At 49.9% G+C, this 72089-nt stretch overlaps 1 protein-coding gene across 1 annotated transcript; it reads right to left on the bottom strand.

Moving 5' to 3' along the window:
• Positions 1-390: 390 nt before the first annotated feature.
• Positions 391-27840, bottom strand: HPGD (15-hydroxyprostaglandin dehydrogenase). Its single transcript, XM_078605858.1, has 7 exons — positions 27566-27840; positions 22861-22984; positions 18998-19104; positions 18337-18418; positions 17121-17197; positions 5632-5795; positions 391-1788 (listed from the first exon to the last, which is right to left on the bottom strand). The coding sequence occupies exons 1-7, from the start codon at positions 27656-27658 to the stop codon at positions 1665-1667; spliced, it is 771 nt and encodes a 256-aa protein (XP_078461984.1). The 5' UTR covers positions 27659-27840; the 3' UTR covers positions 391-1664.
• Positions 27841-72089: the final 44249 nt, after the last annotated feature.

The raw sequence follows: 72089 nt of genomic DNA on the forward strand, positions 1-72089 counted from the left end.
CAGATGTGGCAGAAAGGCACCGTGTGTTTAAGCAAAAAATAAAAAATGTACTTCACTTGTTTTAAGCTTTCAGACTCTGAGAAGAAAAATGATCGCATTTTATGGGCTTATCTGCTGCCAGTGACCAGCAGGATGATTTGTTATCGAGTTATATCACCTAGAACCTACCTAACACACCGGCACGTACTGCCCCTCCGGTACAGGGACGTGAAGCACGTTTGCACTGCTACGCGGCGGCCAAGATGACACGCACTCTCTGCAAGTGTTCAAGCACACGCGAGCGCATGTCCTGTTACGTCGTTGGTTCCTTTAACACGTTGGTTTTACAGCCGATATTACCATTCACAAACACTCCCAAATCAATGATGAATCATTGCTTGTTCCGCTCTGTACTGGTTATCTGATATTATTTTTATTTATATAGCACCTTGGCTTAAGGCGCTGAACAAAGAATTAGCTATTTGTACAGCAAAATAGTGTGATGAGTTGATGAGAACGATGGTAGGACACGAATATGACACATGAAATTAACGATATTAGTCACGAGAAGATGCATTGCTGCAACGGTTAATAGACTCCTACATTCATAACATCAGCATTCCCATCTTGTGGTAAAGAATGATTATTTAGTCTTCGATGCAAACCCTCGGCTTGGGTTATACTCAGGCCAACAGCAAAACAAAACTGCACGAGAGACGGAAGAAACAATTCAAATAAGACGGTCGAAATCAGAACAAAAAAGAATGTGGCTTTGAATACATCAGCGAACCCCCAAATCCTGACAACCCCCGTGAACAACCGTGGATGGGAGGGGGATCATAGGTGATAGTGAGGGTCAGGCTTCAGTGTGGGGTGGCTCTGTCTCGGTGGCACTGTGACGGCGTGTCCGCGTGTCACGCGCCGACCTGGTGACCTCACTCCGAATGGAGTCATCACATTACAGCTGTGAATGAAAGCCACCGAGCATACGTCATCTAACACTGGAAAATTCCCGAGTGTGGCGGTGTTTGCCGCCACCAGACTTAAAGTCGCGAGCTGCCACTGTTGGGTACAAAATACAGCTGCCCTGACCCGTCTTGAGTTGACAAGTCTGTTGAGTTATTCCAGGGGCTATTGCGATCAATCCATTCACGCAGACCTTCCCAACCTGACGTACGGAATCGAGTTCATATTCATCTCCATGATCTGATCGTCTCACTTCAGCATACAGTATATGAGGTATATTACGTGCTGCATAATGTTTGACATTTAGTTAACTTGTAGATTTTCACAGCCAATATGATTCATATTCGATTTTTACAGATTGTCTGGTGATTGTCATTCCGACTTCCAGGATCTTACCTGTCAGATGCTTTATGCGTTTCAAGCCAAACATTGCATTGTCCAATCGCTAAGTTTGGCTGTGAGAATCGCCGTTCCAACTCCCCCACGGTGAGCTCAAACGATAATAACCTGCACGTCACTAAAAACACTTGTGCACCAGGTGACCTCAAATGAGCACGTTTGGCTACGTATGGTGCGAAAAAAGTTAATCATACATACATACACGTGACAATATAATTCGTTGGGCTCGCAACGTTTAGAAGGCTCATGGGTATCGCGATGGACGAAAGGCCGATGACGTCTCGGGTTGAGTGGTTGCGCATCTTGGACGTCTGTGGCTCTCAGAGCAGGCTGCTGGGGAACGCGTGTACATACGCGCCTTTCTTGGGAGTCACCGACATTACGGTGCCATTCAGCGAGTCGTCCTCCAGGAGGCGAATTACTCCCTCCACCACCGAGCAGGGCCTGCGCGCATGGACACGGAGTGAACAGTGAGCAGCGTGCTCGCGAGCGGGTGGACGTGCGGGCGGGCGGGCAGCGGTTGCGCTCGCCGCCGTCAGCAATCGTCCTTAGGCACTTTGTATTCGTCGCGTTTTCAGACCATCGCCATTCTGTGATTTAGATATTCCCGACGCTTTCACGAGCCATAATTCTGAGAATCGTTTCCTTTAACGTTTTTTTCTTTTCTTCACAAAAATAATTGCCTCCCTGTCCTCACATTTTATATTGTGCTGTATTGTCTAGGTGTGTTCCTCTGACGGACACATTACCCACGGTTTAATTAACTTATTGTATGTTACATTTTTAAGATGCGGGTGAAAGGGTGGTTGGGGTGCTTTAGGAAAATGGAACATAGCAATGAAGAGTAGCATAAATTATGGATGTGCCTCGAGGAGACTGCGTTTAATCGGTGCCTTTCACCTCCTACGACAACAAAATGGAACAAAAGTGAAAATCTGCAAAATAAGTGAAGTGGGACGTAGGCTTGGAAATACACCGAAAGAGAGAGGAGCAGGTGGACTAGAGAACGCACGCATGTCAGAGGCGTAACGTTGACTGTTAAGAAAAGTGGGGCTTGAGCAAGATGCATCATCGCAAACAGCAGGGACGACCTCTGGAGGCCGAGACTAACAGCAGAGTGGCAGCCAGAGTGGGGGGAACGCCCCCGACTAGATGCCCCACTGTGAAGTCGACAGTCAGATAACGCTTCAAGGTGTACATTCTTTAACCGGGTGAGACATTTAAGAGACCCAGGGATGGAGTCTCATTTGCAAGAGCGACCTGGGTCACCTACAATGACAAAGCAAACTAGTAAAACATGGCAGCGCTGTGGCAGGTGCCAGGTGAATCATGAGCTTGGGGACGTCTTCATCTAGCAGCGGATAGGTCATGCCCGATGACGACTATTAAACCTGCATGTACGTTGTACCTCTGCGTATGTTGCACTAATTTCACTGTCAAGAGGGCAGGCAAGGTAATGCACGGGTACTGTGTGTGAATGGGGAGGTCATAGCAATCACATCACAGGGCAGCGGTAGTGCAGTGGTTAGTGCACTGCGCTAGGAACCCGGCAACCCGAGTTCGGTTCCTGTACACGACCAATAACAGTGGAGAATATTTGAACCGGTCCTGGGCCTCCCCTAGGTCGACTCAGCCATACAATGAGTACCCGGTGCGGTGTGCAAACATCAGCACTGGGGAGCGGTGTGTAAACATCAGCACTGGGTAGTGGTGTTGGGCCACCCACCCCCTTGTGTGCCATGCTCGCCTTCACAGGCGTGGATTTTTCTCCGGCTCCTCCGGTTTTTCCTTCCACATTTAGAATAAATGTCCACATGATGATAAACCACTTCGTTGAGCTATCATTTTTGGTAGCCAGGTCGCTTCTAAAAAAAGAGCTAAACAGCTCAGTGGGCCTTAGCTGGTGAAATAACAAAAAATGTTTCAGTTTAGTTTATAGGTGCTCGCTACCAGCAATTTGTCTTGTTCTAACATCACGTGTGCGGGCATTCACACAGTGCAGTTCAGCAGCCAACCCCCGAGACTCAGACTTACTCTTTGCAAGCCCATCCTAAACAGCCCCTGGCTCCTTTATATTCAGTCATAATTACGATTCACAGGTCTCGTCATTCCAGAATCAGAATATGTATTTATACTTGTATATCCTATTGTGTAATTTGCGGTGCAATTTTTTTCAAAACTTGGCCAAACGTGGACCGTGATGCCATCACACACAATGGCCTAAGAATGATGTCACGGGACCTGTAACGTCCACTGTGAAGCAGAGTTCCGGTTAGTACTGTCAACATCATAATCTGTATTTATACTGCAGGAGGAATTCGATGAGCTACAAAGCTCTTTTTTCACAGACGGTTCAGTAGGGGCACAAGGTCAGAACGTTACAACAAACAAAAAGACGAACGGCGTGAAGAAATAACTTTAAAAATATACAAATTAAACTAAACTATTATTTATCTTCCCAGATAAAGCCCACTGGGCTATATTAACACATTTTTCAGAAGCAACCTGGCTATTACCAATGATAGCTCAACGAATAATTCTAGCGTGAATCTATGCAACAAGCCACAAACACAGATGTCCATTTAAACAACAAACAGGACAAAAACACGATAGTCGTACGAAAGTTAACAAAATCACCCAAACACATACAAATAAAACTAAACCATCCCCATCCTACCAGGCAAAGCCCGCTGCTGGTCGAAGGCCACCGCGTGCCATGTCAGTCATGGGATTCGTTTACCGTACTTCACCACGCTGGTCAGTGCCACGGGGCATTTGTAGCTCGGGGCGCTATAAGTAGCTACTCACCCCGAGCTATAAATGCCCTGATTATATAAATTCCCTGATTGCATGTTCGTGTGGTTAATGCAGACAGGATTCCTTGCAAAAGGTTTCCGTTTGGTGTTTTAACATGTTAACACCTGTTTTATCGCCAGAAAGGGTAAAACCTATTCTTATATTTTGATACTGGCAAGAAAGGTCCCATATTACACCACACCAGGTATTTATTTGAGGTTGAGTCGGCCTAGGGGAGGCCCAGGACCGGTTCAGATAATCGTCACTGGTGTTGGCCATGAGCAGGAATCGAACTCGGGTCGCCGGGTTTGTAGTGCAGCGCACTAACCGCTACACTACCGCTCCCCACACACGTATCCGGGCGCACACACACACACAGACACTCACTCTCAGCGCGCGGCTGACTCATTCCATCTGACGCAGGATCGCTCAAGCTGAACAAAATAGTTCAGCGTTTCAATTTGCAAGTTTGCCTTTTAAGTTAATGTAAAAAAAAAATGGAAGCTGGTTTGTAGTGCGGGTGTTCGCAAGTCTGGTGTTCGTAAATTGAGGACTTGCCTGTACGTATGTTGAACCGTGCTTATCGGAGGTACACTCCCCAAAATAACACACGCATAAAACACATTCGTGCACAGGCATGTATAAACACAACACGCACACAGTCTAACATGCATTTTTATTAAAAAATTGGCATGAACTGTGTGCAGAAACGATTGACAGAATACACCCTAGCCATACCTGAAAATGCAAACTGTTGTGACATAGCGACTTACCAAAGGAAGCTGGTGAGACGTGTGTACACAGGTGCGCCGTGTGGATATTTTAACATCTCTAATGTCACCGTGTTTTCAAGGCATTGTGAAATGCAATCCCCCAAAGCCCTACAACCTTCCCGCCACATTTGGCCAAATCACCTCTCTAGGCACTGTAAACTAAGCGGTAGGTCGCGCTCAGCCGCCATACATTGAGAGGGGTTTCTGCTATGGAAAGGTGGAATCGCCAGCAATGGATCAGAAAATCTGCCAACGTAGACCTCGTGGTTAGGGCGGAGACGTGAGCATGCGCGTCACCAGCTCGGGCTCAGCGGTGGCGCAGAGGTTCGCGGTTTGAAATCCTTGCAGGTCGCCCCCAGTTATTACCATAAAAAACATAAAATAATACGCGCCATCTGCTTCACTTGCAGTGGTCTAGTGGCATTATGGAAGATTAGGCCATCGTGTGCCGAAATCACGGTCCACATTTGCCAAATTTGAAAAAGATTATACTGCAAATGACTTTTTTACTTAATTTGAGAAAACACAAGGCAACATCGCTCTTTACTGACAGAATAATACACGGAGCCAGCTGCCACTGGGGGTGCCCCTAGGCCAGACCACGCAGCACCATTGCCCCTAGCGTGAACCAATGCAGCTCCTTCCGGCCAGCGCTATAAGAATGACAGCACCCAAATTCCACACGCGCACAGTTATTAATGTCATCATCGTCACTCACTGCATTATCGGCGTGTCCATGAGAGTCTTTACCATCCCCTCTCTCAGGTCCTCAAACTGCCCCATGGTGTCAGCCCTCCCCACCGTGCTCAGAAGCGGCGTGTCCACGTAGGTGGGACACACGCAGCACACGCGCACGCCACGGCCCTGCAGCTCACACGCGCCCTGCGTACACACGGATACGCGCAGGACGGGGATGCACGGGGACGCATGGTGACGCACAGGGTCAGGGGACGCTCTCCCGGGGAGCAACATGCGAAGCTCGAAGCGAGACAACGCTCGCGTGAAGGCAAAGCCCGGAGACACCCCGAGGCAGTTACGTGGTGGCCCAGCGGTGGCGCGGTCACCGCTAGTTGCAGAGGTTCGCGGCTCAAAAACTGGCTCGAGCACATTGCTAGGGTGCGTATTTGGGGTCTATACACCTCGCTGCATCAACCACGGATACCACGACGCCGACAGCTTCTCAGATACCGTGACGTCGCCCATAACGAGTAGGCAGTTGCATGCCAGCATCATGGACCGAAGATGCGCAATAAAAAAAAATGACACTGCAGCCGACTCAATTGTAATCAAGCATGGCGGCCAAACCTGAGTCACCTCGTTCCACACAGGGACAGCTGCGACTGGGGTGTGCCCTTTGAATGTTTGGGGTGAGATGCTACGTGAGGTGCTTTGAGTTGCTGAAGCATTTCAAGCGAGCGCTGTACAAGTGTAAATATTATGATTATTTCATAGCACATTTTAAAGGAAAGACACGCAGTAGATCATTGATTATCTGGGGGCTTAGGGGGGGAAGGGGGCGCTGGATTTTCAAAAACACCGGATAATCACTAATTATTTAAAACAGCTTATTTTTCATAATATAGGTTTTTGGGTCAGATCGCGTTATTTATAAATGTGTCGTAACCCTCCACCACCCGACACGGCCAAACAGTAAAAAATGTGTCACGTTTTCAAGGGACAAATTATTTGACTTCTTTAGCCCACCGGTGTGCTGAAGAGAGAATCAACAGCATTCTAAAATTTGAGTACGACGTTTCGCTGATAATTACAATCAGCTTCATTGGGCAAGAATGGTGAAGCTCTCCTGTTGCTTCCAGTCTTAAATAGAGCAGCATCAGGATGACGTCATCATTTAATTCAATTCAATGTGGTGCAGTGATTCGAGGCAAGGAGGGGGGTTATTGTAATTATATAGATTGGTAATCATTCAATTGTTATTCATTGGTATTTGTTTCCCTTATAAAGAATTGTAATTGTATTTATTTGATAATACGCTTCCAGGCCGCACTAAGCCTGTAGCTGTCAGAGCGATTGAAATTATTTCTGTTTCTCTCAATTTCAATGGATTCTCTAATTAGTCTTGGCCAGTAATAATTAGTTTTACACAACACCTCAACGTTATCAAAATCAATTGAGTGTCCTTGTTGACAAGCATGCTCTGCCACTGCCGACAGTTGTGTTTGAGATAATTTAATGTTTCTTTGGTGTTCTTTTAGTCTTACACTGATGTTGCGTCCCGTCTGTCCAATATAGCATCTGCCACATAAACAATTAATCTGATATACACCTTCAGTGCCAGATACCAGTTTTTGAATTTTGTGCACTGTACCAAATCTTACTTTAATGTTTTGCTTTTTCAAAACCCGGGCTAATTTGTCAGTTACTCCTGAGATGTATGGAATTTTGATTGTTTGAACAATCTTATCGCTTTCAGCAGTTTTGCTTTGCGTTCGTGAATTTGCCTTCAGTGCTCTGTTAATTTGAGCATTATTGTAGCCATTCTGTCTTAGTGCTTCTTTAAAATGTTTCATCTCTCTCACTAGACTCTCACCATCTGACACTGTTTTTGCCCGATGTATGAGTGTTTTGATAAGAGACGATTTCTGAGCTGGGTAATGATGTGAATCTGCATTCAGATAGGCATCAGTGTGCGTTTGCTTTCGGTAAACGCTGTGTGTTATTTTGCCATGAAGACCATGTCCCAGCAAAATATCTAGGAACGGGAGTCTGTTATTTACCTCCATTTCCATGGTGAACTGGATAGCCGGGTTTTGTGCATTGAGATGATTTAGGAAATCATTAAGTGCATCTTTACCATGTGGCCAGACAACCAAAGTGTCTTCTTGGTTCTTTCGGTAAAGTCACGTAGAAGGGAAATAATAAAATAATAAAAATAAAACATAATACAATAATTCTCACGACGTTTCGGCCACAACGCAAGCAGCCGTCCTCAGGTGAAGAACATGTCTGTCGAAAAAACAGCATCTGAATGAACACCACCAGGCTTGGCAGCGTATATTTAAGCTGGGTTGGAGGGGGAAGAGCGCCTTGACAAAATAATTTGCATATCAAGAGGAATTTAGCATATGTGTAATAAACGACTGGACCACGATGTCTGGCTCAGTGTCCTTTATTCGGTTCGTACTGTATTCCCACACGGCTGTCTCTACTCTGTAGCTTCTCCACGGTGCTGACTCCGATGTCGGCCCGGTCCACAACAGCAGCCCCGCTGCTGTTACTCTCACACAGCCCCCCCTTGGCTGTACTCGCTGCAACTCCTCTCTCCTTCGTCCTCTCTGCAGCTCTGACAGCCTCGTGCTGTCTCTCCCTCTTCTCTCCCGCCACACCTGGCAGCCACACCGCTGCCTCTAACACGCAGCCCTTCTGGCTGTCTTCTCCGCAGCTGCACACCACTCCGTAGCTTCCTCCTGTCTTCGGGGTTGGCTCCCGATGGCCGTCGGTGCCCCCCCTCTTCTCACTCGCCCGCGTGGCCTCACTCTTTTCCGTTCACACCCCGACTGACTTCCCCTTCCGGTTTACCCGCTTAAGGACCCGAACCTTCCACCCACGTCACATGGCTCCACCCCCCGTGACGTCACATCCGGAAGGTCGCTTACGCCCGCATTACACCACCCTCCCCCGTAGAAAAATCCCAGCCGACCTCGGCTGACCAATAGCAAATCGTAATGCGGCGAATCGACCTTCCCCCCTAAAGGACACTAAGCATACAATGTAACAGCAAGAACAACAACAACAACGCAATTAACATCAACGAACGTACAAAAAGCATGCAATAAATACAACTGTAAGAAAAAGATAACAACACAGCAACAATCAACGAAACGTAAGCGATTTGGAACGTGTGCGGGTCGCCGGCCCGTCCCGGACGGTCGGCGGCCCACTCGCAGAACGCGAACGCGATGAAAGTCGAGGAATGACAGGGGGTAATCCCCCTGTCGCAGCTGGAAGTCCACCAACGTCCCGTGTCCCTAAAGAATTAGTCTTGGGCTTGTCCCGTGACCGTGCCTGCAGCTGGGTCGGAAGGGCTGCAGGGCTCGAAGGTCCCGCAGACATGGCAGGCGTCCTCCGAGCAGGGCCCCTCGTCCCCCGCAATGTCACGGCCGGCCTGTCTGGAACAGGTACGACAGGCGCTCTAGCAAGATCAATGGACGCAGGCAGGGGAGAGTCAGCAGCAACAGACCCCGGCAAGGCAACATTGGGGGATGACGCATCATGTAAGGGAGCAACATATGGTTTCAAGCGCGACGTATGCACAACCCAGCGACGAGATCCAATTTGGACGCGTGCTGACTGTGGGTTGGGAACCGCAATGAGGCGTACGGGACCATGCCAGGGTTTGTGCAATTTCGGAGAGGTTCCCGGACGTACCTGTGGACAATGAAGCCAGGCTAGGTCCCCAACCTTCCAGGGGCACTCCCCCTCGGACCGTCGCGCATACCGCTCGTTCCGGGCCTGGGCTTTGGCCGTAGCCACGCAGGCATTCTCCCGCGCCTCCGTCACTCGGCGAACCGTGTCCTGAATGTATTCAGGAAGTGGTTTACGAGGTCCCTTCACCCCAGTTCCCAATTGCACATCCACCGGCGGCACGTTTTCCCGACCATACATAAGGTAAAACGGCGAATACCCTGTAGCCGCATGAGGCGTCATCCTGTACGCCGAAAGCACTCCGGGGATGTGCAGATCCCAATCTGATTGTTGTTTGCTCACGGTATGGCAAAGCATGGCAGACAATGTCCTGTTCAGCCGTTCAACCATACCATCCGTCTGCGGATGGTATGGGGATGTCCGTACTTTCTTAGTCCCAAGGCCCGCGCACACTTCCGCCAATAATTTAGAAGAGAAATTCCTGCCCTGGTCCGTGAGGAGTCTCTCAGGCGCCCCCTTGTCCATAATATACCCAAACAAAAAGGCGTCGGTAATGGCCGCGGCCGACTGATCGGGCAATGGCCAGGCCATCGGCCAACGGGAGAGGTACTCAACCCCTACCAGCAAATATTTATTACCCCTCGCCGATGGTGGAAAAGGTCCCAATATGTCCAGTGCCACCAATTCATTGACTCGAGACACCTGAATCGACTGGAGAGGCGGCACGTAAGGATGTTTCGGCGGCTTACGTCATGCACACGCAGGGCACGCGCGCACGTGCCCTACGACATCTGTCGCCATGCCGTGCCAAAAATAATGACGTTGCAACGTCAACAAGGTCTTCTGCACCCCTAAATGTAAGAGAGTGTCACAATGGAGAGTTCTAATCAACTCGAATCGCAAGGACGTTGGTACCACCAGGCGCCAACGTTCCTGGAACCCCTCCCGCCACATAAGCAGACCATCTCGGAGAGCGGTTTGCGGCCCCACAGCCGTACTCGGACTCCCATTGTCCCTAGCAGACCGCTTCCGCAAGGACACCAACGACTCATCCATCATCTGTTCCCGGATCCAGACAGACCGCGGCAGATTCAAAACCCCGTCAGCCGGTCCCGGTTCCATCGGAGTGTCCGACTTCTCGACGGCCAACGTAAGCGGCTGAGGGGGGGTTGGAATCGGCGAACACCTATGCGTCCCCGACGCACATTTACAAGGGGCGCGCCGCGGTAATCTGGAAAGTGCGTCAGCGTTCGCATGGCGCACTCCCTTCCGATGTTGAATTTGGAAGGAAAATTCCTGTAGTGTGTCCAACCAACGTGCCAACTGTCCGGATGGCTGGTCAATTTTAAGGGCATATTGCAAGGCCGCATGATCCGTACGCACAATAAAAGAACGACCGTAGAGGTATGGTCGAAATTGCCGTAGGAAAAAAACAACCGCCAATAGTTCTCTGCGAGTGACACAGTAGCGGGTTTCCGCAGGAGACAAGACTCGGCTACCATACGCCACGACACGCTCTACACCCCCTTTAGACTGTGATAATACCGCCCCAATACCCGTGTCACTCGCGTCCGTATCAAGAATGAATGGGTGATCGAAATCGGGATAATCCAATGTTGGGGCCATGGCCAATAGATCACGCAGACTCCGAAAGGCCGCCTCCTCCGGCTGTCCCCAAACAAACTTCCGTCCTTTACCCGTAAGGAGATGCAAGGGCCTCGCAATCGTCGCAAAACCCGGCACAAATCTTCGGTAATACGAGGCAAATCCCAAAAACCGCCGAACATCCCCCACGGTGGCTGGAGTCGGCCAATCCCGGACGCACGCCGTCTTTTCCGGATCCGTGGACACCCCCTCAGCACTCACAATGTGCCCCAAATAGCGGACGGACCGTTGCAGTAGGTGACATTTCTTTGGTTCGAATTTCAATTTGGCAGAACGCATCCTCGTGAACACTGTCTCCAGCCGCGTCAAATGTTCATCAAATGTGCGGCTGAAGACAATAATATCATCCAAATATATAAGACACGTCTCCCACTGCAACCCCGACAAAACGAGCTCCATCAATCTTTGAAATGTAGCAGGGGCCGCATTCAATCCCATCGGGAGACAGTTGAATTGAAATAACCCCTGCGGCGTACGGAATGCGGTTTTCTCCCGTGAGGACTCGTCAAGGGGAAGCTGCCAAAATCCCGAAGAGAGGTCCAGTGTGGAAAAGAACTTAGCCCCCGACAATGCGTCGAGGGAGTCATCCATACGCGGCAGGGGGTACGCATCTGCCACCGATATCTTATTCAATTTCCGGAAATCAACACAAAATCGCAATTTGCCATCCTTTTTCTTAACCAAGACGACCGGAGCGCCCCATGGGCTGTTAGATGGCGATATAATGTCCGCAGCCAACATGTCTTCCACTGCCCCCCGCACGTGTTCTCGCTCCGCAGGACTCATCCGATGCGAATTTAATCGAATAGGGGCAGCATCGCCCGTCTCAATGTGATGGTAAAGCAACGATGTGCGGCCCAAATCCAAATCATCGGAGCTGAACACATCGGAATATGTCAACAACAATTTACGCAGCGCACCACGTTGCTCCATGGACAGGGAAGAATTTCCGTCACATAAGTCAGCAACCCAACGATTATCCGAACCCCTTGGCTCGGAAACCCCAGCAACCACTCCCCGGCTATGCGGACAATCATGCGTCGCAAACGCCGTAGTGGCATGTGCCACAACCGTACCGGCCGGAACACGGACGTTTTCCCCCCCCCGCATTAAGCACCTGTAAAAACGGTAATTGATCCGGCCGGACGATGGTCTGTGCCCCCACTAACGCCAACCCGGTTGTTATCGTGGCGGACGGTGACAACAAGACCCCTACTGCTCCTAGCCGATCAGGCAGGGGCTTCCGATACCGCAAGGGTATAAGCATCTGTGTACCAGGTGGGATGTCCACAGATGCGACGGACAGCGCCTGCACTTGTACGGCCGAAGCAGGTCGCCCCCAGGGCGACGGCAGAAACGAGATTTGACGGCCCCCCGGCAGTTCAATACAATTCTCATTGATTTTGATCAAAATGGGCATCTTAGCCAAAAAATCGGTGCCTAACAAACAAGGAACCGCCAAAGATCTCGATATTAACACAACGCCCGAGGCCGACACATCCCCAATAGATATTTTAGCATCCACCTGGCCCACGATACCCATGCTACCCCCGTTCGCAGCGACGCACGACCCATAAACCGGACGCACAGCCCCCGGCGGGATGCCCAACAGATGGAAAATGACATCCGAAATAATAGTCGCAGACGCGCCGGAGTCGACCAAAATGCGTACGTCCACCCCTTGTATAGACCCCGGTACAGTGGACGAACCCGTAGCGGCCGCGACGACTCTCCGTGCCAACTTGCGCCACTGCGTGACCGAGCGACAAGGCCCCGTCGAAGGGCTTTCTTTAACAACAACATTAGGATCGCGCAACGAAGGTGATGGGTGAGGTGTAAAGCCTTGCCGGGTGTCTGGTGCGTGCCGACATGCCTGTTTCGGAGGATCTTTAGTCGGCTTGTCCGGTACCGAGGCCTCCTGCTGCGGCGGAGCCGGGAAGCGGGCCCAGCAGTCTCTGGCGTAGTGGCCCCTACGCCCGCAGCGGAAACATTCGGCATCGTTGCGCCGAAGCGCAGGCCTTGCCTCCCGACGGCCCCGTTCCGGTAGCGCAGCGCGCGGCCTCGGCCCGCCGCGTCCCGTCCATGGAGCGGAGGCGGCCGTCAGCTGTTGAGGGCCCCGGTCATCCGGAACGTAGACAGCCTGCGCAGGGTTCCACCCCAGCGCATCCCCTTCTTTGACGGGCCCCCCCGTCCACGCTGTCACTTGTTTCCAGCGACGGAGATTGAATTGCGCATCGAGACAGCAGCCGTCCGGGAAGTTAGTTTCTCATGCCCACACACAGGCATGGGGATCCCTAGATCCCGAGACAGCTCCAACATTTTCCCTAATATGAGAGGCTCGAGCAGGTCCTGTGGCGTCTCAGGATAAGCTGCCATGGCCAGCTCCAGCACCGCACCCCTGAACGCCACGGGCGACTCCTCTGGTGCTCGTTGTCGTTGAGCGAATCGCCGATGCGCATCATCTGGTGGCTCATAAGCGTCGGCCATTTCTTGAAAAACACCACATAAAGTTGCCTTCTTATCGGTCGTTATGGAACGGAAAAATCGGACAGATTCGTCGTCCAGGAGAGTCGGCAACACCTCCAAAGCCTCAGCATCGGTCCATCTTGCTGTGCGTACCGCCGCCAAGAAGCGGCAGGCGAAAGCGCTCCAGTCCCCACCGATGGAAAATTCTTTAACTGTGGTAAGGTGGCGACTCCGACTCCTCTTCCCGCCGTCTTCCAATGGTGGTGGTTGTGGTGGCAAATTCAAAATGGCGTCGGCCCGCGGCGTGGCCAAGATGGCGGTTTGGCGCCGCGGAGCGCGCAAGATGGCGGCTTCTTGCCGCGTGGCCAATGGCGGCGGCAGGGCAGGCAACGTGGCGGCCCGCGGAGCACCAACTGCGTCCTCCATCGTCCCTGGCGCGACGAGATGGCATAAATGCGTCAGGACGTCCTTTAGTGCCTCCTGTTGTACCGCCATCTCTTGCCATCTTTGATCAGCGTCCGATGATGTCGACGGACCCGCCACCGCGCCGACATCCTCCACTCCCGTACCCGTGCTCGCCTCAGCAGGGCTCTCCTCCACCACCCCAGCAGAATCCGTGGTTGGAGGGAGTTCGTCGTCGTCGGACGAAGAAGCCGATGCAGGCGCCGGATTTACTTTCTTCCTCACTTGTTTCGACATGCCGTTGCACTTCTGACACCAGTGTAATAAACGACTGGACCACGATGTCTGGCTCAGTGTCCTTTATTCGGTTCGTACTGTATTCCCACACGGCTGTCTCTACTCTGTAGCTTCTCCACGGTGCTGACTCCGATGTCGGCCCGGTCCACAACAGCAGCCCCGCTGCTGTTACTCTCACACAGCCCCCCCTTGGCTGTACTCGCTGCAACTCCTCTCTCCTTCGTCCTCTCTGCAGCTCTGACAGCCTCGTGCTGTCTCTCCCTCTTCTCTCCCGCCACACCTGGCAGCCACACCGCTGCCTCTAACACGCAGCCCTTCTGGCTGTCTTCTCCGCAGCTGCACACCACTCCGTAGCTTCCTCCTGTCTTCGGGGTTGGCTCCCGATGGCCGTCGGTGCCCCCCCTCTTCTCACTCGCCCGCGTGGCCTCACTCTTTTCCGTTCACACCCCGACTGACTTCCCCTTCCGGTTTACCCGCTTAAGGACCCGAACCTTCCACCCACGTCACATGGCTCCACCCCCCGTGACGTCACATCCGGAAGGTCGCTTACGCCCGCATTACATATGTATGGGAAATGCAGATATGGGATTAGTCACTACTTGTGGAATGCGTAGGAGGTGGGCGGCGGGTTTCAAAGTCATATTATGCCCGTGCATTATGCAGGATTAGCAGTATCAAAGGGAGGGAGTAGGGTTAGCATTAATAAAGGGAAGGAATGTTAATAGTATGGAGCTGCAGCAACTAAACCACTACGTAAAAATTTTTTACAGAAAAAAGTTTAGCTGGAGGCATATTATATTTTTTGCGACATAGAATTGTAATGTATGACTTATTGTTAGTAGCTCAGCTTATTGGAGAGTATACTTAGTATACTGATGATACTGATGTAGTTTATATTTTAGTTTTTTACATGGTGGTTTAGTTGCTGCAGTTCCATACTATTAACATTCCTTCCCTTTATTAATGCTAACCCTACTCCCTCCCTTTGATGCTGCTAATCCTGCATAATGCACGGGCATAATATGACTTTTAAACCCCCCGCCCACCTCCTACGCATTCCACAAGTAGTGACTAATCCCATATCTGCATTTCCCATAAATATGCTAAATTCCTCTTGATATGCAAATTATTTTGTCAAGGCGCTCTTCCCCCTCCAACCCAGCTTAAATATACGCTGCCAAGCCTGGTGGTGTTCATTCAGACGCTGTCTTTCCGACAGACCTGTTCTTCACCTGAGGACGGCTGCTTGCGTTGTGGCCGAAACGTCGTGAGAATTATTTAATTATGTTTTATTATTATTTTATTATTTCCCTTCTACGTGACTTTACCGAAAGAACCAAGAAGATGAATCCCTGCAGTCACGAAAGCTTTAAATCGAAATTTAACCAAAGTGTCATCAACATACCTAAACCAAAAAAATGGTTTTAATGTACTCGAGGCAAGTGCTCTTGTTTCAAAATTCTCCATGTACAGATTGGCTATAGCAGGAGATAAAGGAGAGCCCATTTCTGCTCCTTCCCTTTGTTTAAAGAAATCGCCTCTCCATAAGAAGTACGTGTTATTTAAGCAATGATCAGCTAGTTTCGGAACATCTTTTGGTAAACCTGTATTCTTTACCAGTGTATCAAGTAATTTAAGCAACTCGTTCACTGGAACCTTTGTGAATAGAGAAATCACATGAAAACTCACCAGAATATCATTAGGGTTAAGTTTGATATCTTTAATCACATTCACAAGATGTTCTGAATTTTTAATGAATAAAGATGTCCTACCGATGTACAGCTGTATTTGTTTAGTTATATATTTTGCCAATTTATATGTGGCAGAGCCAATTGTACTGACTATGGGTTGTAATGGGATGCCGATTTTATGAACCTTTGGTAGCCCATACAATCGCGGTGGTTTTGAAGCCCTTGGCTTAATTCGGTATTGCTCATTCTTAGGAATTAATTCATTTGCAATGATTGCAGTAGTCTTACATTCTAAAGTATTGGTTGGATCTCGTTTAATATTAATGTAGGTACTTTCATCGAGTAAATCTTTAATTGTATCATCATAATCAGCTCGTGACATCACTACAGTAGTGCGGCCTTTATCAGCTGCTAGGATTTGAATATCTTTATTGAATCGGAGCTCTCTTAAGGCTTTTGCTTCGTTCAAGCTAATATTTACTTTTGGTACTTTACTATTCTCAATTATTTTGGCAACCTCGTGTCTAGTCATCTCTGCCTCATTATGTGGAAGTAGTCTTACTGCTGATTCTACCTCAGCAATTATCTCATCCACTGGAATTGTGCGTGGGGTAACGGTAAAGTTAAGGCCTTTAGAAAGGACAGAAATCATGTCACTGGTTAAAACAGTGTTAGATAAGTTCATTACGGTTTTGTTTTTAAATTGTTAGTTTTTAGTAGGGACTTGTTTACTATGAAGTCTAAATAATTTATTCATTTGGCTAGTTTTTGTTTGATTAAACACATTATCAGCTGATTGTTGTGTTATAGTATCGATTATATTCCAAAAATGCATAGATACATTATTGCTTATATCCAAGTGCAACAGCCTTAGAGATTCCGAAATATAAGACAATTCACTCCTGTTGTGTTGTATTCTCTCTATTAATAATAATTCGCTAGCGTTGTGTAGTATTTGATTAGCACATTATTGTTGTGTATATGTTTTTTGTGTTTTAAATTTGTTTACAAATAGACGAATAAATATTCTACTGTAAACAGTTCCTGTATTCAATGTGCTGTACTTATTACTCCAATCTCGAAGACTCTGCATGGGGTGATGATAAAGGGCTGTAGAATTGAGAGGTAGCCATTCAGAGTCTGAATCCAACTCCATCAGCTGTGATGGAGATTTGCCGGATCGGCCTCCGGATAATGTTGAAAGCCGGGTAATCGATGATGAACTGTATTTTAAAATTAAAATAAAAACTCCTTGTGTTTTGTACGATTTCACCTCTCGCGCTTGAAATAAAAAACTCACCGCGACGGCGCGGGAAAATCCGACGACGCCGTGCTTGGATGCACAGTATACCGGCGCGTACGGGATGACGCCCAGGCCTGCAAACACACAGTGGGCACAACGGCAAAGCGGGACAGCTCAAACCCCCCGCAGTGCGACCAACGAGACAACAGCAGCAGCAGCCCGAGCCAAACAGTGCCTGTATACAGCGGGGGTGGTGGGGAGGACACCGGCGTGGCTCCCGGGCCACTGCCGTGCACCCCCCGGCGTTACGACAACGTGCCAGCACTGTTCGGGAGATGAAATTACGTTGAACTGGGTGAAAAAGGCAGCAAAAGGATGAACAAGCAGAGTAAGTCGCCGATGGAACAATCGCTATTAACCACCCTCCCCGGGTCTGTCGATCCCCTGCTGGACGAAGGAGGCCTGTTCAAACGCCGGGCCCTGGTCACGTGGGTTGTGCCTCACCACGCTGGTCAGTGTGGTTTGATGATGGATAAGGCCCAGGGCCCAATCAAATATCGCTCGCCAGTGACCCTATGCTGACATCGATCTCATCTAAGCAGCAGTTTGAAAGAATCACCCACTGGCCATCACTCGTGACCCCTTCTAGACTGCTGCCCTTGCGGGCTCGGTGTGGGAGGGGGCGTGGGGTGAGGGGGGGTGTTGGATGGATCGGAGGCCACGTGATTTGAGCGACGTAACCTGGTTAGGCTTGGCACTTTTCTGTCCCCTGGCTCTGTCCACAGATTTTTCTTTAGAATTGCTGGTTGTTGTGTTTAGTTTGTTGTCCTTTTCCCCTGCAACTCCGATTAGCACGGTTGGCTATGTGCGGTGCGAAAGAAGTTCAACGTACATACATACACAACTCGCCAAGACGGGGGTGTGCAACCAGCGTCGCTTGAGTGAATCTCGATCACAAACGGACGAACGAAGTGTCCGTTGTTCCGTCGTCAACAGGTCCCCGCTACTCCCACACCGCGGCTGCCATTGACTGAGCACGAAGCAGTTTTTGCCGATACAGCGAACCCCTCACACTGTCTCAAACCCCGGGTGCATTTTTACCACGGAGGGGCTCATTTATTCTTTTCAACAACCCCGCGTCCAGTTTACGCGGGAGGATCCTTGGGGGGTGCGGTGGAGCAATCGCGACAATCATTGCATGGAATCGTTTCCAGATGCGACGACGTTCGCAGTGGCTGGCCGCACGACGAGGACCGTGAGGAGGGCCGCTCACCTGCCATCGACGCGATGTTGATGACGACGCCACCCTTGCTGAGCATCTCAAAGGCCAGGTACGTGCTCCTCACTACGGCCACCTGCACGCAACGCATGGCGGGTGCAGGGTCCTGAGAGTGCAAAGCCGCCGCCACCGCCGTCGCACACGCGCGGCCTCAGTAGCGTCTGTGTGCAGCATCGAGCGGAATTCGCTCGATGCTGCACACGGACGCTACTTCAAGAGCCTCGGAGCAATTGGGGGATACGCTCTAATTAATCCGCTAGCAGCACCCCCCCCCCACTCCGCATTCCCATTGGCAGACACCGGTTTGTCCACAGAATGACCGCTGCTGACTTCCCACAAGCAGTATTAATATTATCGAATCTATGGGTCTCCGTGCAAGTCGATGAGTCTCCGTGCGAATCTATGGGTCTCTGCAAGTCGATGGGTCTCCGTGTGAGTCTATGGGTCTCCGTGCGAGTCTATGGGTCTCTGTGCAAGTCGATGGATCTCTGTGCAAGTCGATGGGCCTCCGTATGAGTCGATGAACACGCATCCACTGCGCGAGTTCTCCAAGAGCATATCACCAGGGTGACGTTCATGGTCTAGATGCCTCCACCAGGGTTATGCTGATGGTCTACACGCACACGACAGCTTGCTGTTGAAGGTCTACACGTACCAGGTTGATGTTGAAGGTCTTCTCCCACTCAGCTTCATTGTTGATACCGGCGTTGTTGATGACGATGTCGATCGCCCCAAAGTGGCTCTTGGTCTTGTCGAAGGCGTCTGCGTTGCAAGATCCACAATGGAAAGGGGGCATAGCGTCGTCTCGCTGCCGATCGCAATGCTCACAATGTCCCGGCCACCAGAGCTTCTGGACAAATGTGTTCCATCAGCGTCGGTTTAAAAACTAAACTTTTTATTTCACCAGGTAAGGCCCACTGAACTATAGAGCTCTTTTTCAGACGTGACCTGGCCACAAATCATAGCTCAACAAAGTGGCTTATCACCCACAACCTCCTGTATACCAGGTGAGGGAGTGAACATCTCACCACTGGTGGCACTCCGGACTGGTATCGCCTTCTTTGAACCTCATCAGCAGGGTGTGTGCCCTGTTCAACAAAATGCTGCTGCTGTGTCGACCGGTGCCATAGGCCGAGCTGTGCTGGGTGGACTTCGCATCCACCCGACACAGGCCGTGTGACTGCGCATGGGAAGGCAGTGGCATTATTATCCTGTTTGTCTGCACGGTGGCGTGAAGTCGGTTGCCTTTACGTTCGTGTGCATTTGGTGCAAGGGAACATGTTTGTGTGTTGTGGCAAAGGCCCTGCGCCTGTGGGCACGGCCTCTTGTCTGTCATTCAGGTGTTTGTGTTTGAATGTATTAGTGGGGAGCGGTAGTGTAGCGGTTAGCTATACGTTGCGCTAAAAACTCGGCAACCCGAATTCGATTCCCGCCCACGGCCACCAACACCAGTGGCGATTATTTGAACCAGTCCTGGGCCTCAAATGGGTACTTGATGCGGTGTGTAAAACATCACCACTCAGGAGACAAAGGCGGCCGGGTGTGGTGTTGGCCACCCACCCCCTCATGAGCTGTCAGCCTTCATAGGTATTCGCTTACAGCACTTGCCCCAAAAGTCTATTAAGGCTACACGGAGGTTCTTTGTCTTGTGTTTTCATTTCCAGGGGGCGGGAAAACCTGCTTAGCAGGAAAAGGCGTGTGCTCATGCCAAGAGGCCATTAAAGCAGGGACAGTGGGGCCCGCATTATAATAGATAAGGATCTGAAGGAGATTTCGGTGTTATTGGTGGCGTCCAGAGAGTACTTGACCCTCCTGCTGTCTTCGTGGCCTGGGTGATGACGGCCAATGTGCACGGCATTTTATGGAATAATGCCGTGATGCTTTAGAAGGAACCTGAATTAAGATATTACTCATGATATTAACCGGGTATTCCTTGTTAATATGAACATGATCTGGGTATTCCTTGTTAAAATAAAGAACTTATTTATAGGATCTTATCCAAATTGTAATGGCGTATTAGCATTATACACGCACACAAAAAGATACATATCTCCGTATAGCCTTAACAGACTCTTGGGGCAAGTGCTGTTAGCGAGCAGCACCTGTGTGTGTCTGAGTTTTGTTCTATTCAAACGACTTTGGTGGACAAGAGGGGTAGGTAGTGCGTTTGCAGCTTGTTGCATCGATTCACGGCTCGAATTCTTCGTTGAGCTATCATTTGCGATAGCCAGGTTGCTTATGAAAAAATTAGTGAATAGTTCTAGATTTGAAGCTTTCGTGACTGCAAGGATTCATAATCTTAGGTGTTTTCGGTAAAGTCACGTAGGTAAAACATTAAAATTTATAAAAGTTAAATAAAATAAAAATCACGACGTTTCGGAGGCAACACAAGTCTCCGTCATCAGGTGGGACCGTCACAGCCAGATTTGCTGCATCAAGTGAGGCAATGATTCAAGATGTAATCCCTTAAAAGCAAGTTGAGGGGGGAGGAGAGGGGGGGGGAGCTCATCAGAATGTGGTAGCCAATGAATGGAATGTATCGATACGATACGTTATATACAAAGGAGAGGGGGGGGGGAGCTCATCAGAATGTGGTAGCCAATGAATGGAACGTATCATATCGATACGTTCCATTCATTGGCTACCACATTCTGATGAGCTCCCCCCCCCTCAACTTGCTTTTAAGGGATTACATCTTGAATCATTGCCTCACTTGATGCAGCAAATCTGGCTGTGACGGTCCCACCTGATGACGGAGACTTGTGTTGCCTCCGAAACGTCGTGATTTTTATTTTATTTTACTTTTATTAATTTTAATGTTTTACCTACGTGACTTTACCGAAAACACCTAAGAATATGAGTGAATAGCTCTGTGGCGTTTACCTGGTAAGATAACAAATAGTTTAGTTGTATTTGTATATTTTTTTAAAGTTATTTGTTTACCTTTCCTATATTTTGCACTCTTATCATGTTTTGAATTGTTTATTATTGTAACGTTCTGACCCGCCCCTACTGGACATCTGTGAAAAAGAGCTTTCGCTCATCGGATTTCTCCAGTATAAATATTCTGATTTTGATAGTACTAACCGTAACATTATGCACCATCAGCTTCACAGTGGACGTTACAGATCCCTCGACATCACGGTCTCCGTGTGAGTCTATGAGTCTCTGTGTGAGTCGATGAACTCATATCCACTGCGCTACATGATAGCTAAACAAAGAATTTGAACCGTCAGTCTATGCACAATGGCGTGATGGCATCACAGTCCACGTTTGGCCAAATTGTGACAAAAATTACACCGCAAATTACTCAAGAGGATATACAGCACAGGAATCGTAATGCCCTACTGTGTACACTTGTCCATTACCCTCCAGGAAACGAATCACGAAGCGTAGAGGCTTTCCTGGGTAAACATGAAAAACAATAATAATCATGTATGTATGTTGAACTTCTTTCGCACCGTATGTGGCGAACCGTGCTAATCGCAGGTGTGGGGGACGCTGCTCGAAGCGCCCGTGCGGCAATGCTCCAAGTGCAGGCGTCGCGTGTGAGCAATGATTAGCATCGCAAGCGTGGGTCAAGGGAGCCGTGCTGCTGTTGAACAGCACTCACTCAATGATCAGCATAGCAAGCGTGGGTCAGGGAGCCGTGCTGCTGTTGAACAGCACTCACTCAATGATCAGCATCGCAAGTGTGGGTTATTGAGCCGTGCTGCTGTTGAACAGCACTCACTCAATGATCAGCAGCATCGCAAGCGTGGGTCATTGAGCCGTGCTGCTGTTGAACAGCACTCACTCAATGATCAGCATCGCAAGCGTGGGTCAGGGAGCCGTGCTGCTGTTGAACAGCACACACGGTCCAGGACCCAATCCACGTGTTAAATGAACAGTGTGAGCCTGCCATGCGCTACACAAGTGTACGAAACATCATCTTCCTTTATGAATGTTTTTAATTAAAATGAACGCTGCCTACATCACGTGGTAACGTGGCGATGCATGGCATGGATTTATGGAAATTATTTGGACTTTACCCTGGAGTAATCTATTATCCCTGTAATGCCAACGCACAAACAACACACGCCCTCAACACAGCTTTTCATCAATGCATACGGTAAATACGGTGATAGTGTATGATGTGATGCAATTGTGCAGTGTAGTGGTGTAGTGTAGGATTGTGTTCATGTGGTGTAATGTAATTGTGCAATCTAGTGGTGTAGTGTACAATTGTGTTGATGTGGTGTAATGTAATTATGTAGTGGTGTGGTGTAGGATTGTGGTGGAATATAAATGTGTAGTGTAGTGGTGTTAGTATAAGGTTGTGGTGATAAGGTGTAGTGTAATGGTGTAATGTAGTGATGTAGTGTAGCAGTGCAGTGAAGCATAGCGCTGGAGTATAATGGTGTACTGTAACGATGGTGCAGTAAAGTGTAGGCTGTAGTGTAGTGGTGTAGTGATAGGATGTCGTAGTTTTGTAGTGGGCCCATGTAGTGCGGTGTAGAAGACGTGACCATCACAAACCCTGCAGCTCCGTGGCACTGGTAACGTCACATTGCAGAAATATGCTCTTGTCTGCTCCAAATTGAGAATCCAGTTCGGACTTTGCTGCCTGTCCAACAATGGGGTTGATGTCAACCAAAGACACCTGCGCAGAGAAAGAGTCGTATTCAGTGGTGGAGATGTAGGCCGGTACATGCCAGTACGCCACAATGGCCAGATGTGCATAGCGGCTCTCTTCAGAATGGTCCCGCAGAGGAGAAAAGGGCATGTGAGCGTGGGCAGCTGCAGGATGAAGAGGCTTCATCATCGCGGCGCTCCGACACGTCCCACACATACTCTGACTACCCACGTTTTACGTTAAATGCACAGATAATCATCACCCACAGCACCCCCCATGTCCGAGCACACGTGAGAAGTTGCACTGCACGTCGGTGGCTTTCGGAGAACTTTGATCTTAAAAGTAAATTAATTAAGCACGCAGAAAGTAAATTTATGAGATGCCAAGGGTCAAGGCTGAGAATTTATTTAACTAGGACAAGTACCACTTCAGCAGAGACTTTGCCCTTTGACACACACTGCTCGGCATGAAAACAAGCAGTCAACAGTGAATGCGCCGTGTGCAAGACACACACATCATCATCCATCCAGGGCTGAATGAAAGTCTGTTTCCATATCATCACCATCCCCGAAGGTCTTGTGACACCGCAATCCATCCCAATCCATCTTGAAATGCTTGAACGTCGACGACTGTTATCACTGCCACGTTAGACCCCAGGTCGGCCCTGAATCCACCGGAACACAATCAATCCCTGGCACCATCTCACCTATACACCAGGTTGACCGCCTCCATCGCGTACCCTCAAACCCAGAAGCATTTGCACTCCACTTGATAAGGCATCCTCCACGATAGGTGAACAAGGCAGCAGAAGGACCCGTCACGAAGATGGACAACTGCAGCTCATACCCGCTTGCCACCGCGTCCAACGCCCGAACGGTGTGCTATCGGGTGGGTAGGACGGTGTTGAGAGTATAAATGAACTCACCAACAACTGCCCTCGGACAACAACAAAAAATCACGACAGACAAAATATTCTCCCCCCCTCGTCGTGCATTGTCTCCCCATTTTTTTTGTTTAGTGGAGCCAAGTGGGCCGAGGGCACATTTGCACCACGGACGGCAGCCAACCCCTAAGAGATAGGAGCAGGTCACATGGTTTTACTTGGAGCATCACAACGCAAAGATCCCCTGTATAGCCTGAACAGACTGTTGGGGCAAGTGCTGTTAGCGAGCATCTATGAAGGCTGGCATGGCACACGAGGGGGTGGGTGGCCGACACCACGCCTGGCCGTCTTTGTCTCCCAAGCGGTGATGTTTACACACCGCTCCAAGTACTCTTCTCAGGCTGAGTCGACCTAGGGGAGACCCATTACCGGTTCAGATAATCGTCACTGGTGTTGGTGGCCATAAGCGGGAAATTGCGGTGATGCAAAATAAAGTCACGTGTGTGTGTCCCTGGATGTGATTCTTTCCAAGGTTGTGCACCGAAATATTATTTGGCTGCCTTTGGCCACGACGCATTTTTTGTAGGATCCTATTTGAGGGTGTTTTTTATGATTCCTCATTCAATCATTTGCCCATGGTGGAGAGTGTACTGTAGTGAACGGATGGGACCCACATATAGAAGGTAATAACTCTGAAATCTAAGGCCAGAAGCATAATTTTCAATACCAACGTTGTTTTATCCATGAGCATTTGGCTTCCCTCCACGGGGCTAGTGATTACAACAAAATGTATTTTTTAAAAGACAAATCCTGAGTCAATTTTAACTTCACCTGGTCTCCTCAGCAGGGTGTGGCCGATTTAACCCATGCGAGTGAAACACGCGTTGAGAGTATTTGGCTGCTATACGTATCCACAAAATAAGCCACTTCGTTGCGCTCTCATTTGTGGCCAGGTTGCTTCTTAAAAAGAGCTATAACGCTCAGTGGGCCTAACCTGGTAAAATAAAAAGTTTAGTTTTAGTATATTTGTTTTTAGTGATTTGCTTACATTTTCTATACTTTTCACTCCTATATTTTCTTGTATTGTTTGTTGCTTTAACTTTCTGACCCACCCCCTACTGGACATATGTGAAAAAGAGCTTCATAGCTCATTGGATTTCTGAAGGATAAATAAATATTCTGAATCTGAGTGGGTGGCAACGTGTTGTTTTGCGTTCAACAGACCACCCCGTGGTTGGAATGTGTCCTCACTTCACATTTCGCTAATTGTGCTGTGGAAACATTGAGAGATCTTACTCTGAGAGTTGATTATGATTGCAATTTCCTCTTTCTCATGAGAAAGGTCAAATGTAAATATTGAACAATCCAGCCTCCTCTCTGGTGCACACTGGCACTTCCTCCATGTGCATGGAGACCCCGAGATTATAGCGCTCTTACCCTCAGCGGTTTTAGTCTCTGCTGAGGCATGAGGGGCAGCAAAGCCAAACTGTGCGAATGATCCTTCATTTGACCGAGTCCCTGCAAATGTATTTGGAGCGACCTTAAAAGGTGTCGCACGGATTTGTAAGCCGTATTATACGGCCTACATGTCTTCTCACTTGGCGCTCGCTGCAGGGCGTGTGCAAAAGTGGGGTTGGCGGATCACACACAGATCACGTATATGTGTGTATGTTGAATTTCTTTCGCACCATATGTAGCCAACCGTGATAATCAGACAACAAACTTGTCCTATAGGGGCAGGAAGAGGCCTGTAGGAGACTACAGTAAGAGGGCTGTTGACCTTACACATCAAATTTGTGACAAGAAAACCCCAAAGTAAGAGAATAATAGCGCAGGCTGCAAATCCACGTTTCAAACCGCAGTGATACGTGTGAAATTACTCGGCTTCTGCGCATCGCGTGCAAAACCATCAGCGCTTCCTTGAGACGTGCAGTGTGGTCCTCTTGCCTGTCAGTCGATCGCAATCGCTCAAATTTACTTTGAGAGTGACTTAAACATCACCAAATAATAATTTAAGTTTTAAGACGATTAGTTTCACAATGCAGTTCTTCAGGAACTGCTCGTGGTTTTTTTTTGCTGCCAAACGCACGTGTTTTTTTGTGTGACCCATCTGGTACAGGGTGGTCTTTGGTATTTTTCCCCTTTCCAATGGCTATTTCCCCTGGTTACGCCGGTTCACATGCGCAAACAAAACAATGCGGTTATTCCGCCGGGTTATATGAATGCTACTAATAGCACGAGTTCAGCTTGTAATGTGCTGCCGCACAGCATTCGCTCAGAGAGACAGAGAGGGTGACTCCAGGAGGAACCACTGACAAAACAGGAAGGCAGCAGCAGCAGCCAGGCTGTAAACCGGCGACAACTGCCCAAGTTCTGCGGTCCTATATTCCAGGGGTCGGCAACTTATAGCTCCGGAGTCGCATGTGGTGGCTCTTTCGCTTCCTCCATGTGGCTCTTTGGTTGCCCCCTTGCAGGTAGTCGCTTGCTTTTTTTTACTTAGATCTTAAACGTAATTTAATGTAAAGATGATTAATAAAATATGGCAGGGAAAAGGGGTCACTAAGGAATGTATTGATGACAACAAAATGTACAACAGTCAAACTGTAGTGTTAAAGAATAGGGGGGAACAGGGAAAATATAAATAGGCGCAGTTTATTCCATGACCTATTTTGTTGATTAAGTCAGAATGTGTATTGTTGTCATCTGCTGTATACCTTATATTTCAGTGTCGTGGGTCCCATCCGCTCACGGCACTACAATCTCTGCCATAGGCAAATGAGTTTCATGAGGAATCGGATAACCACCCCCCCCCCCCCTAGATTATTGATGTATCCACAGTTGCGCCCCCGGTCGACTGGCTCCACCGGCGCCAAACGCGAAGCGGTGGCCCGCGGCGAGAATTCCCCGCCGCGTGAATCTCCCGAGGGGGCCCACAAAGGTGCACGCCGCACGGAGGGGGGGGGGTCGGGGCGGCGATTGTGCTCCACTTCCTCGGCGCACAGCGCTCACTTCGCCTTTGTTGGAGCTGCTCCGCTCCTGGGCCGCTTCCCCATTGCAGGGGGTGGATGGGAATTATGGGAGAGGTGCCACAGGGACATGCGGTGTGTGTGTGCGCCGCGAGACGCGTCGATCACAAAAGGCCCGAACAGTAGAAAAACACACAACGTCCACACAATCGCTCCCAAACACCCACCCACTGTAGCAGCAACAGGACCCAGCTCCTGAAAACCCCCTCGGCGAGATCCTTCTGGGGATGCGCCACGCCTGTGTAAGCAATGTAATGCTGTTGTTGTTACCTAACCTCCGATTAGAAGTTGGATAAATGAATGAACATATTTGCATTGGAGAGTTAGTCCCAAATTGTTACACAGTCGCGCTGTGGTCTCGTGAGCGGGGGTAACCACTTAATGAGGGCATAAATGATGGTGCCTCCACTACCACCACCACGGTTACTCCACCACCAATGTCTTCACCACCACCACCACCAGCACGGTGTCTCCACCACCACCACCAGCACGGTGTCTCCACCACCACTGTGTCTTCACCTCCACTCTCAATCACTCTGCGTCTCTCCACCACGAACGGTGTCTCCACCACCACCAACCACTCCTCTACCACCACCACCACCACCACGCTGTGTCCGTCCATGAATTATAACGGTCTCCACCATCCGCGTCTCCCCCGTCTGCCCTCGTGTGTGCGTGTCGCCTCAGCCTCACACTCACCTTCCCTCCCCTGGCGAGGATGGCCTCTGTGAACGCCTTCCCGAGCCCCTGGGCCGCGCCGCTCACCAGCGCCACCTTCCCCTGGAGCAGCATCGCCTCCTCCTCCGCCTCCTCTCTCTGTCTGTGGCCTCCGCAGCGCTGTGGCGTCTCTCGCTCTCTCTCTGGGGGCTTCACAGCGCCCTCGCGTGCGCTCTGCCGCCTCCGACTCCTCCGCCTCCTCTCTTTAAAGGACAACTTCTGCCCGCCGCTGCCGCCGTGGACCTCGCAATCTCCGCCCACACGAGGGGCAGGAGGCGGGGGGGATTCTCCTGCTGCTGCCTGCCGCTCAGAGAGCGCCGGGTCCCGGGGGTCACGGAGAGTGCGAGGGGTGGGCGCCAGGGGGCGGTAGAGCGCAGCCACTCTCCTCATCACTCTCCTCACTCTCACGGGACGTGACCACTCTCATCACACTCATCACTCTCCTCACTCTCACGGGACGTGACCACTCTCATCACTCTCCTCACGGGAAGACACAGGTGTATGTATTCGCGTCTATCCATGAAGAGATTTACTCTAGGAGCGTAGCCCTCTTTGTGAATATCTAACCGGACTCCCTTTGAACGGGGACTGCTGTCCAACGACTACAGCAGATATCACCATTCACGATACCCTCCATAAAGAGCAGAACGGTCAGTCTCATTTTGCTCAAAGGTCGTCTGGTTTTTGTCCCCTTTTGCCGAGTTCATAAGATTGAAGAACCAATGCGTAGGTTGGCCTTGAATGCGGCTACTTTGAATGTGCACCCACATGCACAGGATGGGAAACAAATACACCCAGACTCTTCATGCAAAGTGATTGAGAAACAACCCGCACTGTAACACTGCTTGTAAGTCGGACGATGGCAGCACAGTGCAAAGACTGCGTTCGCGAAACAAGCCTAGCGGCGGTCTCATTGCGAAACTGCGTTCTGATGCATTCTGATGCGGTACCGTTCTGTTCCTCTGTGCCCCCTGTTCTGTTCCTCTGTGCCCCGTTATCTTCCCCTGTGCCCCCTGTACTGTTCCTGTTCTATTACTCTGTGCCCCTGTTCTGTTCCTCTGTGCCCCCTGTACTGTTCCTGTTCTATTCCTCTGTGTCCCCTGTTGTTTCTCTGTGTCCCCTGTACTGTTCCTGTTCTATTCCTCTGTGTCCCCTGTTCTGTTTCTCTGTGTCCCCTGTACTGTTCCTGTTCTATTCCTCTGAGCCCCCTGTTCTGTTTCTCTGTGTCCCCTATACTGTTCCTGTTCTATTCCTCTGTGCCCCCTGTTCTGTTTCTCTGTGTCCCCTGTACTGTTCCTGTTCTATTCCTCTGAGCCCCCTGTTCTGTTTCTCTGTGTCCCCTATACTGTTCCTGTTCTATTCCTCTGTGTCCCCTGTTCTGTTTCTCTGTGTCCCCTGTACTGTTCCTGTTCTATTCCTCTGAGCCCCCTGTTCTGTTTCTCTGTGCCCCCTGTACTGTTCCTGTTCTATTCCTCTGTGCCCCCTGTTCTGTTCCTCTGTGCCCCCTATACTGTTCCTGTTCTATTCCTCTGTGCCCCCTGTTCTGTTTCTCTGTGTCCCCTGTAATGTTCCCGTTCTGCTGTAATGTGCACCGATGCCCATTTAAATGAGGGCGATATTGGCAAGTACAATACAGATTGATGGATTGATAATGATGAAGCTTGTGCCTGGCTCAGCGCAGGCACACACACAATAAATACATAGGTATCGACCGAAGTGTAATGTTCCACCATCGCCGACTCTAGTTTGGCCTGGACACCTGTGCACAAGAGCTTCATAGCTCATCAGGTTCATCCCAGTTTCAATCAAATAGCTATGTCTAAGTGTTATACAATGGCAAACGTATCCACATTAAGACAGCTCAGTGTTGTTTTCCATAGTACTAGTTACATGTTTATTTTATTTTATGTAAATTGTGGTTAAGCAGAAAGGATAGGTAATTTAAAACATTTCTTTCTAAACAGCATCATCAGAAACAGCAGCAACAACAATAATTTTATTCGCCATTCTCACAGCACATTTACGATGCATGCTTTTCTGCGCGTAGAATACAAACAGCAACGACATCAAAGGTCTCGAAACAGTGCACAGAGATCACCAACAAACCACAGCGCGTCTGCGACGTTTCTTTTTTGTTTAACGCACGAGGCTCTTCCTGAAACGCCAATCCAATGAAGGGCTCTGCAAAGCTCAGGACTTCATTGATCTACACAATGGATCTGCGTGGCGACCCACCTGTTCGCTCACTGGACTCGAATGCCCCAGCATTTAAACCCTCACGCACACGACGAACCTTGCAAGAACTAGCCCATGTCCACGTAACAGCCAGAGTTGTCCCTAGGGTACGGTACGAGTGAATCAGGGGCAACCGCCCTGGGCCCCGCGCATGGGGGGGAGGGGCGCGTTTCGAAGTCAGTGTCAGATGTAACACTTCCGGTTTAGTTCTAAAGCTTCGGGGGGCCCACACAGTGGGGTTTGCCCTGGGCCCCGCATGCCACCCTCCCCCCCCCCCCAGTGCAGGATTAAGCTAGTGCGGGGCCTGTAGCATATGTTATAAAGGGGCCCTAAATGAAAATAAAAAACACAAAAATGAAAACCCACGTATTTTTTACTTCCATAGCAAATTAATTGTATTTTTCATTTGCTATACAGCCAGATAATACGACAAATCGCTAACCGTAAACACCCAGTCTTTCATAACAGTTGAAGGTAGCATAGTACTATAGTAATAGAGCAAGTGCAGAATCACTGAATTGATAGCTTGAAAGCATTTAGCGTGGGGCTCTTGAAAGTGCGGGGCCCGTAGCTAATGTAGCTACTCTTGATCCGGCACTGCCCCCCCCACCCCTCGCCTATGGATACAGCAATAGAGGCAGCATGCTTGCCACACAACCTAGACACCAGAGGGGACAAACGCCTGTTCATTCAACTCAAGCAATAGTGACGTCTACAGTAACAGGCCGAGTTCACAAGCATGCGTAAATGCAGAACGCTGCTAAATTCACGTTGTCTTACCGCTTCTAAAACAAATCACAAAATGACACGAAACGTCAGCGGGCATGGTAATGGTGTCACGCGTACAGGCTGCAGAAAGAGCCGTAATCGATATGCACGGGGTACTCCAGGGACGTGCGGGCAGGGGAGGCAGGGGAGGCAGAGGCTCACCTGTTATACTCCAATGAAAATAGCTCTTACGAAAAAATAATCAAATAAAATAAATATTAAGATTTTTCCACTGATCTGTGTTATAAATGTAATTTTTGTACGATTCCAATAATTTTTATAGTGAAAATCGCCAAATTTGCGGAGCTCCGCTGCAAATACAGGAAGAGATTAGAGGTGAGGCAGCAAAGAGCTCAGCCTCCCCTCTGATTGCGCAACCCCTCAGGAACTGGATGGAGCGCGGGCAATAAGCGCGTGTCTGTTACTATCTCAGCATGTCACCAATATAATGTTTGTAGACCCCTTCATTTCATGCCCTCGCCTTCCATACGCCATGTAACTTATTTCACGTATGTGTATAAAGATATTTAGGCTCGCTGGTCTCGTCATGAAACTGCAATGAAAAAGCACCAGGGGAGGCAGCTATCACATCTGCCTGACTGAGGGGGGCGTGTTAGACACGCCCCCCTCAGTGAGGCCACGCCCCCATCAGTGTGTGAATCTGGCTCTGACACGAGCCAGTGCCTCCCCAGCCATTGACCTCACCGCACGTCACCGGGTTACACAGATAGGACCCCATTCGGGGAACCTTGGAGAGCGCTGTTACAGAACTCCGTAATCAACTACAGCCATTCTTGAATTAATTTTGCTAAACAGAGCCACGACCACCTTCTTGGGAGAGCATCGCTCTATTCTCTGAAGTCGGGGGCTCGTGGTTCAGAATAGAGCTATCTTGGTGCACCAACAATTGACTTCCATCAGTATCAGATGTCATAAACTTCTCTGCACACAAAAGTGATGTTTAAATACTGCACTCGCTACAAAACCTACTGAAACCGGTACAAGTGGCTGATGATTAACCATTCTGTGGGTCAGATGCTTATGTGCATCATACCCCCCTTCCACCCAACTATATAATTAAACTTGTCACGTGAACAAACATGCCGATGTATTACTGCTTCAGCACTCCGCTGCTGATGAAGAGCAATTCATAGCAACTCAAGAAGCGACGTGTTTCACCGGTAGCTTACATCCAGCATCAGGCGATTTACACAATTTAAACAAAAAACATTGACGCTTTCGTTCGTATGACAACTTCATTTATTTGGCTGTATCGGGTGGAGGAGGGTGCATGGCAAATATTGCCATTTGTTTTTCCTCACGCGATCTTATCCAAAAAAATAGATTATTAATCATAACAGAGTGTTTTTTTTACGTTACGCTTCACGCACAAAAAACACAAATACTCTGATGTGCATGCATTAATTCTGCTTGCTCCGGCCGGGAAGCGTTGTGCCAGATTGCTCGACTTACAATGTAAAGAAAGGGTTTGAGTTTAAGTTTTTCGGGATGTCAATAATGGTCACGAACAGTGGTTGTCACTGGGACAGATTGGAATCCACCACAATAATGTGGAATGTCCACCACTGACTCAAAGCTGCTCACCGAGGCAAGCACCGTGAGAGACACTTTGGCTTTTGTCATGTTGCTTTAGTTGCTGAATCCAGTTTCAGTAGATTACAAAAAAAGTAAATTAGGTTTCGATCCTCAACTCTGAGTCTTCAATCAAGGCAGATTAAATGCATGCATCAAAGTAAATGGTTAGTTTATCCTATACAGTATAGCCTTGCAACAAAAACAAAACATATAAGAGTTTCCCAATTAGTTTACGCGGAAATGGATGTAATCCACCACATTGTAAACGTGCCGCATGGACTTAGCATCCGAGTCGTGTCGACGTTCCGATGCGGTCGATCTTCAACCCAAAGCAACCGTTTCGCCCTTTTCTGGCCTCCCGACCTTTCTTGCTCGCTTTCCGGTCCTCCTGCAGCGCCCTGCGATTCACGCGGCCGATTTCCCTCGACGCTTGCCTCGGCAAGGCGGTGCGCTCCCATCTCGCCTCGTGCTCCCGCCGTCGAAGCGACGCTCGCGACACCACCGCATGGCCGCCCGGGCCGCCGAGCTGCCGGCGCGCTGTGCCGTCGGGCTCCTCGTGGCGTCGGCCCAACCGCCCGCCGCCGTCCATCCGCGACCCTTTGCGGGTTCGGCCGCGAAAGCGCCGTTGGTATTTCAGGAAATCCAAGATGAGCTGGGACCAGTGCAGCGTCGGGTCGTGACTGGGGCCCTGGCTGCTCTCGCGGTCCGCGTGGAGCGGCCGCTCAGCGGAGCGCTGGCGCCCCCTGCCGCCACCTCCAAGCACCGGCACGCGCGAAGCCGCTGCCAACGGGCGAGCGTCGTTCCGAGACGTCGCCTTTTGATTAGATTTGCCAGCATATTCCTTCTCGCCGTGAGCCCCGTGATCGTTTGCTATAATGGGGTGGTCGTATTCAGCTTTGTGTTTGGAGATTTTGAATTTTGTGTCTATGTCTGCCACCTCGAATTCATTGGCCTTGGGTGACCGGTGAGATGCGGCCAATGCGTGAATGCCTCCGCTGTTTAATAACGCCCTCAGAGGTGTTTTATACACAGAGGCTCGAGTGGTATCATTTACGCCTTTGTGAAGATTTGCTTTGGCAGAAACATTCGTAAATTTGGGAGGCATTCCAGATTTCACTGGTTTGGAGGTGAAATTGAATACAGTAGCTTGAGGAGAGGGTGGTTTAGTACTCATTTTGATACCGTCTCTTCCTGCGGCCAATGTTGGGATTTGTGTTGTACGGTTCATTTTGTTCCTGAGTTCCACGGTGAAGACTGGAGCCTGTGTATCACTTGCAATCGTTCCTCGTTTAACCGCTGAGCGCAAGATGTGTGCTTGTGTTTCGCTTGGACCGATTCCATGTTCACTTTTAGATCCATCGCCTTTGATTGAGGAGTTTATTTTTCCACGCAGTATCCTTGGATGGATCACGGGATCCATCTGCTTCTGAGGAATATTTTTTTGGGGGGAGGGGGGTTAGAGGGGTGGGTGGGAATGTGGGGGAAAGACAAGCGTAGAGTGACATGACGATGGAAAATGCATGTCCAAGCGATGTTAATTTGTGTTTCCAATGCAACGGGGCTCAATTGTTGGCAAGGAGAGGTCATCACACTTCTGAGTGCCTGTAATCCAGGTGGCCTGCGTTGTTTTGCATCCAGCGTGTTGTGCACGTAAAGGATACACAGCACATGAACTAAACTATAAACTATATTTTATTTATTTTAACCAAGTAAGGCCCACTGAGCTATGTAGCTATTTTTCAGAAGAGACCTGGCTACCACAAATGCTAGCGCAACATTGGGCGTTCATAATTTGACACCCATAAAGGCAACGTGCTGCAGTGTATTTATTTGATCATGAGTAATTTGTGAGTTAGGGACCCATGTGGTAGACTAAGGTTGGGTAGGTGACGTTAGTTGCTTTGCTGGTCAAGCAAAGTTGATGTGCAGTCATTAGCTGATGGGGCTCAACTATATCAAGAGTTTCAATTTAAAGCTTTCGTGACTGCAGGGATTCATCTTCTTGGTTCTTTCGGTAAAGTCACGTAGAAGGGAAGTCATAAAATAATAAAAATAAAACATAATAAAATCAAATAATTCTCACGACGTTTCGGCTACAACGCAAACAGCCGTCTTCATTCTTCACCTGAAGACGGCTGCTTGCGTTGTAGCCGAAACGTCGTGAGAATTATTTGATTTTATTATGTTTTATTTGTATTATTTTATTACTTCCCTTCGTCGTGAGAATTGTTTTATTTTATTATGTTTTATTTTTTATTATTTTATTACTTCCCTTCTACGTGACTATATCAAGAGTCACGATTCCCAGAATAAGACAAATTCTAACATCATCAAATGTAACTCTCTCCCACGTGAATAATGGAGCCATTAATGTCACCGGCTCATTTGCAATCCGCTAAGCACGTCCCCTGCTCACCACAGTCCCACGGCCGCAGAAACAGCCTCATAACAGCGTGCTGTAACTCTGACACTCACACATTCACATAACTATGCGCAGATGTGTTTAAATATTACAATTTTCCAACGGTGAACTCATCGAATAAATTCGGGATGCCACCTGTCTACGTTTGACCCGGAGAATGCCGGAATCTGGATTGATCGGCGTTCGTGTGGCAGGAATTGATTGGGCTCGGCGGATCTGCTACTTTGCATCATGTGAACATTTATTACAGTAGACCGCACAGTTTTTATAATATAATAGACCCCGGCTGAGATATATTTCGGGTTTTTGTTTATCGTGGAATAGGTGGAAATCCCTATAATCAACTTATGGAACACTGAAGTTTACATAATTGTGATAAGGAATGGACACCAGATAGTCACAAACGCATCGATGACTCCAGCAGCAAGCCTGCTGTTGAGGCTTAAGGACACTTACGCCAAAGGGTGGAGTGCTATTAATAGTCACATTTTTTAATTCAGCGTTGCTATTTAAACACGTACAAATCCCGCAAAGCAGCAGCTGTATGCAAAAGTGATTTAACTTTAGATCTATCCACCACCACCACCGCTGCTGACATTATGAGCCTGTGTGCGCACACATAGCGCCTTGTACACGACTGCTGCACCGCGCGACGATTCAATAAGGACGAGGGGGGGAGGGTGATAGATGTTTAGAACTCCCACGCACTTGGGTGGGACTTCCAAGTTATAACCATCACCACATTGGAACCAGAACCACATTATAACTTCAAGCATATAACCACAACAGCCAGAATATAACCACAGTATAACCACAAGAGGCACATTATAACCACAATTGAAACCACAACATAACCACGACATTATAAACACAAAATCCACATAACTACAACAGCCACATTATAACCACACCCATTGTAACCATAACCACAGTATAACCACATCATAACCCCAACCACAGTATAAATAAATATAACCGAGACTGCATTACAACCACAAACATAACGAGTTTTTAATAATCATCATCACTGTGACGACAACCACATAAGAACAACCTTCCATTGCCGCAAGAGAGCACACACGCCGTCTAAATCTCATCTCCCATGGAAGCCGATCACAGGGTCAGACGGCTCACTGTGGGGTCACACGGCTCACCGCGGGGTCACACGGCTCACCGCGGGGTCACACGGCTCATTGCGGGGTCAGACGGCTCATTGCGGGGTCACATGGCTCACCGTGGAGTCACACGGCTCACCGCGGGGTCACACGGCTCATCGTGGGGTCACACGGCTCATCGTGGAGTTACACGGCTCACCGCGGGGTCACACGGCTCATCGTGGGGTCACACGGCTCACTGTGGGGTCACATGGCTCACCGTAGGGTCACACGGATTGATTGCGGGGTCACACGGCTCATTGCGGGGTCACACGGCTCACCATGGGGTCACACGGCTCACTGTGGGGTCACATGGCTCACCGTGGGGTCACACGGCTGATTGCGGGGTCACACGACTCATTGCGGGGTCACACATGAAGTGGTAGCGAATCGAGGGAAAATGAGCAGATCAAAGGTGATGTCTCTCTTGGCGAGAAAGTTTAATTATCAGAACGACTCTCAGAAAGTTAGGAGTTTCTGCATCACAATTAACCCTTATCTTTATTTTCAGCTTTACTTTTAGGCTTACATCTACAGTACACGTATACCTGTTAACTACATTACATGCTTCTTCCAGATTATAAGCTTTTGTGACTGCAAGAATTCATACGCTTTGGTTTTTTCGGTAAAGTCACGTAGGTAAAAAATATAATAAATGAAAACAACTCAATTAAATCACGACGTTTCGGAAGCAACACAAGCCTCCGTCTTCAGGTGGAACACTCCACAGCAAAATCACTGTAGTGAATAAAGAGAGCTGTTTAGATACACGCGATTATATGGGGTAAGCGAAGGGGGAGGAGCCAAGGAGTCGGGGGGAGGGGGGGTATTAGCTGATTAACAGATAAGATAAGGATAAGGGTAAGTGTAAGAGAAATGTGAAGCGGCCAGGGCGGACCGAGCATTGGGATGCGGATACTATAGAGGCTCCTGGGCTCCTGGGCATAATGCTTCTGGGCATAATGCTATGGGGGGGAGGGGTGAGTATTGGGCACTATTAAAACACTGTACGTCAAATTTCGGAGTGATGGTAGTGTATAAAGCTGGGAGTAAAATAATGGAAATATGGATATGACTGTAAAACTATAAAGCAGCTAACGTTTAACTTGGTTAATTGCATCCTTCCAATGATTGTTCAATTTGAAACCATCCTCTTATGTCTATGTTTGTGTATCTGGATAGCTTCATGGACAAATCTTTGGTAGTATCCAGGAGGCTTGCAGAGTACCTTGGTATCGGAGAACACAATGTCATGCGAACCCGCAGTGTTATGACAGTGGTCAGCTACGGCCGAAGAATTCGTCCGACCGTGTTTAAAAACCGACTTGTGCTCGCGAATGCGGTCAGAAATATGTCGTTTCGTTTCCCCGATATAACAATCACCACAGGTGCAAGTCAGTTTGTACACACCAGGGTATTGTAAGTCAGGAATGACATCCTTTACGGATGGGATCAGATCACGGATTTTGTGTACTGTACTGAATCGGACCTGGATCTTGTGTTTGTTTAGGATTTTGGAAATCTTTTTGGTCACGCCTACTATGTATGGCAACGTAATGATTTTGATCGGAGTCTCAAGGGGTTGTTTCTCCACGGTGGGAGAAACAGCTTGGCGGATAGCACGGTCCGAGTATCCATTCATCTTGAGGGCAGATGTACATGTTCCAATTCACTGGCCAGGTGGTGTTGGTCAGAGATGCAATGGGGCCTATGGTATAGTGTTGTGATGAGGGAATTATTTTGTGCCGGATGGTGGTGGGAATCAGGCTTCAAGTAGGAATCTGTGTGGTTGGGCTTCCTGTAGACAGAATGTCCCAAAGAGCCATTGGGCCTCCTTTCAAACAGAACATCCAGGAATGGTAGCTTGCCATCCTTCTCCACTTCCATGGTGAATTTGATGGATGGGTGTATGGAGTTGATGTGGTCGAGAAATTGGTTCATTGGCTATCACTGGTGACAAGGGGGAAACCATAGGGGTGCCCTCATTTTGTTTGTAGAAGGTACCATTCCAGGTGAAGTACGTGTTGGTGAGGCAGTGCCTAACCAGCGCAGGGACATCAGGGTTCAGTCCATGTTGAACTAAGTCTTCAATTATTGTTATGGTGTCAGGTACTGGAACTTTGGTGAATAGAGAGACCACATCAAAGCTGACGAGGACATCAGGAGATAGTACAATGTCCTTGACTAGAGAGACTAAGTGAGTTGAGTTAAGTACTGCTGAGGTGGTCTTGCCAGTGAAGGGAAGCAGAGTATCCGATAGAAAACGGGCTAGTTTGTAGGTAGGTGAGTTGATCGTGGACACGATGAGCCGTAGTGGGGTACATTCTTTATGGATCTTGGGAAGTCCATAGAATCTGGGAGGTCTCGCAGCCGAGGGTTTCAGGGAGAGTCGTTTGATTGGTTCGATAAGTCGAACTAGTGATGATCTTATATTCTTAGGTTTATTCGGTAAAGTCACATAGGTAAAAAAAAGAATAATAAAATATTAATAATAAAAAATGAAAATAACTACATTAAATTACGACGTTTCGGAGGCAACACAAGTCTCCGTCTTCAGGTGGGACCGTCACAGCCAAATGTACTGTATCAAATGAAGGGAAATCCAAGAGACAATATCTTATATACTGGTTAAGGGGAGGGGGGAAGAGCTTATCTAAATGTGTCAGTCAGGGACTTGGAGGGTGGGGGGAGGTGGGCGGGGCTAGAAGGGAAGGTACAGGTTAAGCACCTTCGCAAGAATTACGGCCGATGTTGGCATCCAAAACCAAAATATAGCAGCACTGTTAAACGCTGGGGATGTGTGATGCCGCCGCCGCGAAGCCGCTCGGCGGGCGCCCCATCGTGATGCCGCCGCCGCGAAGCCGCTCGGCGGGTGCCCCATCTACAACCTCGCCACCACCAAGCGACGGGGCCGACCCCGCTTCCCCCTCACCGCCCCCCACATAAAGACACCTTACATCATTTCCCCCCCATAGAGCTCCGAGGGGAGGTCACCTGGCCAACAGGTTTTCACCTGGAAGCCCTGATAGGGATAATCTTCACGGTTTCCTGCGGCCAGGGAATTGGGCGATCTCCCCCGATGCTAATTCGCACCGCGGCGCTGCGACCTGGGTTGAGATTACATGGTCACGGCGGGGGCTATCCAGCCACCACGGTTAAACGCACCCCCACACATGGATCGGCAAGGCAGGCAGGGGGGCGCAGCCACGAACGGGAGAAACCACGGTGGGCGGCTGATTAGCATAGCAGATGTGCTCGTGGACCGCCGCCGCGCAGCAGCCAGTGGAGGGCCCTTTGTTATGGAAACCGCGGCTGATTAGCATAGCAAAGGCGCTCGTGGACCGCCGCCGGCGCCGCAGTCCGCGGCGGGCCCTTTGTTAGGGAAACCGGGAGTGCGGCTGAGCAAGCACAGCGACCTGATTGGCCAAGAAGACCCTCGGGTCGGCGGCGGCTTTCTTTGATGTGGGTTAGCCATAAAAGGGGGGCGCAGAAAGGTAGAGCGCTCTTGCTCCTAAGGTCAGCCCTCGGAACGGTCTCCAGTTCGGCCACTCGAACGTCCGTGAGACGCGTCGAGGTGAGCAGCGAGGACGAGACCACTGGAGCGCCGTACGCATCTAACTGTGAGTAAGAGGAAAGAGAGTGTTAGGATTGAGTCTAGGGAAACCAACACCGCTTAGAGCCCATCAAATTAGATAAATCGGGTACAGACCCTTGGGCGATAGTGTAGGCCTGCCTTGCCAATCCTTACTGACTCAACAGTGAATCACAGTCGGCCGGTAATAAATCATTAATAACTAATCACAGCCTCGTGTGGTTTCGACGAGCGTGTGAAAGCGCGTGGTGCTGTATGTACGTGCGCTCACAGCGTGTGTAGTCAGTGCTCCACGGGTGTGCGCTCCCTCTTGCTGCTGCGGACCCCGCACCGCGTACGGACTAACTCCCCTTGCGAACGCCCGTCTCGCAGCCCTTTAAACCCCCCGTAACGAAAACCCCAATCGGCAACGCAGACGCGAGCGACGTCATTCGCCCTCCGATCCCTGACCCCACGTTCAGAGCGTGTGATTGCTGCGCGGGGCTGTGTGAGGGGAGGCGTCGCGTTTGATTGGCGGAGAGGCAACGAAGCGTCTACAGGCGACCGTGAGCCGGCGACCGAGCCATGCCCCTCTCGCGAACTCGCGGGGGTGCGACCCAAGGAGGGGAGCCGTCGGGCGACAGACCTTATCCCGTGAGTGATGAGCCCAGCGGCGGCAGCAGCTGTTCGCACACCAGCGAGGGATCGGGAAATGGCGGGACCCCTGCAGCCGGCACCCAGCAGGGAGAGGCCTCGGGGGCCAGCGGCCCCAACAGATGTCAACAACTCGGTAAAATAGACTAGTACCTGTCAAATAAGATGGTACAAATATGTGCAGTTAATCTTTTTTACATGGTTTTATGTACTGTACTTAATTGGACCTGGATCTTATGTTTGTTTAGAATTTTGGAGATATTTTTAGTCATGCCTGCTATGTATGGCAACGTGATGGTTTTGATTGGAGTTTCAGGTGGTTGTTTCTGTATGGTGGGAAAAACAGCTTGGAGGATAGTACGGTCAGAGTATCCGTTCATCTTGAGGGCTAGATATACATGTTTCAATTCACTGGTCAGGTGGTGTTGGTCAGAGATGCAATGAGCTCTGTGGTATAGTGTTTTTTATGAGAGGATTATTTTGAGCCGGGTGGTGGTGAGAATCAGGTTCACACTACAGCACATTTACACTCACAAGGAAGCCATCTCTCTCCAAGAACCCCGAGCACGCCACCCACCCCACTTATATATACTCCATCTTTGTGCAACCTTCCAGTAGCTCTGTTTTAGTATTGCCTTAAATTGTGAACAATCACCGTATCGTACATGAGTACATCTTATCGGCATAATCATTGGTTCACTGCAGCTCAAAAACTCGGTCCCTACAAGGCGTGTGGTGAAGTTAGGAGATGCCTATGTGTGTGCTCGGCATTTGAAGGTCTGAAGACCAGAATCGGTGACTTCGCCGACAATGTGTTCAGTGAGGCCGTTCCGTATCTGGACAGCAGAGTGAAGAAGGGAGCTTCTGTCCAGGGAGCATGTTCTGGAAACTGGGCGGGGCGGGGGCGGGGGGCGTTGCTATAACAACCAATCCGCTGCTTTCCAATTGCCTTCGAGTGCCATTTAATACATTACTTAAACTTTAAACAACTAAACAGTGTTTAGTTTTTAAAAGTAAACAACGTGTTAAATCTTGACGTAAAGCTTTCGTGACTGCAGGAATTCATATTCTTTGTGTCTTTCGGTAAAGCCACGTAGATATTAAAAAAATCACGGCGTTTAGATCGCAACAAAAGCAATCGTCGTCAGGTGAAAAAATATAGCGGGAGAGGAAAAATATATATCACGACGATCGAAACGTCGTGATATTGTTATTATTTTTTCTATCTACGTGGCTTTACCGACAGACCCAAGAATATAAACAATGTGTTGTTATTTTAACAGTTAAGGTCCCCAATGAGATATTTAGCTCTTTTTCAGAAGCGACCTGGCTATCAAAAATAATAGCTAAACGAAGTGGCTTATCACGTGGGTATGTATAGCAGCCAAATACTCTTCAACGCATGTTTCTAAATGTGGAGGGGAAAACCGGAGGACCTGGAGAAAAATCCACAGGACTACAGGGATAGAGACACGTAAACTCTAAATATTTAAGCATCAAGGTCGGGATCGAACCCACGACCTGCTGCATACCAGGCGAGGTAGTTAACTGCTGTGCCGAAATGCCCTTACATCACCCCAACTTGTTCTTACACGACCCTTACATCACTCCCCTTCCTTGAGAGTGAATTTCCCTTGGCTAATCAAGCGTAATTTGTTTTTCTAACTGATAAACAATATAATATTACCCTGTTCTCCCATTACTCCTTTAAGAAAGTAAATAAAACCCCGCTGTGGCCAGACAAAAAAGCGACGAGAGAGAGCGAGAGAGAGAAACACAGAGCACAGAAAGGAACAAAACAGAAAATTGCACAACGCAAAAAAGCATGCACATCTCACATGGTCGCACGGACTCTGACAACAACTCTGTTGATCTTGGAGAAGGAACAGCAGGAAGTGAACCCGACGGGCGAGCAGATGGGTGTGCAGCGGGTGACACCTTGGCACCCGGAAGGGTCGATGACGTCGAAGATGCAGGTGATGACGGATGAAGAGTGTCTGGGTTATGAATATTTGCTTTGGGAGATAAGGATCAACGTACTGATGGCGATTCCCCCCATTGAGGCGCAGTGCTATGGCACAAATCGTTGGTAAAAAGACACGAAGCCAATTAATCTATGTACATCGGATACTGACGTGGTACGGGCCATTCCCTAATGCTCGCTGTCTTTGTGGGGTCCATAGCGACACCCGCCGCGCTGATAATGTGGCCCAAGTGCCACAGCGACGACTGAAACAAATGGCGTTGCAAGGGATTGAGCTTCAGCCTAGCTTCCTGTACTGGGTTTTGTCAGGTTTGTTGTATGTTGCAGACGCCTACACATTGCTTGGAGCTGATTTGGATCGGCTGCAGTCCTTTCACACGTGATGCTAAAGACGTCTTCTTGGTATCTGATGGTTAGACTTTATCAGAAATGTCACCATTGCATCTGTGACCAGTGTCCTAGCGATCGATGGAGCTCAGTTCGAGGGAAACTGCTGTCACTCTGTGGGCGCCATCACCCCGTCTTTGACGTGCAAACTCTAGCAGCAAATAGCGCACTTCAGTTGGCGGTCGACGTTCGAAGTGGACAGTGATCCTCAAAAGAATGGCGGCACCCCATCCCCGTAGTCCCCCTCCACCCCACTCGAGATGCCGGTGTACGGAAGTGAGAGTGGTTCATGCAAATGCTGCTGCAACGGTCTTTCGCTGCTTATGCGGGATGAATTAATTAGCTTCCTGAACCCTATAGATAACACTTGGTACAACCAGGAACGTTGCCGGAGCGATCTCGGCAAACAATTGGAATGGTACAGCTCCTTCCAGTGTCCTAGCACCCGTTTTGGGTTGAGACTCAAGAGCTAAAGGGAAGCTGCCAGGACCCGGTACAAGAGGTATTGACACCGTCAATGCAGCTAATGAGCCATCAAGACTTGGGCAAGGCTAGTATGCGTTGGTCCAATGGAAGTCCACACAAAAGTGCTGGTGGCCTCCCATATAGGTTGGTGGACAGGATAATTAATGTCTATCCTACGCACCACCCGATGTGCGTGATTCTTTTCGATGGGGCTCAACAACTGCTCCAATTGTTTTGCCGAATAAGGGCCACATTGCTTGTGTCGATGTTGGTGATCCATGAGTGAAGTACACCGCAAGTCACAGGCGTCCCAACTGAAAAATATCTCAAAATTTGCGGAACAACGTCCGGAGCTGTATTATTTCGACCTCTTGACAGCTCGGGGTTGTCTAAGCTGATGGTATCCATCCATGAGTCATCGCTCGAAGCTACGGGACTTCTCACTGTTGCTACCATCTCCGAGTCGCACCGATGCAACTCGTTAGACAAGGGGCCTCACATGGCTAGTCTATTTCCTATTTCGGCATCTTACTAACCAGTGTAGTCCAAAATGATCACACTCATGATGATCTTTTAAGAGTAAAACTCTTTAATATTAAAAATAATGAAAAACCTGACCAGCCACAAAGCACGGCCACACTCCCACTCACATCATAGCTCCACCTCACTGTCCATAAACGGTGGGAAGAGAACGGCTCTGCCCCTTTTAACACGACAATGCTTGTAAGTTATCTACACATGGGCCAGTATACTTCCAGCCTAGACAGTGGAGGCTACCTCTGCATTGGTTGTTACGTAAACAATATTTCTGCACCCACCAGGGAGTGGAGGTTAGCCACCCCCAGCACCGGAGAAGCTCATGGGATGAGGGAATCCAAGCGAGAGGTGACTAGAGGAGTCCGATAACGCGAGGGGAATCCTCAGACTTGGCTCATCCAGCTTCTCCATCTCGTCTGTCTCCTCCTCCTCATCTTTCCTGACTTCTATGGACTCTTTCTGGTGAGGGTTTACATCAGGTACTGGAAAACATCCCAGAGCTTCCATCATATGAAAGGGAATCCACATAGGGAAATCTTTGGGTAAAGACTTTATTTTTTGTTAAATCCCTCACACTTCAACACATTCGCACTTGTAAGAAGCCACCTGTCCAAGAACTCCCGAGCACACGTCACACTCCCATTCTATATCCTCTCACCTAGATCTTTCTGGAACCTTGTAGCACGTTCCTCCCTCTCCTCCTTCCCACCAACTAATCCCCTGACTTTCTCTTGCTTAGCTGTCTCCCAGCCATAATTAATTAATTAAGTAGTTATACTGTGCCTACATCAGTGTTCTTCACCAATTTTCAAATGGGGGCCACTTTCGCCGATAAGACATCATCAGTGTGAGGGCCGCCACGCATTTGAAACCATTGGGGTTTGACAGCAGCACGATGATGATGATGATGGGGGGAGTTTTCTCCATTTGTGTATTGTCGGTGGGCCGCACGTCAGGGGCCGCACTAAAGGCCACCAGGGGCCGCCAGTGGCCCGCGGGCCTTGCAATGAAGATCACTGGCCTTCATGCCCATACACCATTCCAACATGTCCTTACACGATCCTCACAAATGTTTTGTTTGTTTCAGCACGTTCATTTAAATAATAATAATGCAATGTTAGGTATATGTGTTATGTACGAGAATATTCAGTCTCTTTCCACAATTTCCCCAGGAATTTCTTTACCAAGAAACTGTTTTTGGTTTCATGATTTTTCCCATGTAGCATTTTGGGAGATCCAGAGCGTAACAAACGGACGGTCATATGGGAACAATATATATGAAGTATTGCTCCTATATTCATAGGTTTTAGCAGCCAAAAATATAATTGAGTTTTTGTTTAGGCCTCACGGTAATGATCTGGCCAAATTAGTATCGTGAAGACACCCGGTTAAACCACCCCAACATAGCCAAATAAATTATTTTGTCACGTTGTGTGTTAATGTTTGACACGCCAATTACATAATTATTATTGTGTAAGCTCACTCAACGGTGAGCCGATGCACAATTCTCACAACCACATCTAGCAATCTGATTGCTACATTTCGTTGTCGGAAATTATTCTCCTGTACAGCATAATCATCGCCACCAGAGTAGATACTGCGGCTTGAAGCAAGAAACCAGCAGCAGTGATCGTGCTGGCAGCTCTGCCTGAGCCAGTGGTGGAAATTCCCCATTTCCATGATAGGGACAAAGATGGCGTGGAGGAGGCCGTGATGGCGGAGAGGAGGCCGTGATGGCGTGGAGGAGGCCGTGATGGCGTGGAGGAGGCCGTGATGGCGGGGAGGAGGCCGCGATGGCGTGGAGGAGGCCGCGATGGCGTGGAGGAGGCCGTGATGGCGGGAAGGAGGCCGTGATGGTGTGGAGGAGGCCGTGATGGCGTGGAGGAGACTGTGATGGCGGGGAGGACGCCGTGATGGTGTGGAGGAGGCCGTGATGGCGTGGAGGAGGCCGTGATGGCGTGGAGGAGACCGTGATGGCGTGGAGGAGGCCGTGATGGCGGGAAGGAGGCCGTGATGGTGTGGAGGAGGCCGTGATGGCGTGGAGGAGACCGTGATGGTGGGGAGGACGCCGTGATGGTGTGGAGGAGGCCGTGATGGCGTGGAGGACGCCGTGATGGTGTGGAGGAGGCCGTGATGGCGTGGAGGAGGCCATGATGGCGGGGAGGAGGCAGTGACGGCGGGGAGGAGGCCGTGATGGCGTGGAGGAGGCCGTGATGGCGTGGAGGAGGCAGTGATGGCGGGGAGGAGGCCGTGATGGTGTGGAGGAGGTCGTGATGGCGTGGAAGAGGCCGTGATGGCGGGGAGGAGGCCGTGATGGTGTGGAGGAGGCCGTGATGGCGTGGAGGAGGCCGTGATGGCGGGGAGGACGCCGTGATGGTGTGGAGGAGGCCGTGATGGCGTGGAGGAGGCAGTGATGGAGGGGAGAAGGCCGTGATGGCGTGGAGGAGGCCGTGATGGCGTTGAGGAGGCCGTGATGGCGTGGAGGAGGCCGTGATGGCGGGGAGGACGCCGTGATGGCGGGGAGGACGCCGTGATACACTCACTCATCTTACACTGACTCACTCACACATCATACACTGATTCACTCACATATCATACACTGACTCACTTATCATATGCTGACTCACATCATACACTCACTCACACTACCACTGACTCACTCACACATCATATACTGGGAGTTTCATGCTGCCAGCTATGGCTGCAAGTTTGGTCGTACATGTTATGTATATCGTTTATTGTTAAATTTGAATCACAGATTCTATGATTATTGTTGTTACATTGTTTTTATAGCTTTATTTTGCTGATTTCGAAAACATATGGTTAAGCCATGTTTCTTGTGGAAGTGCGGAGTTGGCCTGATAACTTTAATCTAAATTGTCTTATGGTTGTTATTGTTTGACTTGCATCACACTGGGATTTTTGCACACAGCGTTGTAATACTGTGTTTTGTTTTTTTCTGGAAGATTTGCTGGTTTATCCAGGATGTTTCTGTTGCGCGTCGTCGCTTTAAGATGTTCTCTGTTCATTCTTTGTTTATTGCAGTGGCACCCGACTCAAGAGCCGTATGGCTCACAGGGCTATACCTAATAAATCAAACTTGAACTTTAAACAATCCACAATTCTTGCAAGATAGTACCTATTTTATTGGCGCAAATAGATGATGGGCTGCATTCTGACTGTGTGCGAGTCTATTGTTGTGAAAAATCAACATTTGTATCAGCAAATCTGTTTATTAATCTTTAATTGACCCTGTCGCCAAGTTTGACGCGAATCAAAGGTTTATTCAGTCTACTGAGACTTGATAAAAAAAGGTCAACATTGACCGTTGATTTTGGTTCGGTGAATCGAGTAACCGTCCGGCCAAGTCTAGGGCATGTGGAGGCTTGGGACACAGAGCAGTCAATTGTCATCAGGCTGGGTGCTGCTATACGCCAACAGATAGTGACGCTTCTTCGTGTTCAGCCGCTCGTATAAATATTCACCTTTCCGACTGCTTCGACATGACAAGAACTTATTGACGCACCACCACCCCACTTAGATTTCATGAGCAGTTTTCCCGGGTGGTTGTACATCGACGGATGGTACTACAGCATACGGCAATCCCGCAGCCGATGGTTTACATCAGCCGGCACCCATTAAACATGCACACTGGTCCCTCGCTGGTAACCGAGACAGCACATCTGCGTTGTAGTGCTGTACACCCTTCGTGTAGGTGACCATGAAGGAGTAGTCTTGCAAAATTTCCAACCAGCGGGATAGTTGGCCGGAAGGCTGGTCAACCCGTAAGGCATATTGAAGATCCGCGTGATCCGTGCACACGACAAAGTTTTGTCCGTAAAGGTACGGCATATATTGCTGCACAAAGTGCACTATGGCCAACAATTCTCTGCACGGCACGCAGTAACGCTGCTCTGCGGGGGACAGCACACGTATCGCATAGGCCACTACTCTCTCTGCATCGTTCATGACCTGGGACAGTACAGCGCTGATTCCGGTGTCACTGGCATCCTTATCCAACACAAAGGACAGAGAGAAATCAGGGTATCCGAGTGGAGGCACGTTGATGAGGCCATTGCGCAGTGCAACAAACGCGGCCTCCTCAACCTCCCCCCACGAAAATCTCTGGCCTTTGGCAGTGAGCGTGTGGAGTGGCTTATCGATCGACGTGAACTTGGGGACGAACCGGCGATAATACGATGCGAACATGACAAAACTGCGGACTTTGCCATTTTGTCGGGATCCATGGCTACCCCAGACTTGCTAACAATGTGGCCCAAATACCACACCAATGTTTGCAAGAGATGGCACTTTTGCGGTTTGAATTTGAGATTGGCCGCTCGCACCTTGATAAACACTGATGGCAGTCGCCGCAGATGCTCCTGAAACATGCGCCGGAATACAATGACGTCGTCCAAGTAAATGAGGCACGAGTCCCATTGAAGACCTGCCAAGACCAATTTCATATGCCGCTGAAATGTGACCAGAACCGAGTGAAGTCCCATTGGGAGGCAGTTACATTGGAACAACCCTTCTGGTGTTTGGAACGCGGTTTTAGGCCTGGATCCTTCGTCCAAGGGCAGCTGCCAAAACTTCTCAACAAGTCAAGGGTCAAGAAAAACCGTGCACCCGACAAGGCGTCCAAAGAGTCATCCATCCGGGGAAGCGGATACGCGTCTGCCACAGAAATTGTATTAAATTTACGAAAGTCGACGCAAAAGCGCACGGATTGGTAGAAAGGGAGATGACGTCCACGGCCAACATTTCACCAACTACCTGGCGAACATGGTCCTTTTCCTTGGGACTGAGCCTATACGAATTCTGCCTTATTGGAGCAGCGTTACCCGTGTCGATGCGATGTTTCAATAGTGAAGTGTGGCCAATGTTAAATTTCCCCTGGCTAAAAATATCTTCCCTGGACAATTTAGAATTTTCCCCACACAACACGTCCATCCAAGCCCCATCCGATGCGTCTCCTCGCGCCACCGCGGCAACAATATCTGCAGCCTCCGCGCAGGCCTCACAGTGCACGGCCATTGCGTGGGCTAAAACTGTACCGGCTTGGACCGCCGCAGCCCCCAGCTCAACGTTTAGCACTTGCAAAAATGGTTTCTGCTCCACCCTTACTTTGGTCTGAGCACCCACCAACACGAGACCCCGAATCGCCATGTTAGAAGGACCCCAGTTGCTTCCACAACCGCAACAGCACCAACATCTGAGCACCTGGTGGAACCATAACAGTTTCCTTTGCCAGGGCCTGAGCTGTGGCGTTGGCCCTTGCCAACCGGGTCGGAGACTTCAGAAAGGCCAACCATTGTCCCGACGGCAATTCAACACAACCTTGATCAACAAGAAGCCCTCCATAGCCTCCGCATCGGACCACCCGACCAGGGTGCAAGCCGCTTTGAAGCGGCGTTGAAATGCTGTCCAGTTGCTCCCCGCGGCCACGAACTCACGGTCGGGAGGCAGGCACTTCCGTTGGGACAGCGCCCCTGCAGAAGCCACTGATGGTGACTTTAATTTGGCGGGAAAAATTTCGCGCTCAGACAATAAAATGGCAGTCACTTGCTGCGCCGCGCCCGTGGTGGGAAAAGTGGCGGCCGCTTGTGTGGGTGGGAACTCCGCCGTTTCCCATGCTGGCACGGCGGCAGAAAGTGAGCCATCCGCCTGCTGCCCTTGTGATGCAGCATCTCTGGCAGGCGCCACGGGCCCGAGCTGGACGACCAGCTGTGCTGCGAAGGAGAGCAGGTGTGCGAGGCACCCGGTGAGGTCGCGCCACCCTTCGCCAACCGGCGGCTGCAAGGGGCCAACGTCTTTCTCCTGCTGCTCCGCTGGTATCGCCGTCCCCCATATGAAAGTCAAGCTCCACCTGTGAGTACTCCGATTACATAGCACTAAAGAAGAATGAAATCAGAGTCACCTTAAACTTCAATCACAAAAAAAAGCAGGAATGAGGCGAACGAATTGGACCAACTTTGTGACATTGCTGCTGCTGCTCCTCATTACAGACCGTACATTTGGCAATCTCAAAGACCAGATGCATCATGAAGCAATCGTTGTGCTGTCTCCTGCATGCACCAAAGCTAGAGAGAGGCGCACTCTTTGCGGAAATGTGACTGCCTGCTCGCGCTAAACAAGACCATCAGCATAGCGCCTACATTTTTTTAAAATGTCTCAAGGAAGTGTGAAGACGATCACAACTCATGGAGGATGCGAGTGGGATGGTAGAAGTCAAAGTGAGCGAGACGCCGTGCGCAGAGGAGTCAACTACACGTGTAGTGGTGTTATTTCACACGGACAACTTATTTTTTTCTCTTGTGTCACTTTATTTGTACAGAACTCCTCGTGTTCAACACCACGTATCCCCATCGCAACTCTTCCTCTTGTGCTGCTCGTCTGCTCTGCTCCGCTCGCTCTCTCTCGCTCCGCTAGCCTGCTATGTTGCACTCTGCTAGCTTCTCCACTGCTAGCATCTTGCTATACACTCTGCTGGGTTCTCTACTGCTAGCCTCATCACACTGATAATAAGGATTCCATTAGCATCTTACTATACACTCTGCTAGCGTCTCTACTGCTAGCCTGATCACACTCACACTTAGGATTACGCTAACCTCTCTACTGCTAGCCTGTCTACCCTCACTCCTCCAACCTCACCCATGCTTCCAGCAGGGGATCAGCCAACACTTCTGGAGAGGACGAGGTGTGGAGAGCGGGGTCCCGGACTTCTCTTGTAATAATCTTCTGACTTCACTCCAACCAACTCAACTCCGCATCCCTGCACATCAGCTTATATTCCCTCCCTCATTAAGAGACCTCAGGTGGCCCTCGTTGAGCCGCCGCTTACGCGGCGACTACGCCCCGCTTATCGCCTCCATCTCCCGCCTGCAAGGCGCCTACACCGCGTTTGCATTTGCAGCCAGCCAATCACTGCTATGCATCTTAATTGGTCGCCTCGCTCTCGTTGCTCTCTCTTTCTCTCTGTCTCCCTCTCTGCACCTGTTCGCCCTGACGTGACCTCACTGTCCGCAGCTCACACATGTGTGCACACTATTTGCAAACCCCCGCACGCGTTACTCCACTACACACGGGCAAAACTCCGAGAGCCTCGCTGGAAATAAGGGCACCGTTCCACCACTGACGATGTGCAACAGCAATGGTGACTTTTTGAGGCATGTCGCAGAAAAGCCAGCAAGGGCAGCCACGCATGCTGCGGACACAGACATCGGTCGGATCGTGCACGCAATGGAAGGGGATAAAGACCTCTGGTGGGAGGTCATCCCAATTGAAGGGAAACGAGTCTGAGTGAGGGGGAAAACATAGGACCAACCCTGTCGATCATTCCTCTTAAAAGTCTATGAAGAGTTAGGCTTTTATGTAGTCAATAAGCAAGTCGACGACTAAACTGTCCCCCAGCCACGCGCACTGTTCTCCAGTCAGGTGCGCTATTCCCCAGCCATGCGCTGTTACCCAGCCACAAACACCATTACCCAGCCACGCACGCTCTTACCCAGCCATGAGTGCTGTTCCCCAGCCACACAGGCTGTTCCCTTGCAACGCGCTGTTACCCAGCCACGAGCACAGTTACTGAGCCTGGAGTGCTGTTACCCAGCCACGCATGCTGTTCTCCAGCCTCACGCACTGTTATCCAGCAATAGGCGCTTTTACCCAGATACGCGTGCTGTTATCCAGCCACGAGTGCTGTTGCCCAGCCACGAGTGCTGTTGCCCAGCCACACACGCTGTTCCCGAGCAATGCTCTGTTACCCAGCCAAGCACGCTGTTACCCAGCCACGAGCGCTGTTACCCAGCCAAGCACGCTGTTACCCATCCATGTGTGCGATTACACAGACAAGCGCTTTTCGTCAGTCACGAGCGCTGTTACACAGGCACACACGCTGTTTCCCAGCCACGAGCGACGTTCCCCAGCCACGAGCGCTGTTACCAAGCCATGAGTGCTTTTAACCCAGACACACGCGCTGTTCCCCAGTCAACAGCACTGTTACCCACATACGCGTGCTGTTATCCAGCCACGAGTGTTGTTACCCAGCCACGAGCACTCTTACCTAGCCAGGAGTGTTGTTACCCAGCCACGCGCACAGTATCCAGCAACCAAGTACAACCTGATGCTGAACTTTGATAAGTGCCAGGTCAAGTGCCAGGTCACGCACATGGGCCACGATCACCAGTGCAAGACTAATGGTGGATAACCTAGAACAGTGGTTCTTCTTAACCTGGGGTGCACGCATCCCCTGGGGGTGGAAGATGCCCTTTCTCGGGGTGCGAGACATGGCCAGATTATTTTATAAGATCAGGTAAGAAAAAATACTTTGTTTAATTAAGGTGAAGAACCACTGACATACAGGTTCCCACAAGCGAAGTCTGAAGTGGACTTTGCGTCTCTCTTTACCCCAACGCTGTACAACACTTGACGAGTTTCTGCACAACATGAGCGAGGTGGATGGCCCCGCTGCGCTGGGGCCTGTGATGGTGGAGTTCCACTGGGACAAGCCTCAACAAGGCCGGGTGCTGATTCCGACTGCAACCCCGGACGGACGACCAAATGTCTGTTGTGCGACGCGAAGAGTTTTCCCTTTTGGGGCAGCACTTCTCCGGGGTGGTCGCCCTGTTACTTTACCTTAGACATTGCGTGACTACATCTTCAGCAGGCCAGTCACAGAGGAAAGTTCCCACAAATTATTGAAGTTCATTATATATATTTTAAACCACTTAATCTCGCTGCTCCGACTGCAGCAATATGACTTGTCGGTGACATCCAAGCCAGGGTCAGAAATTCACAATCGCTGATGCACTCAGCCGGGAAAACCTACCAGAAGCAGTGCCAGACAATTGAGCTAGCACTGATCATGGACTACATCAGAGTGAACCCCATCCCCCTATGGTGCATTTACAACAGGCATATAGCGCAGGAGATACATGAGCTGCACGCCACAATAATCAGAGAGTGGCCTGACACGTAATCGTGGGTGCTCCACAGCATTCTCGCTCTTCCGTGACGAGCTGTCTGTGACAGAATAAATCTATAAGGGCACGAGCATCGTAGTGCCACTCTCAGTGAGGCCAGCCAATGCGAATGCAGATCCATGCCTCGCATCTGGCGATAGTGAAGTACAAGCTATGGGCCAGGAACATTTCTGTTCTGGCCCAAGATCGTGGCCCAGATGGAGGCCGCTGTCAGCGATTAGCCGAGGGCCCAACGAGTTTCAGGCTCAGCAGCAACGCGAAACGCTACGACCAATAAAGACACCAGACCTGCCGCGGTTCAAAGTTGCAGCAGATCATGTTTTGGCGTGGCAAGACCGGCAACTACCTTGTAACCTTCAACTACTTCTCAAAGGTTCAAAGTAGCGAACCACCTCGACGGCCTCACATCAATTGCTCACCATCAATGATCTGAAAGCCCACTTCTGTTTTTCATGGAATATCCCAAAAAGCTGTGAACAGATAACGCAACCCAATTCACCTCCCGAAAAATTTGCAGACTTCTGCCGAGATTTTCGGATCGACCATTGGACGTCACCTTCATCATCAACCTCGCGGATAGAGACATTCACACGGTCATAGTGACTCAGGACCAAGTGTGCAAATAAACAATTGGCCCTCCTAGACCTCAGAACCAATGAGACAAAAACATAACTTTAGAGCTGCAACCTATTATCTGCATGTGGCCCGCGGGTCACGGAATCTACGTACAGCTGCCAGAGAGCTTCTGCGGCCAGTAGTCTATGACTTAGCAGATCTGCGCCGCAGGCTAGACCAAGGAAAAGGGAAACAAAATAGCGAATGCATCGTGAGAGGAGGAGCGGGAAGGAAATGCAGGGTCTCCTCACAGGGGACCCAGTCCAAGGTGGCACCATTGCCCGGAAAACAAGCATTCAATGCGGGCAACCATGGCAGGTCACCGTCATTTCCAAGGTCCTACATTGTGGAACGCGATGGACAAAAAAAGTTCCACTGATAAGAGACGGGGCCTGCGACTGTCCAAGTACAATGCTCACGACTCCTCGGTCGTGCCACTGGCACCTCGGGGGTAGCCCCAACCCCAAAGTGACCCACCAGAGGGGACGGTACCTGACAATGCACCTGCACCAACCGTGCCGTTTCAACACACGATCCCAGTAAAGGACACTGGTACGCGTTGGAAGCCCAGGCAAAGTGTTCACTACGATGGCTGCTCTGTGAGGCAGGTTCTCGTTTCGTTAGCAGCTGTCCAGCCCACTGACAGAGGCGATGGCAGCAAGAATGTCTCGGTCCCACACTGAGAAGGCTCCTGTAACGACCACGATGAGAGCTGGAGGGCCAGTGAACAAACCACGCCACCTCGGAGATTATGTACCTAGATACGGACAGGGGAAAAATAATCCCCTGTTCGAGGTCACATCAGCATTACCTGGTAGTCCCACCCCTGTTCCATTTGCGTGGTGCTCACAGCATACAGTCACACTTCTCTGAAGAACTGGTGGGATATTAAGTGGCTATTAAGGTGTTGAAGTTTGAAAAATAATGTTAATAATCTATATGTATAAAAGGGAAATGTGTGAATATGTGTGTTTGTTCAAAATGTTTAGCGTACTTCCCGACATGCAACGAACTTGAAATTTGCCATGTGGGTACTTTCCAGACTGTACACCATGCAAAAATTATAAAAATAGACTTTGGTATTTGGGGGGGGGGGGGGGGGCGCAATAATGTATATATTTTTTGCACGGTAAGTGAGCTGTGACGTCACATCTGTCATGTCACCTTCGCATGCGTAGTGCTTCGCGCGCTGCGCGACGAACCCGGCGACCCCAGTTTGATTCGCGCTCACGGCCACCACCGGTGACGATTATTTGAACTGGTCCTGGGCCTCCCCTAGGTCGACTCAGCCTCAAACGAGTAACTGGTGTGGTGTGTGAACATCGCCACTGGGGAGACAAAGGCGGCCGGGCGTGGTGAATCCAAGTCCCGGGCGAAACCGGGTAGTAAAGTTAGTGTTTTTATAAATGGAAGCATTAGGATGGTGTTCCCTCATGTTACTTAGGTGCGCAATGTTTAAAGTTGTTTGTGAGTAATCTGTTTATATTTAACTTTGTTGTTTACTGCGATTAAGTTGTCTTGCCAGAGGAGAAGGCAGCAGAGCGCGGGAGAGGTGTATAAGTAATGTTGGGAGCCAGCATCGCGTCTTGTGGTGCCTCTATACCACAAGCCACAACATCACGTGCTACAGGACCGTCATTGGGGGAAAAAAGCTGCTGAGATCAATGGGCCTTACCCATAATTAACCGAGATCCGAGGGCATTCAAAATAATACTTAATAATACGTGCACACTCCTCTTAAGCTATTTTAACTATGTTTTTTACCAGGTAAGGGCCACTGAGCTATACGGCTCTTTTTCAGAAGTGAGCAGGCCAACGAAGAGGCTTATGACCACATGGAAATTTATAGCAGCCAAGAACTCTAAACGCGTGTTTCTAAATGTGGAGGGGAAAACTGAAGAAAAATCTACGCGACCACGGGGAGAACATACAAACTCCAAATATACAGCATGCGTCAAGGGTCGGGATCGAACTCATGATCATGTAGGCCAGGCGAGCTAGTTAACATCTCGCAACGGTGGCGCTCGTCTGTGTAGTGCAGTAGTTCCCAACCATCGTGAGCCTGAGGACCACTGTCAATTAATCACGAAAAAAAGTTTCGTCTGAAAATGTTCCGTGGACCACTTCCCACGGCCTGTGATGAATATATATTGCCTCATGTCCCATTGGTCTCCCAGACACGTGAAGAACGCTGCTTTCTCAAGTTCACACCGTCACATCAACCGCTTCGTGACGATAAGATGCGCCCCTATTGTCTGGAACAAACCATCACTGCTGTAACTTCTCCGGCTGTTTAGATGTATTTACATGCATTCTCTTCTGGGATATTATTTTAAATTTCCATTAATCATGACTCATTTGTATATCGGGTTACTGGATTTGTTATTTCGCTCATAGGCTTAAGACTTATTTATATAATTTAGCCTTATAAATGTATTCTGGCTTCCTATGATGATGATCTCAGTTTTATGAAATTTTCACTCCTGTTTTGTATTTTTGTTATTTTATGCGTCAGTTTAACACGTAGGCTTTCGCGACTAAAATCATCCATAATACAGGTTTTTTGGGTTAGATCACGTAAATTGATAAATGTGTTTGTTAAACCCGCCACAACCCGACACAGCCAATTAGTAAGGTTTGTCATGTAAACATAACATGCCAATTCGTTACTAGTGTAGTGTCGTCTCTTTTCTTCTTTCTCCCTCGCGGCGTGTGTGTGCGTGTGGCGTGCGGCGCGCGCTCTCAGTCAGAGACGAGGTAGTCGCAGGAGGCACCCTCTCTCTTTTGTTAGTTCACACCACAAACTCCGGTCTCCTCTCTCTCGACCACGCTACCGTACGGCCCGGCCCAGACACGACCCTGTCTGCGTTGCACCGACGGCATCGACAGCCAACTACTGTTTGGCCGCGCAATGATCGGGCGAACGCGGCAACGACGAAGGCGGTGACGACAGCGACGACGAGACGAGTCCACTCCCAGAACCGGCAACCCAGAGCTCTCGCTCTCCGCTGCTTTTATTCCCCTCGGTGCGACTTGGCTCTAGAACCAACTAGAGGGTTCCAGGGGCCTCCCTTTGAGGTCTACCGTGACCCTTTCCCCAGTTCCTCCGCCCTGCTGACAACCGTGTATATGCTCAACAGCGTGTGCGCTAAGTTTTCACTGCAGTTGCTGCTGTACAGCAGTCGGCGCTGTGTCACTACACTAGTACAGCACACCGGTGTGTTGGAGAGCCAAGCCACATTTACAATCTGATTCCGACGTTTCGCCAGTAATCACAATCGATTTTAACGACACATGTGTCACATCTAGCGCATCAATCTGCATCTGAAACGATATCAAATAAAATCGTCTTGTAATGCACATATATCATGAATACATATGTTGTTAAAACATTATAATTGAAGCTTGTAATGCCGATTGAAGCATTTCACTATACAGGGTACAAATAAAACACACTCAACCATGCAATCAACAAGAATCAACAGCGCATATTAAATGCAGACTTATCTTACTCTCGGCACGAATGTAATGTTGAACTTCTTTCACACCGTAACAATCGGGAGGTACCCCAACTTTAGAATGCGCACCAGAGCTTCGGTGACTGGGCACGTCCTCATACCTGTCAACCCCTCATAAGTGCCCCTACCTTATTATTACACACCAATTCAGACATCAATGGTCACCCCGTGTCCCTTATAAATCTAAACGTTCATCCTACAGTCCCATCACAAGGGAGAAACACAAACAAATTGACATTTATTTAGCCCGTATTGAAACGGCTGTACACCGTATGGACCTGAAAACTCAATTTCCTTGTACAAGAACATAGGGGTGGGGGGGGGGTAAATCGTGTGGGTTGACAGCCGTGCGTCCTTGTTGAATCGTTCCACGGCCGCATTCTCTCATTCCAGGATACAATGTTTCGTTTAAAAAAAAGTGTCAGTTTTGTTGCCAGATAAAAGGGTAAAAAAACAATGAGCATATTTTGCTACTGGCAAATTGAGGTTCCAATGGTAGAATGTTTTACTTTTCAGACACTCGCGCATTTGCGACCGCTGGTGGCGACCAGCAGCAGGACTCACCTGGTGCGGAATTGGGAGTTCCGACGCCGCCTCATCCAACATCGCTCCCACCAACAACATTAACACGCACAAGTGCAGCCCCATAGCTTCGAATGGTGGCAAACCCAGCGACGACCACTCGCTATATACACACACGCTGGAGGCGTGTGTGGGGAGGGGTGTCACTGTGGGGGTGCTGGAGGCGTGTGTGGGGGGGGGCTGTGTGATATGTGGGGAGTGTGTGTGCGTGTGCATAGGAGTTGGTCACCCAACAAAGACAAAGATCCCCCGTATAGTCTGGAACTGCCTGTTGGGACAATTGCTGTTAGCGAGCACCTATGAAGGGCCTGCATGGCATACGAGGGGGTGGGGGACCAGAACCACGCCCGGCCGCCTTTGTCTCTCCAGTTGCGAAGTTTACTACACATCGCACCAGGTACTCATAGGGGAAACTCAGGACCGGTTCAGATAATCGTCACTGGCGTTGAGCGGGAATCTAACTCGGGTGGCTGGATTCAAAATGCAGCGCACTAACCCCAACACTGCCGCTCCACGGTAGGCACACACGACAAAGACAAATTTCCCCCGTATAACCTTAACAGAGTGTCGCGGCAAGGTCTGTTAGCGAGCACCTATGAAGGACCGGATCGGCACACGAGGGGGTGGTTGGCCAGCACTATGCCTGTCCGCCTTTGTCTCCCCTGTGGCGATATTTACGACACTAGGGTGTTAACCAGAACACTTTCACATCATTACACCCGTTTTGGCCTCCCTGCACTGGCTTCCAATTTCACATAGAATACAGTTTAAAATCCTATTGTTAACTTATAAAGCAGTGAACCATCTTGCCCCCGCCTACATCATTCACATGCTGCACCCCATGTGTCCCCTCAAGGTCCCTAAGATCTGGAGATGCAGATCTTCTCTGCTTTCGCATGTCGAGGTTCGGTCTACGGGAGACAGAGCTTCTCCAGTGTAGCCCCCAGGCTCATGTCTCGCTCGTCCGCGGGATATCAGCGATCTCTGAGGATGTGGACATTTATAAAATGCACCTTTAAACCAATGTATACGCTTCCACTTATTAAATGTTTAGTTCTTTTAGGAAATGCTTCTTAACATATATTTAAATTATTAGCATGCTGAGTGCTGCTGCTGTGTCCTGTACAGCGCTTTGAGATCCTTGATGAAAAGCGCGACGTGAATCTAATTACATTATAATTACATTATTATAACTATTATCATTACAGTAATTATTATAATTAATATTAGATTTACATTATTATAATTATTATGTTTATTATTATTACACGCCGGTTCAGACCATCGTCACCAGTGCTGATGGCATTGGGCGGGAATTGAACTCGGGAGCATTGGGTTCGTAGCGCAGCCACACACACGACACACACAGCACACACAATACACACAGCAGCACACACCACACACACTACACACAGCCACACACACTACACACACTACACACAGCCACACACACTACATACAGCCACACACACTACACACAGCAGCACACACACTACACACACAGCCACACACACAGCCACACACACTAAACACACAGCACACACTACACACACAGCACACACTACACACACTACACACACAGCACACACTACACACAGCCACATACATTACACACACAGCTACACACACTACACACAGCACACACACTACACACACACCACACACTACACACAGCCACACACATTACACACACAGCTACACACTACACACAGCACACACAGTACACACACAGCACACACTACACACACAGCACACACTACACACACAGCAGCACACACACTACACACAGCAGCACACACTACACACAAAGCACACACTACACACACAGCACACACTACACACACAGCCACACACATTACACACACAGCTACACACACTACACACAGCACACACACTACACACACAGCACACACTACACACACAGCACACACTACACACAACCACACATACACTACACACAGCCACACACACTACACACAGCAGCACAGACACTACACACAGCACACACACTACACACTGCCACACACACTACACACACTACACACAGCAGCACACACACTACACACAGCAGCACACACTACACACAGCAAACACACCACACACAGCCACACACACTACACACACACTACACACACTACACACAGCCACTGAACACAGCAGCACACACTACACACAGCACACACACTGCATACACTACACACAGCCACAAACACTACACACAGCCACACATACTACACACAGCAGCACACACACTACACACAGCAGCACACACTACACACAGCAAACACACTACACACAGCCACACACACTACACACACACTACACACACTACACACAGCCACTGAGCACAGCAGCACACACTACACACAGCACACACACTACACACAGCCACACACACCACACACACACTACACACAGCCACACACACTACATACAGCAGCACACATACTACACACAGCACACACACTACACAGCACACACACTACACACACAGCACACACTACACACAGCACACACTACACACACAGCACACACTACACACAGCCACACACACTACACACAGCCACATACACTACACACAGCAGCACACACAACACACATCACACACACTACACAGAGCAGCACACACACTACACACACAGCCACACACACAGCCACACACACTACACACACAGCACACACTACACACACAGCACACACTACACACAGCCACACACATTACACACACAGCTACACACACTACACACACTACACACAGCCACACACACTACATACATACAGCCACACACACTACACACAGCAGCACACACACTACACACACAGCCACACACACAGCCACACACACTACACACACAGCACACACTACACACACAGCACACACTACACACACAGCCACACACTACACACACAGCCACACACATTACACACACAGCTACACACACAGCCACACACACTACACACACAGCACACACTACACACTACACACACACTACACACACAGCACACACTACACACAGCCACACACACTACACACACAGCACACACTACACACACACAGCCCACACTACACACACAGCACACACTACACAAACAGCACACACTACACACACAGCCACACACATTACACACACAGCTACACACACTACACACAGCACACACAATATACACACAGCATACACTACACACACAGCACACACTACACACAGCCACACACACTACACACACACAGCACACACTACACACACACTACACACAGCCACACACACTACACACACTACACACAGCCACACACACTACATACAGCCACACACACTACACACAGCAGCACACACACTACACACACAGCCACGCACACAGCCACACACACTACACACACAGCACACCCTACACACACTACACACACAGCACACACTACACACAGCCACACACATTACACACACAGCTACACACACTACACACAGCACACACACTACACACACAGCACACACTACACACAGCCACACACATTACACACACAGCTACACACAGCACACACACTACACACACAGCACACACTACACACACAGCACACACTACACACACAGCAGCACACACACTACACACACAGCAGCACACACACTACACACAGCAGCACACACTACACACAAAGCACACACTACACACACAGCACACACTACGCACACAGCCACACACATTACAACACAACAACCGCCATTCGCCACTAAGTGGCGGTGACGTCACCACGACGCTTGTGCCAGGCCATGTGCACCCTGAGGCCACGTGAAGTGTCGAACGCCCGCTGGCAGGAGGTCACGGGGCAGACCCAGGTGCCACGGGTCGACTGACCGAGATGACCGAGATGACTGAGATGACTGGCTGATGCACCACCTGTGCCCCCTACTGTGCCAACTTGCTGTGCTTTAGCCACCCGGCGCTCCGCTCGTTGTTGTGAGCGTCGCTCCTCCGCCCTCCGTTGTTGTTGGAGGGCGACTGCCTCCAACTGCCCAGTAGCGTCCTTCACGAGCCTCCTCCACTGAGGCCGATCTTGACACCGCTGGTACCAGTCATCGGCAAGTCCACTCAGCTCCACGTCCTCCTGTACCACATCACTCCATCTCTTCTCTAGCCCGTGCCGCGCCCGTTTAGCCCCCTCGATCCGGCCGAACAGAAGCTGTTTAGGCATGCGGTGGCTGGGCATGCGGGCTACATGACCCAGCCAACGCAGCCTTGCCTGCCGGAGGAGCTCACTGATGGGACTTTGCCCAGATCTTTCAAGGACTTGTGAGCTCCTCACACAATCCAGCCTGGTTAAACCCAGGATGGATCGTAGGCAGGCCAGCCTAAATGTTTCCAACCGGCGAAGATGCTCCACTAGGGGGGTCCACGTTTCGCAAGCGTAGAGAAGGGAGGGAATGACCGTGGCCGAGAAGACCTGAAGCTTCGTGCGGAGCGACAGACCAGGTAGCTTCCACACAGCGTTACGCAACCGATGAAAAGATATTGCCGCTCGACTGATTCGGAGTGAGACCTCTGCTGATAAACTGGAGCCGGTCATGAGCACACTGCCCAGGTATGGGAAACTCTCCACTCTCTCCACAACTGCCCCATCACCGATTGGGAGTTGTGGGGGTGGAGTGCCCGATGGTACAAAATACCCAGGCAGGTGCTTAGTTTTGGTGGGGCTGATGGTAAGGCCCCACCTCTTAGTGGCACACTCCAGTCTCAGCAGCAGCGTCTCCAACTCCTCTTCTGAATGAGCAGCTATTACCAAATCATCGGCATACATAACGTGGTTGACCAATAGGGAGCCATCCCTTGATCGCACTCGGGCGTCGATCAGCCTCCCATTATATCTGTACCAAATGGTAATTCCCCCGGTACAGCTATTGAAGGCTTCACGAACTACGCAGTCGAAATAGATGTTAAATAATGTGGGAGCCAGAGGACATCCCTGTCGCACCCCAAGGTGTACAGGGAAAGGCTCCGACTCCCGGCCACGTAGTTTTACCCGGGCCCGCTCACCATCATGAAGGTCCTTAATGATCGTGAGCAGAGGGTCAGGGACTCCGAAAGCACGAAGAACAACCCAAAGCCCAGTCCTACTGATGGTATCATAGGCCTTGACCAGGTCAAAAAAGCAGAGATGTAGGTCTTTTTGGAATTCCCTACACCTCTGCTGTAGCAGACGGACAGAAAATATGGCATCTGTGCAGGACCGCCCTTTCCTGAAACCGCATTGGGGCTCCGCAAGCCTCTCCTCAGCGTGCCTGGCAAGGCGATGTTGAATAATCCTTGCCAGGACCTTACCCGGCACACTGAGGAGTGAGATGCCCCTGTAGTTGTTACAGTCGGTACGGTCCCCCTTCTTAAAGAGGGGGACCACCAGGGCATCCTTCCAGTCCTGCGGAACCCGTCCAGTGGTCCAGACTGTTGTTATGATGTCATATAGAGCAGTCTGTGCACAAACGCCACCCTCCCTCAGCATTTCGCCTGGGAGATCATCTCTGCCCGGTGCCTTCCCTGGTCTCAGACTCCGGATCGCCCTCAGTACTTCCTCAACAGCTGGAACCTCAGCCAGCCACTCACAGGGGGTGACCTCTTCCAATATTTGAGGCACCGCAGCCTCAGCAGGGTTATCCCCACTTTGTGCCATGATGTTTTCCTGGCTGAGAGATTTTCCCTCCCCCAGGACCTCACAGAAATGCTCAGCAAATCTGCAAACCTGTTCCTGGGGGTCGGAGATTGGATCACCGTTTTTTCCTCTAATGATGGTAATAGGTGTGGCGCTGCAGGTTACTTTTTTGATGGAGTTAAATAGTGATTTGTGATCGCGGGCTACTGAGGCAGACTCCATCTCCTCAGCAACCCGCGACCACCACCCATCCTTGCAGCGCCTCACGGCTCTCCGAACCTCCGAGCGAAGACTGCGGTAAACCTTCTCATTCTCTGACGTGGGATGCTGTAGGCGATGAGAGTGGGCCTGTCGCTTTTTCTCAATTAACCTGAACACCTCCTCCGTCAGCCAGGGTTCCCGGGGAGGTCTGGACCGCGCACCCAAAGCAGCCATTGCAGCTGCATGAGTCACAGTCTTAAACCTCGCCCATTTACCCTCGACATCAGGTGGAGTGGGGGACGATGCCAACCCCAGCTGCAAGCAATGATGAAATTCTCGCTTGCAACTTTCATCAGCTAACTTAGACCAGGCCACTTTTGGTTGGAATGGGATCCTGGGTGTACACCCACCACCGGAGTGGAAGAATGGCAGGCGCATCTTACAGATGACTAGTCGATGGTCAGAGGGCAGATCAGCTCCACGGTAGGTCCTGGTGTCAAGGACATGGGCTCGCATCCGCTGGTCCGTCACTACGTAGTCCAGCAGATGTTCTTGCTTGGACCCGGCATGCATCCATGATGTTGTGTGGATGCGCCGATGCCGGAAGAGCGTGTTGGTAATTACAAGCCCATGGGCTGCACAGAAATCTAGCAGCCTCCTACCGTTATTATTGAGCTGATCTGGCCCATGCCTTCCAATCACTCCAGACCAGGTGCCAGCATCATGACCAACTCGGGCATTGAAGTCACCCAACAAGATGACTCTGTCCCGAGTGGCCACTTTAGCCAGCACCTGTGACAGGAGGTCATAGAAAGCGTCCGACTCATCGGCTTTGCCTGCATCCCTCCACGGATGTTCGTCTTCGGTGGGGGCATAAGTAACCACGACCACCACTCCTCGCCTCTGGTTGATGGGAAGGCGAGCCCAAAGTATCCTGGGGCTTACAGCTTCCCACACCTCACCGCCACGCTCCCACGCCCCCTTCATTCTTTTGTTCAGAAGAAGAGCCACACCCTGTTGTTTGGCAGTCTCCTGCCCCGAGTAGAGGACTGTCCACCCCTCATGGTGGCAGGAGCCAGAACCGGTCCACCGGACCTCCTGAATGCCACAGAGATCCAGGCGGTACCGGTCCAGCTCCCGACAGAGGAGTGGCAGCCTCTCCTCCGCAGTGAGCGTTCGAACATTCCACGTGGCCATCCGCAATGGTTTTTCGTTGTTTCTGGAGGAGCCCCGAGGGTTAAAATTCAATCTCCTGGCTCCGCCAAATGGGGTTTGGCCAGGAGACGTCATAAAAGCCTGACCCCCCGGGGCCTCCGGCACAAGCTTATTAATTACAGGTTTATGTTTAATTCGTAGTTTAGTGGTGGTTAATTGAAGGTGGAGGGGTTACCAGCCCCTCGCACCCGTCCAGAGCCCCCGTTTAGCCACTGTGGTGGTCACAGACGCCATGAGGGGAGAGGCCAATGGGCATTGGCCCTCCCCCCACAGCACTGCCCACGACAGTGTTGCCCGTCCGGCACCGCGAGGAGGTAGGAGGTTGTTTTGCCGGACTCACACATTACACACACAGCTACACACACTACACACAGCACACACACTACACACACAGCACACACTGCACACACAGCACACACTACACACAACCACACACACACTACACACAGCCACACACACTACACACAGCAGCACAGACACTACACACAGCACACACACTACACACTGCCACACACACTACACACACTACACACACTACACACAGCAGCACACACACTACACACACAGCCACACACACAGCCACACACACTACACACACAGCACACACTACACACACAGCACACACTACACATACAGCCACACACATTACACACACAGCTACACACACTACACACAGCACACACACTACACACACAGCACACACTACACACAGCCACACACACTACACACAGCACACACACAGCACACACTACACACAGCCACACACACTACACACAGCCACACATACTACACACAGCAGCACACACACTACACACAGCAGCACACACTACACACAGCACACAAACTACACACAGCCACACACACTACACACACACTACACACACTACACACAGCCACTGCACACAGCAGCACACACTACACACAGCACACACACTACACACAGCCACACACACTAGACACACACTACACACACTACACACAGCCACACACACTACATACAGCAGCACACATACTACACACAGCACACACACTACACAGCACACACACTACACACACAGCACACACTACACACCGCACACACTACACACACAGCACACACTACACACAGCCACACACACTACACACAGCCACATACACTACACACAGCAGCACACACTACACACAGCACACATACTACACAGTGCAGCACACACACTACACACACAGCCACACACACAGCCACACACACTACACACACAGCACACACTACACACACAGCACACACTACAAACAGCCACACACATTACACACACGCTACACACCCACACACACTACATACATACATACAGCCACACACACTACACACAGCAGCACACACACTACACACACAGCCACACACACTACACACACAGCACACACTACACACACAGCACACACTACACACAGCCACACATTACACACACAGCTACACACACTACACACAGCACACACACTACACACACAGCACACACTACACACACAGCACACACTACACACAGCCACACACACTACACACACAGCACACACTACACACACAGCAGCACACACTACACACACAGCACACACTACACACACAGCACACATTACACACACAGCCACACACATTACACACACAGCTACACACACTACACACAGCACACACACTATACACACAGCACACACTCCACACACAGCACACACTACACACAGCCACACACACTACACACACAGCACACACTACACACAGCACACACACTACACAGCACACACACTACACACACAGCACACACTACACACAGCCACACACACTACACACAGCCACACATACTACACACAGCAGCACACACACTACACACAGCAGCACACACTACACACAGCACACACACTAGTCACACAGCAGCACACACACTACACACACAGCAGCACACACACTACACACAGCAGCACACACTACACACAAAGCACACACTACACACACAGCACACACTACACACACAGCCACACACATTACACACAGCAGCACAGACACTACACACAGCACACACACTACACACTGCCACACACACTACACACACTACACACACTACACACAGCAGCACACACACTACACACACAGCCACACACACAGCCACACACACTACACACACAGCACACACTACACACACAGCACACACTACACATACAGCCACACACATTACACACACAACTACACACACTACACACAGCACACACACTACACACACAGCACACACTATACACACAGCACACACTTCACACAGCCACACACACTACACACAGCCACACACACTACACACAGCACACACACAGCACACACTACACACAGCCACACACACTACACACAGCCACACATACTACACACAGCAGCACACACACTACACACAGCAGCACACACTACACACAGCAAACACACTACACACAGCCACACACACTACACACACACTACACACACTACACACAGCCACTGAACACAGCAGCACACACTACACACAGCACACACACTACACACAGCCACACACATCACACACACACACTACACACACAGCACACACTACACACAGCACACACTACACACACAGCACACACTACACACAGTCACACACACTACACACAGCCACATACACTACACACAGCAGCACACACAACACACATCACACACACTACACAGAGCAGCACACACACTACACACACAGCCACACACACAGCCACACACACTACACACACAGCACACACTACACACACAGCACACACTACACACAGCCACACACATTACACACACAGCTACACACACTACACACAGCCACACACACTACATACATACAGCCACACACACTACACACAGCAGCACACACACTACACACACAGCCACACACACAGCCACACACACTACACACACAGCACACACTACACACACAGCACACACTACACACACAGCCACACACTACACACACAGCCACACACATTACACACACAGCTACACACACAGCCACACACACTACACACACAGCACACACTACACACTACACACACACTACACACACAGCACACACTACACACAGCCACACACACTACACACACAGCACACACTACACACACACAGCACACGCTACACACACAGCACACACTACACAAACAGCACACACTACACACACAGCCACACACATTACACACACAGCTACACACACTACACACAGCACACACACTACACACACAGCACACACTACACACACAGCACACACTTCACACAGCCACACACACTACACACACAGCACACACAGGACACACTACACACAGCACACATACTACACAGCACACACACTACACACACAGCACACACTACACACAGCCACACACACTACACACAGCACACACACAGCACACACTACACACAGCCACACACACTACACAAAGCCACACATACTACACACAGCAGCACACACACTACACACAGCAGCACACACTACACACAGCAAACACACTACACACAGCCACACACACTACACACACACTACACACACTACACACAGCCACTGGACACAGCAGCACACACTACACACAGCACACACACTACACACAGCCACACACCACACACACACTACACACAGCCACACACACTACATACAACAGCACACATACTACACACAGCACACACACTACACAGCACACACACTACACACACAGCACACACTACACACAGCACACACTACACACACAGCACACACTACACACAGCCACACACACTACACACAGCCACATACACTACACACAGCAGCACACACAACACACATCACACACACTACACAGAGCAGCACACACACTACACACACAGCCACACACACAGCCACACACACTACACACATAGCACACACTACACACACAGCACACACTACACACAGCCACACACATTACACACACAGCTAGACACACTACACACACTACACACAGCCACACACACTACATACATACAGCCACACACACTACACACAGCAGCACACACACTACACACACAGCCACACACACAGCCACACACACTACACACACAGCACACACTACACACACAGCACACACTACACACACAGCCACACACTACACACACAGCCACACACATTACACACACAGCTACATACACAGCCACACACACACTACACACACACTACACACACAGCACACACTACACACAGCCACACACACTACACACACAGCACACACTACACACACACAGCCCACACTACACACACAGCACACACTACACAAACAGCACACACTACACACACAGCCACACACATTACACACACAGCTACACACACTACACACAGCACACACAATATACACACAGCATACACTACACACACAGCACACACTACACACAGCCACACACACTACACACACAGCACACACTACACACACACTACACACAGCCACACACACTACACACACTACACACAGCCGCACACACTACATACAGCCACACACACTACACACAGCAGCACACACACTACACACACAGCCACGCACACAGCCACACACACTACACACACAGCACACCCTACACACACTACACACACAGCACACACTACACACAGCCACACACATTACACACACAGCTACACACACTACACACAGCACACACACTACACACACAGCACACACTACACACAGCCACACACATTACACACACAGCTACACACAGCACACACACTACACACACAGCACACACTACACACAGCACACACTACACACACAGCAGCACACACACTACACACACAGCAGCACACACACTACACACAGCAGCACACACTACACACAAAGCACACACTACACACACAGCACACACTACACACACAGCCACACACATTACACACACAGCTACACACACTACACACAGCACACACACTACACACACAGCACACACTGCACACACAGCACACACTACACACAACCACACACACACTACACACAGCCACACACACTACACACAGCAGCACACACACTACACACACAGCCACACACAGCCACACACACTACACACACAGCACACACTACACACACAGCACACACTACACACACAGCTACACACACTACACACAGCCACACACACTACATACATACAGCCACACACACTACACACAGCAGCACACACACTACACACACAGCCACACACACAGCCACACACACTACACACACAGCACACACTACACACACAGCACACACTACACACACAGCCACACACTACACACACAGCCACACACATTACACACACAGCTACACACACAGCCACACACACTACACACACAGCACACACTACACACTACACACACACTACACACACAGCACACACTACACACAGCCACACACACTACACACACAGCACACACTACACACACACAGCACACGCTACACACACAGCACACACTACACAAACAGCACACACTACACACACAGCCACACACATTACACACACAGCTACACACACTACACACAGCACACACACTACACACACAGCACACACTACACACACAGCACACACTTCACACAGCCACACACACTACACACACAGCACACACAGGACACACTACACACAGCACACATACTACACAGCACACACACTACACACACAGCACACACTACACACAGCCACACACACTACACACAGCACACACACAGCACACACTACACACAGCCACACACACTACACACAGCCACACATACTACACACAGCAGCACACACACTACACACAGCAGCACACACTACACACAGCAAACACACTACACACAGCCACACACACTACACACACACTACACACACTACACACAGCCACTGGACACAGCAGCACACACTACACACAGCACACACACTACACACAGCCACACACCACACACACACTACACACAGCCACACACACTACATACAACAGCACACATACTACACACAGCACACACACTACACAGCACACACACTACACACACAGCACACACTACACACAGCACACACTACACACACAGCACACACTACACACAGCCACACACACTACACACAGCCACATACACTACACACAGCAGCACACACAACACACATCACACACACTACACAGAGCCGCACACACACTACACACACAGCCACACACACAGCCACACACACTACACACATAGCACACACTACACACACAGCACACACTACACACAGCCACACACATTACACACACAGCTAGACACACTACACACACTACACACAGCCACACACACTACATACATACAGCCACACACACTACACACAGCAGCACACACACTACACACACAGCCACACACACAGCCACACACACTACACACACAGCACACACTACACACACAGCACACACTACACACACAGCCACACACTACACACACAGCCACACACATTACACACACAGCTACACACACAGCCACACACACACTACACACACACTACACACACAGCACACACTACACACAGCCACACACACTACACACACAGCACACACTACACACACACAGCCCACACTACACACACAGCACACACTACACAAACAGCACACACTACACACACAGCCACACACATTACACACACAGCTACACACACTACACACAGCACACACAATATACACACAGCATACACTACACACACAGCACACACTACACACAGCCACACACACTACACACACAGCACACACTACACACACACTACACACAGCCACACACACTACACACACTACACACAGCCACACACACTACATACAGCCACACACACTACACACAGCAGCACACACACTACACACACAGCCACGCACACAGCCACACACACTACACACACAGCACACCCTACACACACTACACACACAGCACACACTACACACAGCCACACACATTACACACACAGCTACACACACTACACACAGCACACACACTACACACACAGCACACACTACACACAGCCACACACATTACACACACAGCTACACACAGCACACACACTACACACACAGCACACACTACACACACAGCACACACTACACACACAGCAGCACACACACTACACACACAGCAGCACACACACTACACACAGCAGCACACACTACACACAAAGCACACACTACACACACAGCACACACTACACACACAGCCACACACATTACACACACAGCTACACACACTACACACAGCACACACACTACACACACAGCACACACTGCACACACAGCACACACTACACACAACCACACACACACTACACACAGCCACACACACTACACACAGCAGCACAGACACTACACACAGCACACACACTACACACTGCCACACACACTACACACACTACACACACTACACACAGCAGCACACACACTACACACACAGCCACACACACAGCCACACACACTACACACACAGCACACACTACACACACAGCACACACTACACATACAGACACACACATTACACACACAGCTACACACACTACACACAGCACACACTACACACACAGCACACACTACACACACAGCACACACTTCACACAGCCACACACACAGCACACACAGGACACACTACACACAGCACACATACTACACAGCACACAAACTACACACACAGCACACACTACACACAGCCACACACACTACACACAGCACACACACAGCACACACTACACACAGCCACACACACTACACACAGCAACACACACTACACACAGCAGCACACACTACACACAGCACACACACTACACACAGCCACACACACTACACACACACAACACACACTACACACAGCCACTGCACACAGCAGCACACACTACACACAGCACACACACTACACACAGCCACACACACTACACACACACTACACACACTACACACAGCCACACACACTACATACAGCAGCACACATACTACACACAGCACACACACTACACAGCACACACACTACACACACAGCACACACTACACACAGCACACACTACACACA

This window comes from Lampetra planeri, chromosome 25, assembly GCF_965212315.1.
Source record: "Lampetra planeri chromosome 25, kcLamPlan1.2.h2, whole genome shotgun sequence".
Taxonomy (NCBI): domain Eukaryota; kingdom Metazoa; phylum Chordata; class Hyperoartia; order Petromyzontiformes; family Petromyzontidae; genus Lampetra; species Lampetra planeri.

Bases quoted from the DNA above. Each gene is read 5' to 3' on its own strand.
- HPGD (XM_078605858.1), bottom strand. From the start codon at position 27,658: ATGCTGCTCCAGGGGAAGGTGGCGCTGGTGAGCGGCGCGGCCCAGGGG. The intron at 19,105-22,860 runs GTTTGTGATGGT...CTTGCAACGCAG, and splicing joins CAGTGCCACGGAGCTGCAGG to ACGCCTTCGACAAGACCAAG. The intron at 1,789-5,631 runs GTGAGTGACGAT...CCATGCGCGCAG, and splicing joins ATGGACACGCCGATAATGCA to GCCCTGCTCGGTGGTGGAGG.